The sequence below is a fragment of the Watersipora subatra genome, chromosome 6 (assembly GCF_963576615.1).
Source record: "Watersipora subatra chromosome 6, tzWatSuba1.1, whole genome shotgun sequence".
Classification (NCBI taxonomy): domain Eukaryota; kingdom Metazoa; phylum Bryozoa; class Gymnolaemata; order Cheilostomatida; family Watersiporidae; genus Watersipora; species Watersipora subatra.
In genome coordinates, this window is record NC_088713.1 from 60,597,743 (window position 1) to 60,669,831 (window position 72,089).

A 72,089-nucleotide genomic window follows, 5' to 3' on the forward strand; every position below is an offset into this window, starting at 1 on the left:
TGCTTTCTTCTTTTTAGAAAAAGCCGAAGTCCAATTTGGAAAAATCTATTTCCTATCCAAAAAGCCCTGCCATCGCAGTGCGCGGTATATCTATTATATAAACGGCAATCGTTGTCTGTCTGATTGATTGTCCGCCTTATAGAGCGGTCTTTTCTTTTATCGTCGTACGAATTTTGGTCGTACAAAGCGAACTGAATTAATATGTGTAGTAACGGTAAATAAATTATAGAGCTGTCTTTCTTTTTCCATTCGGTCGAACGAAGCCAACCGAACTAATATGAATACTAAATATCGTAATATGGACTATTAGCTGCTACTTTTCTCTGACGATTTGAGCCAAGCGGCTTATATAAAGGTGTGGCGATTCTGTTGTTTTTCTTTCACCGCTCGGGCGCATAAACCGAAATCCCCGGTTAGCACGCTTTTTAAACGGCAAATTTTCTGCCGTGTTAAAAAGCACCTTTCCTGAGTTCTGCAGCCTATACAAAGGTGTCTATACAGCTATACAAATGTACTATTCATTAAATAAAATAGATTAACGAGTAGTTATTTACATGCAATTAATATTTACTGCCAACGTGTACCGAGAAGGTCACGTAAACGTTTGTTTCTTGGAGCCACTGGAAAAACGCATTTCTCACCTACTAAATTTCCACATCAAAAAGGTAAGTGTTTCTTATATGATGTTGTATTGTCTATGAATTGCCACATCTCCACTACTTAATAACGTTGGATTTGCCACTGTTCGTGATAGTGGGTCATGTTCATTTCCTTCAGCAGCCGAGTTACTAATTTTTTTCCAGCTACGAGTAGGCCTACTGTAACTTACTATTACAGAACTTTCACGAGTACTCCGAGGGTTGCGATACGCTATTGTGAAAAGAAAGAGAGCAGCTGCTATCGACTTACTGTCACCCTGCATCAGCCAAGACCAGCTATACGTCGCCTGCTCAAAAGTAGGCACACGCCGAAAACTGTTTCTTCATACGCCCGACAGAAAAACCAAAAATGTTGTCTATCCGCGTGTGTTGCGTTGAACTAAGGGAGAGAGAGAGAGAGAGAGAGGGAGAGAGAGGGAGAGTGAGGGGGAGAGAGAGGGAGAGAGAGAGAGAGAGAGAGAGAGAGAGAGAGAGAGAGAGAGAAGGGGAGAGAAAGGGAGAGGGTGAGAGAGAGAGGGAGAGAGAAAGGGGGAGAGAGAGGGAGAGGGGGAAGAGGGAGGGAGAGAGAGAGAGGGGAGAGAAAGGGAGAGAGAGGGAGAGCGAGGAGGAGAGGGGGGGAGAGAGAGAGGGAGAGAGAGGGGGAGAGAGAGGGAGAGGGGGAAGAGGGAGGGAGAGAGAGAGGGGAGAGAGGGAGAGAAAGGGAGAGAGAGGGAGAGCGAGGAGGAGAGGGGGGAGAGAGGGAGAGAGAGAGGGAGAGGGGGGAGAGGAAGAGAGAGAGAGAGGGAGAGAAGGGGAGAGAGAGGGAGAGCGAGGAGGAGAGGAGGAGAGGAGGGGGGAGAGAGAGGGAGAGAAAGAGGGAGAGAGAGAGCGAGGAGGAGAGGGGGGGGGGAGAGAGGGAGAGGAAGAGAGAGAGGGAGAGAAGGGGAGAGAGAGGGAGAGCGAGGAAGAGAGGGGGGGAGAGAGAGAGGGAGAGAAAGAGGGAGAGAAAGAGGGAGAGAGAGGGAGAGAGAGAGGGAGAGAGAGAGGGAGAGGGGGAAGAGGGAGGGAGAGAGAAAGAGGGGAGAGAAAGGGAGAGAAAGGGAGAGTGAGGAGGAGAGGGGGGGGGAGAGAGGGAGAGAAAGAGGGAGAGGGGGGAGAGGAAGAGAGAGAGGGAGAGAAGGGGAGAGAGAGGGAGAGCGAGGAGGAGAGGGGGGGGGGAGAGAGAGAGGGAGAGAGAGGGGGGGAGAGAGAGAGAGGGAGAGGGGGAAGAGGGAGGGAGAGAGAGAGGGGAGAGGGGAGAGAGAGAGGGGAGAGACGGAGAGAGGGAGAGAGGGGAAAGAGGGAGAGATGGAGAGAGGGAGATGTAACTGCATATTTGGAGTTGTTTTACAGTATGAAAGCCAACTCTCAATAAACCTTATACTGCACGCGAATCTATTCCTGTAGACGGGTAATGCAGCTAGTACGGTATATACGGTAGAATTTCCGCTTAATCTCTCTCACTCCAATCTTGCGTGTAACTGATGTAATATAGGAAATAATAAATAACCGTAATTTAATCAGAATAGTATATCATCTTCATTTTGCTACTAGCCGAGGTCAGATAAGTAGTTAGTGAGTGGAGCCAATAATAAACCAACACCAAGTCTGGCTTGCATACAGGCTAGACCACCCACAGAAGGAGAGCACAAAATTAAGCAAAAATTGTGGCCAATATTATTGAGCTTGGTGTTCTCCTTCTGTGATAGCTAGTTTCTTCTAAGTGGTTTTATTGTTTACTAGGCTTATTTATATTAAGGATTATTATATTACGGAACACTTGCGTCAACATCCCTAACACTCGCCCTCTTTTGTCCTTGTTAATATTATCGCTTGTTGTGTGGCAGACTGATTGTGGTGACAAACTTTTGATCGTAACTGTGTTGACTTATTAGGACGAAAGGTTAACATAAATCTCAGTCGATCAATAATCAGTACATGCCCAGGCAAAAGTAAGTGCAATGTAACAGAAATTATACCCTGCACAACATTACCCACTTACTTTAAACGACTGCAGCTGTACCTTTTTCACTTGTCAGCATCACTCTTTAGAACAAGATTGCATTGGTCAGTAGATTTGCAATAGGTTTTGATGTTTGTTAGTACTAGTCTGAGCCAAATACTGGTATTATTTCCTAAACTACTGTTACAGTACCCATTCTGTTTGTTTACAGCTAGAAGACCAGTGGCTACTCCATTACCATGTACACAGTATATGCTCTCAGTATTTAGATGGTCTTCAAGCATACATAGAAGAATATGAGCTGAGACACACGATGAAGTATGTGGTTGCAAAACAAAACAAGAGCTTCACTGCTCCACCCAATGCCGGTACGCTCTTAACGTTCTGAAACTGGTTAATTACAGGCTTAAATACATGTATGTATATATATATATAACTAGAAATTCTCCTGTCATACAGCCCACGACCATAGTGATAATGGAAAAAGAAAGTGTACTGCCGGTTGAGAAATGCAATATTAGCAGTCAAATGGCACTGCAGTGCAATAGGAGAACTGCAATGGTAGCTGTAATGTACTGGGTGTTATTATGTACAACAAACAGCAATAATGAAAGGAAAAGATTATATGTTTATATCTCTCCCCCTGCAATAGGAAAAATGCAATATTAGAAGTAAAATGGCAAGCTGTTGTGTAATATACACAGGCTGGGGGGGGGGCTGTATATCATTGGTCAGAGCAACCAATATCAAGAAGTTGTGATATTTATCTAGATTTCTGTATTTATATCTAAAAGATTATGCTGAATTTAAAAATTTAAACAGATTTTAGCTGGTTGTCATAGAAATAGATGTATATCTATAAGAAAGCGTAGGCCTATTACTTAATTTTGCAGATATTAAAAACGGCTTAGCAGTACCGCATTGGGCACAGCCGCAGTATCATCAACAAAATCTTTAGAAAATAATAACAGTAACATATTGCACACCATTGGTCACTATATACTTCGATCCTGTAAATTCGAACGATTATTCTTATAACTATATATCATAATAATCTTATAAAATCGAATAATTATTCTTACAATTAAATATTGTAATAATCTTATAAGAATCGTTAGAAAAATATTTTAATAATCGTATAAAATCTATAATGTCGTATGAAATCTTATAATAATCGTATAAAATCGAATAATTGTTCTTACAATTAAATATTGTAATAATTTTATAAGAATCGTTAAAAAAATATCATCGTCATTTCCTTTACTTTCACTGCGTTGGGCATCAGTTGGAATACCAAAGTACTCATTATAAGTGTCCAAAATGTCAGAGTCCGGTAGAATCGGCAAAAAAGAAACGGTTACTTTTCAGTACTTCTACGTTAGTTACAGAAACCTTTGGCAATTGGGCAATGCCATAGACTGGTAAAATGTGCACGTTTTTTTCGTGAAATGCGCACGACTTAATGGTTCTACTCTCTGCCACACATCCTTATTGGCGTTTCGTTGGCCAGTCTTAATTTTGATTTAAAAAGGCTTGTCAAGTTTTTATAGCAATTTTAGGCCAAATTAATCTGTCTATTTATGTATAATTCGATCAGATGGGTTAGTTTTAGGATATTGCGTCAACCTTTCAAAGACTTGGTAACATATTTAAATATGTTTATATGTGTCTTGTATCATTATTATACTTAAGCGACTCTACCCAAAAATGGTCAAATTTTTTGATTGGATTTCGGTACAAGGGTTTGGTAACGGCTGTTGATGGATAATTTTTCTGGAGTTGTGTGCGCATATGCATTTATCATAAAGCTCCCAAACAATTGCTTCGCTCCTGTTTGGTCGTGGGATAATGTTCAATTAGGCCTGCCTGGGCTAGTAGGGAGTCTGGAGTGACAGATTTTATTGCATGTATAACAAGCTTTTTGTTTTTGTTTAGTGATATTACACTAGGTTTTTCTCTTGTGAAAGGGTTCAAGAGAGACCTTACATATATACACTACCGGTATATACTTATATGTATATATATATATATATATATACGTATATATATATCAACTTTGCTTCTGTTTGGGGTGCTATAATTTTTTCTATTTAATTTTTCTTATTAATCTTTAGAAAGTCTTGCAAAGAAGTCCAGGCGTTTTGTCGGAAATATTCCGAGTACGATTGTTGGTTCGAAGATAATGCTATGCAAACATGGCTGAGATATCAACAAAAGGAAGAAGCACAATACAAAGACAAAGTGCAAGTGAGTGACAGCGGTATCTTTGTGTATAGGGCTGACGTACTGCACTCATGGTAGATGTCAATAGCAATGCTACTTTTCTACATGTATCAGACTCATCCGCTTTTCTCTTACCCAAATTATAATTTGTTGTTTCAGCGTAATCTTTGTATTTTCTTCACTCAGTGAGTTCATGCTTAGTTGGGTCATATAAAATATCTATCCAACTGTGTTGTAGAAGGAGATTAATTCTGATCATCCATCAGTGGGGAAATGGCAAATTCTGGTTCAGAACACAATAAAAATGATTGCACTGACGGATCGACAATAAGTCAGAATTGTGCTCTTCAAAAGTTACAGAGGAGTCGTTGTGGCCCATAGCCAAACAATAGGTTTAGTGAGCACCAGGGACCTACGATATAATTATCAACAACTAAATGTTTTTACTGTACAGCATCTACAACTTAACATTGTCTCCTTTTTGTTCGTGCACACGCACAATATGCAAAATCAGTCGCTTTGAAATAGAATATGCATGTTAGGCCAGCGTAACTGACACAAGATCTGTGTTATATCCACATTATCTTTGACATCAAAAGAAAGGCTTTATTCACTACCTCACTCATAAAAATTTCAAAATACATAAATTAAAATATCAATAAATCTATAAACAAGTTTTCAAATATCTCTTAACATGCACATATACTAGAAACATATAAAAACATTCCACCCTGATGGCTTGGGGTGCTAATTGGCCATAATGGAAACAGAAAAAAGCACCTCTCTCAACATATAAATGAGACGTTACAAAATATAAATGGAAACAGTGTCTGTTGACACAAGCATATTTAAAACTTCATCATGAGCATATATATGTAGAACCAGTTTATAAATCTTTATACATATGCATAACGTTAATCTTGCATCATGTATGTAAATAAGTAAAAGCCTAACCTAGAGGATCACAGCTTCTACATTGCCATTCATGATCCACAGCTCCAGTGAAAGGGTTCAAATCTGTAGGTTTGATAATGATGCACCGACCATGAAACCGTTTGTTGCAACTGCCACACAGTACCATCTCTTCACCAGACGCATCCAAATCGGTGTTGTCATGAGGCCTTCGGCGTGTGCAGAATAGCTAAAATGAACATAGGCTGGCTTGTTAACAGAAAGTATGGAAATCCTATTATAAATATTTCTTTCATCATCATCGAAATATCTTTTCGGTGAATTGACCATTTACTATGAATAATAAAACGCCACCAGCCAATGTGTTCCAATAAATGAAGAAGTTCCGTTATTTTCTCATTGTTATTCTCAAAATTGATAGCGGCAACTCAAGATCAGATGCTAACTTTTCTTTAAATCAATGCATTGTGTATATAAAATCTTTGAAGAGCGGAAAGTTTGCAGAAAGTCTGATTGAAACACCCCTTCCACTAAGTTTTAATGAAGAGAAAACCATTTACTGGACGTTTTGCAGGATAATTGTAACACGCCCAAGGTGTGTTTTGTGAACCTCAAGGTGTGTTTCATGAACTTTTTTATCAACACCAAGAGGTTTGTTGACATGCAAAAGAATTGTGTGATTATTCACGTGGTTGTATCAATGATTTCTTACCTTGTCACGGATGGTGTGGGCCCTGGTCCGTCTGACCTTGGATGGCAGTTGTAATCGAGGGAACTGTGTCCATTCACCCTGCTGGACGCAGGCCACAACATGTGCACACTGAGTGTCTGCCAATCGAATGCTGTTTTGCTGAGGTTAGTTCCAAATAAGGTTTTGACCAAGTACATAACTGCAAAGAGGCCACAATCGGTGGAGCCATTTTGTGCTTGAACTGATTCAACTGCCAATGCCAACTCCTTGCCCGGATGTGTTTTAAGCCTTCAAAGAGACCATCATAGAGTAGTGAAACATTTTTTCCACACAAACTGTAGTGGTAGAATTGGCTCCTATGCAACAAAAACAATGGCTTTCATATGACATTCAATTTAGTGAAAGTAAAAGTTTCGATGGAAAAAATATAAAAGACGAACAAAATGATACCTGTTACCTAGACCAAGAAAGTATTCTGAACTGCACCTAAAGCATAATAAAAATGGCGAATATTTATCAGCTGACGCTGCTATTTTGTATATTAAGGTAGCCTTCCTTTATTTTACTTACTGGCTAGCAAGATTCAAGCTGACAATGTACTTTACTGTTCCATATGAAGCTCCAATATTCATAGCTGACACCCAATGATGTTTTTCGGACATGTGAAGGACTTGAGCATATCTCTCTGTGCCATACTGCACAACAGCATCAAATCTTTTTGGCCACCGGATAAGGTGGCAAGCTTGAGTGACCACATCAAGCCACTGTTTGCTGATGAGCTTGAGGCAAGGGTCAATATCATCTTCAAACAAACAGTAATTTGGGTCCAGGATCCGGCTATAGTCGGGAGTTATCTGTAAACATAAAACAGAATCCGGAAATGTTGAAAAAGGATTCACATCTATGAGTGCTCTTATATAAAAAGTTGCCCTACACAGGCAGTATATTATGTTTATAGATATAACACTCTAATCCATAATCCGAACTAAGATAACTCAAGATATAGACAACTACACATACAGTACATACATGCATACAAGCAAATGTACATGCTAGATATCAAGGTGTTGTTATGACAAAGAATCTCAAATAGCTACTAGTATGTAAATACAAGTGTACTTACTGTTAAACTTTGCAACATGGACATTTAACTCCCAACAGATTTAAACCATACATATACATTTCGCTTAAATCACACAAATTTAACACAGAAACATTTTGCTTACCTTGCTGTAACCGCTTTCAGTGGACCTTTTACTGGGCAAATTAAGGAAAGACTGCTTCTTTGCCTTTAGAAGTATCTGATGAGCCTGGGACATAACAGCAATATTTACTGGGCGAGAGCGTTTACAGCCTGCTACCTTCCCCACACCATGCGTATACTTATTGAGGTAAGCCCGTTTAGGGAATGGTTTCATCTCACCTCTTTTGTTGCCTTGCTTTTTCCGAGGTTTGTATCTGCCAACAGTTTTTGTCTCATGTTCCCTACCAATGCCTGATGAAGATGTCTCTATGTGACCTTTGACCTGGGTTACCGTCTGGCGCAATTTGTCTTCCAGGTCATGAAGCAAAGGTATATCAGTGATCAGATAAGTAAGAGATGAAAATTCTTGGAGCATCTCTCTACAGTTGTTTGCTGTGGTAGTTGTCATTTTCACTTTCTTTGGAAATGGGTTTAGTGGCTGAGAGATATAATTTTCGTTTTCAATGTTTGGATCTGGCACAAGAGTTTCAAAATAATCACCTTGGCCAGCATCTGGACAGACCAATGTGATAGACTGGCAACTGTCATTCATAACTGACACTGACATCACATGACAATCCAACTTGAACCATGGACTGTCAGTGTACTCCCTTGACAGATCGGTAAAACTCTTCCCTTATTTACTCAAGACAGCGTAAATATGCTTGCACAGGTATGAATGTCTTTGAAAGCCCATACAAGTGCACATCGGGTCGCGAAAAACTCTATACGGAAAAGAACTCGATTCCGCCTGGACCTCATATAAACCATTTCCTAACTCTTTCACCTTTGAAACATCTATCAGCTCCTTTGCGATTCTTTGAACTTTGCATTTCTGTACCTTATCTTTAGGTCTATCAGGCATATATTCAGGCACAGCAGCACTATATCTCCTTCTCACTCCAGAACAGTTAGCGTTGTCGTTAGCGACGCGATAGCTAAAGAAAAATATTAAATGGCATTGCAGAACGCTGTAAATTAAAAAGCAGACCTAAATCAATTCAATTACAATGTGGTGATCCATTTAGTTGTAAAATTTTATTTTACCATTTATTTGGCTAAGCTATTGTGATTGCAAACTATTTGGTACACATGTCCTACTCACGAAAAAAAACTCTGGCTAACCATATCTTGATGCAAAAAATGACCAATTCTACATTGCACTGGTGTACATGTTTATGTATTAGCGAATGCTATGAATTAGGTCACACGTAAAATAAGCCGTTGTTAAGGGTTTAAAGCTAGAAGGATGCTACGCCATTACTTTGGTTAAATGTGCAAATTAGCAGAAAACTGAAAGTTATGACAGAAACACACACAAACACCCCGTCTTACCTGAACAATTAAAGATGAACCTGTGCCTACAAAAGTGATATGCTTGCAAATTTCAACGCTAAAAAATCCAATGTAACACCAATCCAGTTTAATTTTGAGCATAGTACCTGTTGAAGAAAAAGGGTGTGAATTGAGTCACGATTATGTGGAGCACCCTGGCGAGACCGTTGTTAGTCTTGCAGCGTAAAAAGTTCTGCTTGAAATGTCTGTTGATGCATTCGATGCCGTTGTTGGTGCGTACACTAAACAGGAATCTATCACGCCTATATCACTCCACCCACTTCAACAATAATGCGTAAATGAACTGATACAAATTTGAGACAAAAATAATTCATTGTGCTTATCTGTATAGAAACTATTCCTCAACATCATGATCGACCAAAAGGATCACAATGGATTATGTTTGTTGCAACAGCTGACAGAAAACTTTCAAAACGCTCAAATGTGCAAGCTCAAAATCATTTGAAACATTAATTATACTGTCCATTGCTGATACAAACAAATAATCTGAATTTTCAATTTCTCCCTATACTTCTACCTTGGGCATATCCTCACTTATCCACTGGTCTAGGAAATACTCTCGTTTCTTTAAGAAATCAGAACTTCCCCACTAGTCAGACCCCTCTAAAGCTGCCTTTGATGACACATACTCCTCCTCCGTTCTGAAAATATGAAAAAAAAACAACTAGATGCACTAGAATCAACTCTTGTATACTTTTACACAAAAGAGTACATGAGGACATGAGCCTGAACTTAATACACTGCTACAATTTTATTAGAATGCCGAACTAATGTGAACATAGAAGTAGAGGAGACAAACCCAGACTCAGCAATTTTCCTTAGTGACGGGAGTATGATCTGCCGTTCCTCTACTCCAATTTTGTTTTCTCTTTTTTTTCAACTGTCTGTCTCAGGCCTGCTCATGATGGAAAGCACATAGTAGAACTTTGCTCTCTAAAAAGATTCAATAACGTATATTAGAAGCTTGAAATGTCTGTTGCATTTATTGCAAACCTGATACCTGATTCTCCATGACAGCTATCAATAATCACAACATTCATGTCAAACATGACAGACTCAAAAGTTTATATCAAGCTTAATATAAAAATGTTCAATCCAAATTATCTGTATAAAACAGATGATGGTGCCATGGAAAACAGTCTCAAATTTGTGCAAAATGGTGGCAGAGTTCCACGATTAAGTGCCAAACCAGACAAGCTATCGATACCAAACCTGACCTGGTTTTCCAGCTATACAAGATCACGATTACCAGGGCCTGCGAGGGTCATTTTTATTATTTACTTGAACAGTTTTTGATTTTGTTTTACAAAATGTGATGTCACATCAGTGAGCTTCAGACCTATAATAGTATATGCCAGAACACCGACATAGCCCAATTTGACATTCTTCTAAAAATACGTTTACATGCATATCTGTACAAGCTCCATACCATACCTTTACGCCTATCAGTAAGTCATTTTCTTTTAGTTGAGTGATTATAATTTAGAGATGCATTAAAATATTAGGGTTATTACCTGTAAAGTGGTGTTCAAGAACAGACATCTCTGCCTGGGCGTAATCTATGATCAGGGATCTTGGCGACAACACTGGATTCAATTTCTTAACAACACTCAAAGCTGCCTGAATGACTTCTCTGGTCTCATCCATCTTTATGAATGTAGTGGCAACCTGTATACAATTGAAAAGCTTTCTTCATTGTTGAGGATGTTCAATTAGTGTGCATGTAATAACACATCAATTTTGGCACAATTACATTACATCACAAAAAAGTGGCGCACTTTTGTCACACGTGCCAGTGATATGCTTTTCTGCGCAGTGAGATGCTGCAATAAAAGGTGGAAATCTGGCTGTAGACAGTGGAGAACTATCAGAAGAAACAAAACTTTAATAAGATCTGTCACCTACATGATACCCATTTCAACATTTACTGGTATGGTTTATATGACTATTGTTACCTGGCAGCCAGCATTGGTCTTCACCACGATGAAGAAGAGATATACAGCAAACTCTATTGTCTTATATGTTGCATCCAAGCAGCATAGCTCGTCACCATAGCGCTACAGTAGATGACGCTGATCGCTGGTCTGGTGCACAAACAGAAAGCGCTGTGCATCTCGTACATACTGCCTGAAATACAATCGATTTTCAAGATGTCTCTTTGACCAGCCTTCTACTGGTGTGGCACAGTTATCTTGGTCACTGCCGCTACCCCTATAACAATAATGGCAACTGGTAAAAATTTACATACATATATAAAGCCTGGCTATTTTCAGCACAAATTAACTTGATCGTTAGCAAATGCAAAAGAAAAATTATCGATTATGTGGCTTTTAAGCATTGTCATAAAAATTCAATGCAAACACCCAACGAGAATCTCAGCTGTGGAGTGAATACTACTGAAATTCAATACTAACATCATGGAAGAGAATGCAGAATGCATGTGATTGGCAATGTCACGATCTGTAGGTCAATATCTTCTACTAGATCTGTCAGGAAGGGCATCCTTGAACATGGTTTTAAGATATTGCAGTATGTGTGGCCTCATCACAGGTAGAAAATTAACTCCTTTGGACACCATAAGACGAATGTGACACTTGATTCCGTCATTGACATTTTGAAGCATACCTGCTTGCTAAAAAGACATACAAGTGTGGGTGTCAGAAAGAAAATAACTTGAGTAATGCGCAAATGTGCAAATTTATTTATAACATGTACAGACTGTGGGCACAATGTGTAATGTATCCGTCTCTTTTCACCGATTTAATTGCATGGTGGAAAGGAGCAATCCCACTTTGCTCAGCTTCTGTGATAACAATGTACAGTTGCAGGTTATTCTATTTTTTATGAGAGCCGATCATACAAATATATCTAACGACATTAATGGTAAAGATGATATTTTCACCATACTTTGCCAACTGGGGGATTTTGATGGCATTTCACTTTGGGTAGACTGAATAAAAAGTACTCCCCTAGCCTCAATGGCCAGGCATCCTTCATGCTCCTCAGCATCTTAGTCTTCTGTGTTTTGACAGAAGTGTTTTCAGACATCGCCTTCAACCTAAAAGCAAATAAATGTTTTTGTTAGTATAAATGTTATCATTGATAACTGGATAAGTGACACTGATCAGACCAAGGAGACAGAATAAGTGCTCAATATCACTAGCAAGTTTGGAAAAATTGGACGTTTATATAGTTGACACAGGACAATATCTAGAATGTTGGTGTGACAACATGGAGTTTATTTCACTGTGGGCACCGCTATCTAGGGTAGTGAATAGTTATGAAAAAAATTTATAGTGACATTGGCGCGATATTGACATTTTAAATGTTGGACAACTTTGAAACACCAACCTTGAAATCATGATATCTGACTATTCTCTTTATTGCCAATCTGGCAAAGCAATCCATTTTTACCGTGTCCTGAACCAGATTTCGCCATTTCCTCACTGATGATTAGAATTAATCTCCTTCTACAACACAGTTGGATAGATATTTTATATGACCCAACTAAGCATGAACTCACTGAGTGAAGAAAATACAAAGATTACGCTGAAACAACAAATTATAATTTAGGTAAGAAAAAAGCGGATGAGTCTGATAAATATAGAAAAGTAGCACTGCTATTGACATCTACCACGAGTGCAGTACGTCAGCCCTATACACAAAGATACCGCTTTCACTCACTTGCACTTTGTCTTTGTATTGCTGCTTCTTCCTTTTGTTGATATCTTGGCCATGTTTGCATAGCATTATTTTCAAACCAACAATCGTACTCGGAATCTTTCTGACGAAACGCCTGGACTTCTTTGCAAGCCTTTCTGAAGATTAAGGAAATAGAAAAAATTATAGCACACCAAACAGAAGCAAAGTTATATGTATATATATATAATTGTTTCCTCACCCCGGTTAACCCGTATGGGTGTTAGTTTCTGCTCTAACTTGGGTCTCCTACCAGAGACCTGGGAGTTTGAGCACTTGCCTCAAGATCTTAGCTGTTCCCAATAGCGCACTTTTTCTTCAACTCACCTGAGTTGATTGCTGTTGGTATTTGGGAAAACCACATTTTATGCGCCGGTGTTTTTGCGCCCAGTGCCCCAATGACTACTGGGATCCATTTAGAGTTAGGTTGGGTATAACATCACAACCGTTGCTTTTAGCTTTTTAAGGTGTCTGTAAAACGCCTTGCTATCCCCTGACAGTAACGGTTAATAAAGGGTTTTAGATAGATATGTCTTTTTAGCTTGTAGCACGAAGCTTTTGTTATATTTCCGTGTGTTTCTGTACCTTGTAACATTATAGTTAGTTTCATGAGTTTTCATTAAACGATAAAAAAGTTTCTGTTTTTTATAGCATTTGACAAGCATTTTGTAAACCATGGTGGTTGTTGTGCAGTTTTTCTTATTCTAACTGGCACACATGTTTGTTTTAATGCCTGCATACCTGCACAAAATATATTGTAAATCTTGTTGATGGACTCACCAGCTTTAATACAACTAAGTATATTTGTCCCATGTCGAACCTACAGGCGTAATCGTGTAAAACGTTGCTGTTTGTGTAGCGGTATTCTACAATGACGAGCTCGTGACAAGGCACAGATTCTCAGGAAGCTGTTGCGTTGAGGCATAAGGATAAGAGATTTGCTGAGATATCGCAGGAGTAGGCGTACTTTGTGTGGAGTTATATTGTCCAGATTTTTGCTACCTTGACTCTTAAAGACAATATAGTGAATTATTCTGTCACTTTCATATATTTTGGGGTTACCTAATTTTTTCCCTGTTAATCAAGATCCATCGTATCTTCTTGATTGTGGTGTGCTGCCAGTAAAACAGTATAGAATATGTTTACTAGTGGTAAAACCAAACCTGAAAAGTTTGTAAAGCCCTTGGATTTTTCCTCGGGCAACTTGGCTACCGCTTGGAAAGTTTTTAAAGAGCAGTTTAATATATATGTGACTGTGAAGAAACTAAGAGAGCTCACTGTAAACGAACAGATCGGTCACATGCTAATGGCCATGGGTAGTGACTCGGTACCAGTATACAATTAGTTCACCTTCGTGTCATCTAACGACGACAAAAAGAAAACCCTGGCCAACTGCATCAAATTTTTTGATGCGTATTTTGAGCCTGTTACAAATGTTATTTTTGAGCGCTCAGTATTTAATAAGATGATGCAACAACCTGGCCAATCTCTGCACCAGTTTATAGTTAAACTCCAAGTCCAGAGTGAGAATTGCGACTATGGTGATATGCAAGATGACTTGATAAGGCACAGAATAGTGATGGGAGTGTGCGACATCGAGCTTCACAAGTACCTGATTGACGTGCCTGATCTCACACTCAGGTTATGCGAAAAGCGAAGCAATATGTATCAAATCAGGAACATGTAGCTGCAATGGCCTCTACATCTGGTGCTCTGGGACCCGATAAAGAAGAGTATGCTGGGAATATAGACGTGGTACAGCGGTACAAACCCTAATCGTCTACACAAATGACTGACACTGAGGAAAACAAGAGCAGTAACGCAATGGACAAACCATACTCAAATTGTGAAAAGTGGAAGCATTTTAGTGGTCATTGCCCTGGAAAAAAGTCAAGCTGCAACAAATGCAAGAAGAAAGGTCACTGAGCAAAAGTGTGCAAAGAAGCCCAGCAAGTATTTGCACTGGAGGAGAATGACGATGGAGTAGATAGTTTGTTTCTAGGAAGCTACCAAAGACTAAGCCGCATGAATCACATTGAAACCATTGACACCATCTCGGAAGCAGAAAATGCCTGGTACATAGAGTTACAGGTAAACTCTAAAAATGTGAGATTTAAAATAGACTCGGATGCTGCAGTTTCTGTCATACCAATTAGTGTCTGCGATGCTCTTAATTAGAAACTGACACCCACTACTCGAGAACGCTAAGCTTACTTGGGAACGCTAAGCTTACAGTACCTGGAGTAGCTATCGTAGAATTGTCTCATGAGGGAACACGCCACAAAAAGAGGGTTTACGTTATTGAAGGGCTAGTTAGTCCCCTGTTAGGCAAGCCGGCCATCAAACAGCTGGGCATTCTCAAGGTGTCTGAAATCGCGGAGGGGTCTTCAACAGGTTGGAAAGAGATGTTTTCGTCATTGTTCTCAGACTTATGTACCATGAGATCCAGAGTTCATATTCAGCTGAAAGGAATCCTTTTGCTCAATCTACTCCCAGAAGAATAGCTGCACCTCGACGCCGACCTTTACAGGAAGAGCTCCACCGGATGGAGAGGATCGGAGTTATCCAGAGGATAGAGGAGCCCACAGGCTGGTGCGCCCTTTGTATAGTGGTGCCCAAGAAAGATGGGAAGACCAGAGTATGCATAGATTTTACCCGCCTGAATAAAGCAGTGAAAAGGGCTTACCACCCACTTCTAGCCACTGATGAGACAAGTAGCTAGCCTGGGTAAGTCACAAGTGTTTTTGAAATTAGATGCAAACTGTGGGTACTGGCAGCTTCGGTTGGATAAAAGTTCGCAAAAACTGACTACTTTTATCACACCGTTTGGTAGGTTTTTCTGCAAGCGTTTACCATTTGACATTTCATTGGCTTCCAAAATATTTCAAAGGAAGATGCAGAAGGCTCTGGAGAATATTGAAGGTGTGTTGTGTCAAATGAATGACATTTTAATCCATACGGAGACTGAAGATGAACACGTTAGTAAAGTGAAAGAAGTTTTATCACGTCTAGCTTCTGCAGGCATTACTCTAAATGAAGAAAAGTGTGAGTTCTTCCGGACTTCTGTCACGCTTTTGGGTCATGTAATAGACAAATCAAGGATACATGCAGATCCAGGAAAAGTATCAGCAATATAAGATTTCCCTATCTCAAAAAACAGGAAAGGCTCAAAGAGATTCCTTGGTATGGTCAATTATCTCGGTAAGTTTATGTCTACCCTAGCAGATGACACCATCAAGATGAGATCTCTCCTCAAGCTGAAAGATAATGATTGGTATTGGACAGCTGAAATGACTGAAGAGTTTGAGGTACTAAAGCAAAAGATCTTCTTATTGCCAGTGCTAGTCCCATTTGATATGGAAGCCGAGACTTGGCTTTCCACCGACGCCTTCTCCTATGGTTTGGGAGCAGCTATTTTCCAGAAAACTGCTGATGGCTTTAAGCCTATATCATTAGCATCGCTGGCCCTTACGGACAGAGAAAAGTGGTATGCCCAAATAAAAAAGGAATCTCTGACCATGTGTTGGACAGCAAAAAAGTTCTACTACTATCTAACTGGCTGCGACTTCAAAATCGAAACTGACCACAAACCTCTGGTATTAGTTATGGCGGAGAAAGAACTGTTTAAACTCCCCATTCGTGTTCAGAGATTTCGTTCGCGTATGATGCAATTTTTGTATGATGTCACATACATCGGACTTGTGTCACGATCCTCTAAATCTTCATATTCCCTTATTTACATCTAGTGCTGGGCAAAAAACTATTCAATATCAAACAACCTTTTATTGGAATAACCTACCTGACAGATTGAAGAAAATTGTAAACAAATTTGACTTTAAAAAACAAGTAAATTGCTATCTCCTGTCTCTTTGACTGGGGTGGACTGAGGCCTGCCTTTGTTCTGCTGCTGATGGCTGTTTTTGGGGCTTGCGCAACATTAGCTGGGCTACAGCGCATCTATGGCTCTATCATCATTATCTCGTGCTCAGGTTGAGTGAATTTTTCTATACACTTTTCATTTTCTCACTAATTTGTATTTAACCTGATATATTTACTAATATGCAGTTTATTTTTCTGTATTGTTTCTGTTGATGAAAATAAATACACACACACACACACGCACGCACGCACGCACACACACACACATCCCTGGAGGGAAGTTAATAGTTGCTGATGTCTTGAGCAGAGCCCCAGCAGGAACAGAAAAAGTGTCAGAACCGGAGCCTTTACTCATTTAGGAAATGATAAAAGAGCTCCCGATATCTCAAGCCAGAAGAGAGCTACTCGAAATTGCCCTTTCAACAGATCCCACAGCTAATCAATTAATGATGTATATTCAAGAGGGTTGGCCAAACTGCCGTGATCTGCCTCAATGTCTGAAAAAGTACAATTTGTTCAAAAAGGAATTGACTTGTTGAAAGATTGCCGATTTATTACAACAGATTGTATATTCCCCAGAGCGAACGAGAGAGAGTTCCGAAGGACATTCATAGTGGGCATCTGGGGGAGAACCGCTGCCTCAGAAGAGCCCATCGTGTGATTTGGTGGCCAGGGATGTCGCAGGACATCAGAGAAATGGTAAAGGGCTGCAACACATGCATTCACTTTAGGAAAGTACCCACTGAGCCATTGATCCCTACTCCTATCCCAGAGAGACCCTGGTGGCAGCTTGCAATGGATTTCTGCACCGTTGATGAGAGAGGCGATGAGTATTTAGTTATTAGTGACTATTATAGCCGGTCCATGGTCGCTGAAAAATTTCTCCGAGCCACTGCTGCAGAGATGTGCAGAACTGTCAACAAGATCATATGTACATTAGGGGTACCTCACAGCGTTGTATCAGACAACGGTCCACAGTTCATTTCTGAAAACTTCGCTCAACTAATGAAAAAATAGGATATTATTCATCGAACCAGTTCTCCCAGAAACTCCCAAGCAAATGGTCATGCAAAAAGAGTGGTGCAAACATTCAAGAAGCTTGTGGCAAAAAATGTTAGATTGAATCTGCCATTATGTGCTATAATGACGGTCCTTTGCAGAATGGCTATACCGACGCCCAGCTGCTCATGGAAAGGAGGTTGAATTCAATGGGCTATCTCGTCAACAGTCCAGTAGATGTAAAAAAGTTTCGCGCTTATGGAGCTGACGACAGAGGTAGGCAGGCTCATACTTTCAATCAACGGCACAGGGTGGTTGAACAGGACCAAGTGCTTGTCAGAACTCGGGTGGTTCTCAATGACTCCTCAGCCAAACCGTTGAGAGCTGTTGTGATGGCGTCCTCTGGCAGAGAAGTTGCGTTGAAAACTGACAATGGAGCCATGCTGCGTAGGAACAGAAAACTAGTGCAGGTCGATAAACCCACTGAGTTGACCCCATCTAATAAGATATGTATACCAAAAGAAAACAGCTCCCACCCTACACTGAACACTAGAACTGAAGCAAGAACCAGTCAGGTAACCATGTTTCCTTGGAAAGAGAAATCCACAGAGACTGGACCTCGGCAATCGCCTATGCCGGATGTGCCTGCTTCTGCACCTTTGCAGTTACATACTCCTCAAGTGAATAGAACTGTTGGGCGGTCTGCTCCCTCAAAAAGCGGTTGTTCTCCGCAGGTACCGACTGCGGCTCCTACTAAAAAGCGCAAAGAAAGTAAGGGATCAACCGGTCTGGGCCATCAGTGTCAGCCAGCACTCGTCTCCTCTAATACTCATCGTCAGAGTGTACAGACCCATCAGACACGGGCAGGGAGAGTTGTAAAACATCCAAATAAACTCAACCTGTAATGGGTTATTCTATGTTTTGTAAATAATGTCTGTCTTTATACTCACTGACTTTAATGTGGTTAACATTGTTATTCTACTAATTTTGAGTTTTGTTTTCCCCCATGATGTGGCGACGTCTTTAAAGGTTGACTTGCAACAAAATTCACATTACAGTTATTTGGTATCAAAAGATTCACCATGTCTTACCCTGTTGTGATGTAGGTGCAGAATATGTGAAAATGTGATTACAAGCTCTTAAAAGCTCAAAAACGAAAAGCCGCCGTAGATTGGAATCAGTTTATCTCTGACGTTGTCATTACATTTGGTTATTGTTTTGTCACGTGATGTTCTCGTGTGAGTTGAAAGGCCAATAAAAGGTTCAATATAAAACTTCTCGTAGCACTAGTTTATGACAAACACTTTGGGTTTCACCGAAGACCCCGTATCAAATATAAATGCTCGCTACTTTACAGTTTTGTTTCAGCTTGGTCTAATCGTTTAGTCGTAATCTGATCATGTGACCCATACTTCGTGATTACTTTCTGCAGCATTTTTCAATTATCACAGGAGACCAACAGGCTCGTCATGTTTATCAGACAATGATATGTCCTCCTTCGAGCTAAGGTTGAAGAAATTAAACGAATTTTTACAGTAGGTTATAGGATATCAGCGCTGAAAGTGACAGCATTACAATGACGATTAAACAGACGCGTAAGAACAATAGACATGGTTTTATTAAATGCGTGAACTATATTTGTGAAAATATTTTGAAGAATGAGGTTGCTTGAAAGTGTAAACAGAAGCCATCTCCTACAACTACGTCACATTTGAGCCGTTTTGGAAAAAGAATCCAAACTACGGCTGTCTCGTGTGGCTGCGATTAATTGTTTGGTTTTGAGCTTTTAAGAGCTTGTAATAACATTTCCACATATTTTGCACCTACAACACAACAGAGTGTAAAAGGTGACAAAGAACAAGAAGCGTATGCCACTGGTCGCCAGTCACCTTCAACTTTTTGCGTTAGTGCCGCACCCAAGCCAAAAGAAGACGAGTCTGCAATAATCAGTGTATCGGCTGTCACTGAATACGGTGTGAGAATAGGGGTCTTTGCCAGCAGTTCTCTCAAGTGTCTGAACTGCTCAATCCGCTCAGGACCCAATATCCATTCACAGTCATTCCCGAGAAGCCTACGTAGATGTCCTGTTGACTCTGCTAGCCGAGGGGAGAACTTTCCTAGATAGTTGACTATCCCAAAGAAATGTCGTAGCTCCTTCTTAGTGGAAGGAGTCGGGAATTCTAAAATTGCTCTAGTCTTTTCCGGATCTGCTCGAATTCCCCTACTGTCTATCAAATGACCTAAGAACTTAGTCTTCCGCACGCCAACATTACACTTATCTCTATTTAGTGTGGTTCCAGCTGTTCTTAACTGAGCCAAAACATGATGGAGGCGTTCTTCGTGTTGCTTCTTGGTGGCTCCGTGCACAAGTACGTCGTCCATATGACACACTAAGCCTTTCAAATCAACCAACACTTTCTGCATTTCCTTCTGGAATATTTTCGGTGCGCTGCTAATGCCAAAGGGCAATCGCTTACAGAAATATATCTCAAAGGGAGTAATGAAGGTGGTAAGTTCTTGGGAAGCAGGCTGAAGCTTCAACTGCCAATACCCTGAATTAATGTCTAACTTACTAAACAGCTTCAAAACTCCCAACTTACTTAATGTTTCTTCTGCTGCTGGCAAGGGGTGATGCTCTCTTTTTATAGACTTATTAAGATTTGTAAAGTCTATACACACCCGTAACTTCCCATTTTTCTTGGGAACTACTATGCACTGTGCACACCATTCTCAATACGCTCGATTACTCCTAGCTGTTCCATTCTATTGAGTTCTTTTGGCAGCATTTCTTTTCTCGCAGCTGCCACTCTCCTAGGAACAGTTTGAATAAATGGTGTACAGTTATTTTCCAGAGTTATCTTCACCTGAGCATCCATCGTTCCCAAACCTTTAAACAATTCCGGGTAGCTTGCAAGCCGATGTATATCTGTTTCAACGCTATCAGTGAAATTAATAAGACCTAATTTAAAAATAGCTGGCTTTCTCAATGGTGGCATCACTAAATTCTTAACAAAATAAACTGTTTCACAAACTTCCACCTCCGAAGAGGACAATGTTACCTCCCTTTGGCCTGTAACAACCAATCTATGGTTTCCAGCGCCTCTGAGGATTTTGTTAGAGTGACTGACGTTTTCCACTAAATTAGCCATATACGCAGGCACAGCTGTAACTGCGGCTCCCGTGTCTAGTTTAAATTTCACCTGATGTGAATTAAGTTTGATGTTCACTATCCATGCTTTTGGAGTTTCAGTAATATTTTCAATCGTCAGTCCATTTAGTCACTCTGAGTCAGAGCCAAAGTACAAACTCTCCAGCCCCTTGGACTCCTGCGTGAGCTCGCTAGTTATATTTATCTGAGCTCATTTTTTTTGTTTTTCATGCCTTAGCTCTAGCCCAGTGCCCGTTCTCTTTACATATATAACAAGTAGCGTTGCGTGCAAAGCATCTCTCTCTCGGATGCGAGTCTCTGTTAAAAAAGAAACACTCTTGTTTGACTTGTTGACCGCAAGTTCACTTTTTGAATTTGTCGCTAATTGCAGAATAATGTTTTACCGCATCCAAGTGATCATCATCGGTTTCCCCTAATAACTTTGCGGTTTGAGCATGGTGAGATATGAACTGTTTAGCTTTTCGAATGCAAGTGGCTAAGTCTAACTCTTCGACATCGATAAGTTGTTCTCTGAGTTTGTTATCTGCCACTCCTACCACAATCCTGTCTCTTTATCAATTGGTCACGCATTTTGCCGTAGTCACAGTTGTCTGCATGAGAATAAACTTCAGTGATAAATTGGTGAATTGACATAGTTCCTTGTTTAAGACTGTTGAATTTAACTCGCTCATAAATTATATTTCTAATGGGTTCAAAATGATTGTCAAACACGGCGATGACATTCACCAATGTTCTTGTTCTACCTTCTTCTGTCGCATGAAAATTAAATTGGTCATAAATAAGAACACTGTCTGATCTCATTAGCATTAGTAGGTTTGCAATTTTCTCTTCTTTCTCCATTTCACCATACTTTTGGCTATTCTGAGGATATTAAATTGCCTTTAGAATGTTTTCCACGCTACTGAGAGGTTTTCATCTTTGAAATTTAATTTCTTTACAAAGCGATCATCTTTGCTTCCTTCCGCCATTATTTATTTAGATAACTGTTTTTTAACAACTATTTACTTTATTATTTAGTTCTTAGGATTCATCCAAATCCTCAACTTAACTCAAGGGCACCGAACAACGCAAATTATAGTTAGTATTCCCGGTAAGATTCAGCCAAACCTTCACTACTAGACTTTTTCATTTTCCAGCTAGGTGTTAACAAAAACTCCTCCTACACAAGGTTTAGAGTGCCCTGATAGAAAAAACCTATTTATAACATATGGAGTGGGATATAATAAATGATAAGTAGATGTAAAATAGATTTTCGTGGACCATATTAGTCATACAAACTGTTGTATGACAGATGCATAAACCCAGCAAAGGATATATTCAGGCAAATAACAACTGTTCCATTATATTAAAAATTATATTACATATGCGTAAACCATATTGGAGAAACCTAGCACATGAAGTATTTCGATAAAAACAACACATATGCTGCCAAAACAGAAACTGTTTTCAAGATTTAAGTGATAATAGCTTATGAATGTATGATATGTATAATACAGTCTCTGTAAAAGATGGAATAAACTACTGCAACAACTAAATGGAAATTAAAAACAGTTGTTATAGAGGATAATCAAAATAATGCAAACAAGGAAATGCAGGCATTAGTGTAATCAGATGATTAAACTTATACATACACGTTACAGAAAATGTGTAAAAGGAGATTTGTATACCACTGAATATTGAGCCAAGGCGCATCAGAGTTTCTTAGAACTAAATCAGATTAGAAATAACAGCACAACAACAGCTACAGATGAATATTACAGTGATTACATTGTTACTGGCCTTTAAAAAGTACTACATTAGTATTTTATGCCACAAAGATTTTATGCACCTTGCAGTTTGAATGTAGGAGTTTAGCATAATGATGATGTCGAAGATCATAAAACGACTGAATAAGGTTTTTCATCAATAAAGCAGTGGTTGGATATGCCATCTGTTGTATCCGTAAGGTGTTTCCCAAAGCATAGCACATCACTAGATCCTACACTACTGATAACATACACCACACAATGGAGTGAATCTATGTTTGCATTAATACTAAAGTATCGATCTGCAGCCAGCAGGATCCTGATGACACCGTCTGATGGACGAAAATTGTTTGTATCTCGAGTAAAGTATAGAGATGTCAGTACTGGATACTTGACTTAGTGGTAACCAGCGACTGACGGCCAATGTCACGACAGTACTTTAGTTGGCTTTTGCACAACGTAGCCAGCAATATAGACTATAGTGTTACCTATAACAGAAATTTGACATCTGATATCATTGTGAGCTCCACAAACTGATCAACTTCTGGAGTAGCCTGTATGATGAGAATCTCATTTTGATCAGTAACATTACCTGTCTTACCAGCATCTGATTTTGCACCACATTTGCTAATAAGTTTGCGAAAGATAGCCTTAAACTGAGTAACAGTAGGATTATTATTCCAACCACCTAAACAAAAGCATCAATTATAACAATTACATAAAATCAACAAAAATGAATGTCTTATTCACATAAACATAGTACCCTTAAGATACAACAATGCAACAAATAAAATAAGTGAAAATAAAACAGGTCAAAATGCTACCATATCGCTATGTGAAATGAAAATGTGGCAATTTTCACTGGAAGTCATTCACACACATCTTAGGCATAAAGCTTAATGGAAATTTCTTAATCAAGCACGACTCAAAAATGGATTGCATCCATGAGATTATTTTAATAGAAATGACAACAAACAAATTGCAGAAATACTGCAAAGATGTACTAACCATTGCCACAGATGCATTACTAGAGAAATTCACATCAACAACTTCTGCTAAGCTGCAGACATATTCATAAGCACTTGCTGTGGCAGCTGTCACTGTTTTGCGTGCTGTTTGAGGTTTCCGAATTTTTTTAGATATATCTACTTTAAGTTGAACAACCTTGCAGCACTGTGCTTGACAATATTGTTTTGAGCTCAATCATTGAAAAGCACCATTCAATATTGAAAAATATTACCTTTAAATGACTTCAGTCGAACATTTTAACCTGTTCTGTCAAAACATGGATCATTGAAATGTTCGTTGCAGATAAGTGCCCAAGGATCAGGCTTATTCACTCTTCTGCGGTTGCGATACCATTGTAAATGACAAGGGTTCTCAGTTGCTTTGTTTGGAAATCTAAAAATTAAAATGAAACTGTAGTAGTTAGTTAGCAACAGTAGTAATAACAATAGTATTAATATTACTCTTATCTCCTTACTGCTAGCTATATCCAGGTACAACAATAAATAATATTATAGGCACTACAAACATTTTTTTTAAATATAAATATAAAAAAATAACCTAATGGTTTGTAGTTCTAAAATATTAATATAATAAAAAATTACAAATTTAGATAATAAAAAACCTTCGTTCTGAAGGAAGAAAAATTTCACTCACCAGGTTATAAATTTATCTAATCACTGACAACATAGGGTCAACCTCGTACACTCAGTAGCAGATCTATCAACCCAAGAGTGGGACAATGTTTGAGATTTGGTTTTGGGGCAATTGATGTATCAATGATCTACTATATAAACGGCAATTGTTGTGTGTGTGTGCGTGCGTGCGTGATTGATTGTCCGCTTTATAGAGTTATAGAGTACCGTACTTTTCGGACTATTACCCGCTACTAGGTATCTTGGACACGTTAACGGGAATCTCCGGTTAGTACACGCCTCTATTATACATAACCTAATCATCATCGTCTATACACAAAACGTCATATCCGGTTAGCGCGTAGTAATTTACACGCGATTAATATTTAATGCCAACGTGTACCGAGCAGGTCGCGTAAACGTTTGTTTCTTGCGGCCACTGGAAAAACGCAATTCTCACCTACTAAATTTTCACATTGAAAAGGTAAGTGCTGTTTATTCAATGTGGTATTGTCTATGAATTGCCACACTTTCAATACATAACCCTTTCACTTGCGTCCATGTACAAATTTAGCTATCGGCCTACTGCCAGCCATTTTGCCGATATTGCTTCGTCATATATTTTCAATTTCAAACGCCATCTAGAACATTTGTTTTATCTGTGTATTCACAAAAATCTGAATCAACATAAATAGTTATTTCTTTTCTAACTCGGACGCCTTTGATCAACTACACAAAAATGTTCGCTTTTATGTTGGAAATCCCCAAACAAAGTTTAAAGTGTTAGCCTTTAGGCTAATTTTATAGAGAAATCTTAAAACAACACTGCCACTACCATAAAAGTCCTAAAGACCGTTGGTTATGTTATCAACGAATAATAAAATTCAGTTACTAGCAATTGTTGTATAAAGCAATGTACTTACATGTACTGATGTGAAGATGAAGAAGAGCCTCCGTCTTTCGTTACACTTCCTTATATCCTCCCCCATACTGCCTTACACTAGCTAATCTACTAGCTTTACCCACTAGCTTTATCCAGCTTTATGCACTCACCGTAATTACCAAGACCACCTGTACTGTCTTGAGCTCAGACACCAATATAGCCTGAGCCTAACAAATGCCATAATACAACATGCCCTTTTTTTTCTTTTTGTTTTGGGCCACTCCATCACTACCAACAAGCAGACGTAGTAACTTACCTTACTTGTGTTGCTCGTTACCTGACTCCGTTAGGGCAGTCTCCATAGGCTATGCCTCTGGCTTGTCTGACCCTGTGCCACCGTCTAAAGTACTCTTTTCGCTACTGCCAGCTCCATTGCCAGTCTGCACTGGCTTTTCCATCACCCTGACCTCCGCCGCTACCAATACTTTTACCGTGACCACTGTCACTACCAGCACTACTTCCACCAACCCTGACTCGCCCGGAGTCTTTTGGTTGGGTCAATAATGACTGCTAAACCTCATCTCCGTCTCTTCCGTCTTTACCTCGCTCTCCCCAGTAAGAGGCAAACTCGACAGGCTTCCTGTGGGAGGTTTCCACCTGGGCCGTAACCGGCTGCACAGGAGATGGCACCACAGAGCTGGGAGTTGGCATAGGCCCAGACCTATCTAGCTCGACCTCACCTGCAACCAGCGCAGGTCTGCTACCAGCAGTTCTTTTCTGAACCTCGGCTAACTCCTGCACCACTACCCTGAATGCCTTGACATTTTCCAATTCCATGACTGCTGTCTCCCGTTTGGCTTTCAGCTTAGCCAATTTCTCCTTCGACTTCCTCCGCACCTCCCTTTCCTCTCTTTCAATCTCTGCTACCTTTTTCTCATGACCTTCTCTGTCTAACATTCCATTGCCGGATACCTCGGCTAAAAAAGAGCAAACCTTTTCCATTACAGACACTGGTTCAGCTACTTTCTTAGCACCTTCCCTTACCTCATCGTGACTGTGTTCTCTATCACACCCCATAGACACTTGCACATCTCTGGTGCCTTGGGCTGTCCCCTGTTGACTACCAATTTCTACGTATTCGCTACTCTTCACTCCCTTGGTTTTACAAGTCCACCAATCTTGACCTGTGTGACCTTTCTTAACTTCGCTCTCTCTGTCGGACTTATTTGTCAGGTTTTGCAACTCGACATCATCTGAAACATAACTTGACCCAGCAATAATGGTTCTTGACGGAAACGGCTTAACTGGCTTAATACTTCTACACTCCTTAACAGGCTCAAACATACTTTTGCATAACGCGTTTACAACAGCAAATAGTTTTAGCAGCTTCAACGCAGTTATGCCCAAAAAGTTTGTTCTCAATCCTTTCACCACATGAACTTCAGCATCCAAATGCCTGTCTTTACTTTCCAAATGAACTATTACACTTCCAACCACTTTTAACTCACTACCATCAGCAGTTTCTAAAACTGTCGACAGTTTCTTTAACCATAGGGTCAACTTATTGGCTGTTGCCTCGGTTAATATTGACACCTCAGCCCCAGTATCAAACGTAAACTCTACATTTACTCCATTAACTTCTAAATACTACACAATTCCCTGGCCTAGTCATTGATCTTCACCATATTTATCTTTATAACCAGAGAAGCTAACATTTCTGCCCTTACTATTATCCCGGTACCCTTCATCATACCGACTCGTCTCGTGCCTCTCCTTATACCTCTCCCCCTCAAGCCTATCTATACTATTGTCCCTGTATCTACTCAACTTGTCTCTCGTCTCGCAGGGGCTTTCTTGGGCCCTGTACGTCTCCCTACTAATATCCCTGCTGCCATGTCGCTCATAGCTACTATCACGGCTACCTCCTGACCTCCTGCTGCTACCTCGTCTCTCGTAACCTACATCTTCTCCCTTATCCCTACAATAACGAGATACATGTCCTCGCCGTCCACAAGAAAAACATTTAATGTGGGAACAACTCTGCATCTCATGGCCACTACGTCTGCAATTATAGCAAACTCTATCTCTACTTTCTCTACTGTTTTCTCCATGTTTAGAGACATACCTTTCCCTGCTATTGTCTCTATACTTCCTACTGCCACTGTCCTTGTTATACTCCCGACCTCTTGTCCCATATCTGCTAGTATCGTGCTCCTCACTACCATAATACCTTCTACTACTCCTAGGGCTACCTCTAGGGGAAGATCTACCCGCTGAATCATAACTTCTATCTCTATCATCACTCCCATACTGCGATCGGCTATCAAACTCTGATACCTTTGCTACTTCTCTCTTAACCTCACTTTTTAAATCGGTACCTCTACTATCTGCTCTCATGAACCTGTCTGAATGATTCGCCATCTCACGCGCCCTCAATGCCTCATGTAACAACTCCCAAGTCAGATTGGCGTTCTTCATCAAATCTCTACTTACTTCTCTATCTCTCAACCCGTTTACCTCCACTATAAGGGCAAACCTTACTCTATCATTGTTATTAGCCACCTCAGCATATCTGCTCAAACTCTCTACCCGTTGTAAGTATTCTCTATCACTTTCTCCAAGTGCCTGCCTAGCCGTAAGAAACTTATGCCCCTTTACGAACATACTCTCTTGTCTACCATAATAATCCTGCAAAACCTCTACTGCCCCTTCATAAGTAGAATTTATACCATCTACGTTGAACCCTGCACCCCTCAATACTTCTCTACCACTGTGCCCAATAGCTCTCAATAGTGGCACTAACCTAGCTGTACCTGTCATAATAGGTACTCTATTGCCATCCTCATCAGCTACATAACCTCTCTTCTCGACAGCACTCTCAATACACAAATTCATCTCCTCTATAAATCTCTCCCACGACCCATCACCGTGCTCACCAAACACCAGCTTCGGAAAACCACTCTCCATCTCTACCCAACACAATAATCTCTCGCCACCAATTCACTCTACCCCACTCGTATAAAATTAATGTAATTCTCACCTCCGAATACGTGATAACCATGTACACCTCACCAACACCGCTACAACACCTCACAACACCACCCTACCTCACGTCACCTCACCTGCACGCCCGTGAAAGGGTTTAATCAACCGTTTAAACTTAACCCCGTAATCAGAAAAATTATCGCTAACGATAAAGCACAAAGAAAAAAAATCAGAATTTTGTCAACTGCGCCATGTTGTATAAAGCAATGTACTTACATGTACTGATGTGAAGATGAAGAAGAGCCTCTGTCTTTCATTACACTTCCTTATATCCTCCCCCATACTGCCTTACACTAGCTAATCTACTAGCTTTACCCACTAGTTTTATCCAGCTTTATGCACTCACCGTAATTACCAAGACCACCTGTACTGCCTTGAGCTCAGACACCAATATAGCCTGAGCCTAACAAATGCCATAATACAACAGCAATTGCTGGTAAAATCGCAGTGTGTCTACGGCGGTCGACCATAGAAAACGCATAAATGAGTCTACTTCAGTGCAAGGGTTGAAAACGTTAGATTTGCCACTGTTTGTGATAGTAAACATGTTCACTGGTACTGCTACTGCGTTTCTACATTGAAAAGGTTAGTATTGTTGTATGTTATTGCAATTTACTATGTTATTGCTATTACTGCTATTGCTATTTTAATTATATGTGTAATCAAACAAATCCGAATCGGTTATGTCATCAACATAAGTAATTGTTTTCTAACTCGGTGGCAGTTTCAAAACTTACACAAAAATGGTTGTTTTTAACCACTTCGGGTACAATTGCATAATCCAATTTCGCGTTCATGTACAATTAAATCATGATGCTCTACAGATTATGACATGGGTCAACAAAATGTCATTTTAACCATAGAAGCACTCACATTTTTACATAGAACACCTATACTTTTTGGAAAGCAGAGAAAATTCTGTATCTGATCATATTATTTTTATTTCAAAAATTGAAAATAATAAATATTGAAAGTAGCATGAAATAGTGGTTTTATTAAAATTCGTGTTCTACGAACATATTTGACTAATAAGGGTAGCATGAAAATGTATAAAAGTATATATAATAACAAGCAATTAAAACATTATACTGTGTATAAAATGCAATCTACAGTCTCTTCCATGGCTGTTAACTTATCTTCGTCACCACTCCACTGGAAGCCTGCCATTTCTATCGCTGAATTGAAGCCTATACCTGAATTGAAGCCTATACGCATCCACTACTAGCTACTACGCGTTGTTACTAACTGATTGAGATGTTGAACGGTGAACGCCAATTACTCGAAATTCTTTCATTTGACCATAGCTGTTTGACCAGTCCATTGTCTGCAACCATGTCTGAAGGTCATGCTTAGCTTTTGTAGATATAGTGTAACTGTTAGCAGGCTCTAAATGTAGATGGATGAGTAATGCAGCTACGCAAAGCCTAAAAACTGGCTGATAAACTTGAGAAGAATATACTCGAAGCCGCTATAGCGGCACATGCACCCAAAGTGGTTAAGTTGGAAATTCTCAAACACAGATTTAAAATTAAATTTTAGGCTAATTTTATAGAGAAATCTTTGGACAACACTGTCACTCCATACAAGCCTTAAAGATCGTTGGTTATGTTATCAACGAATAATAAAATTCAGTTACTAGCAATTGCTGGGAAAGTCGCAAAAATGTGTCTGTGGCGGTCGACCATAGAAAACGCATGAGTGAGTCTACTTCAGTGAAAGGGTTGAAAACGTTGGATTTGCCACTGTTTGTGATAGTACACATGTTCATTTCCTTCCGCAGCTGACTTACGTTTGCTTTTTTTTCAGCTACGATTACTACAGAACTACAACTACTACAGAACATGCATGGGCACTCTGAGCCTGGCAATAGGCGACGGTGAGAAGAAAGCGAGCAGCGTATATTACAAAAAAGCACACCATCTCATTCAATTTTAAAAATGCTTGAAGCAGTACAATGCCTTCCAAAAAGCCTACTGCCCAAACGCAAGAACATATTGATTCCCGTAGAGAAAGAGACCAAATTCGCAAAGCAGCAGCTAGACGAGCAGAAACTGCAGAGCAAACACAGCTACGCCCACAACGAAACGGAACTGCTACTGCAGCTGCTAGAAGAGCATAAACCACCGAACAAACACAGGTACATCGAGAGCAGGCCAGAATAGATACTGCAGCCGCTAGAAGTGCAGAGACTACTGAACCGACCCCAGCAGCAACTCAAACGGCTCAGAGCAGCCGCTACATCGGCCAGACGTGCAGAAACCTCCGAGCAGATGCAGCGGCGAGAAGAACATGATGCACTAGTTACAACAGCTGCTCGGCGAGCTGAATTTTCAGAGCAAACGGCGACAACAGCAAGATGCACTAACTACAGCAGCTGCTACCAGGCGCCGCGTATGGACAGAAAACTTCGCACTTGACTACAGTCCTGCAACACAGTATAGGGTTGAATTTTTTTATGGGACGAATGTCCAAAAATGCTCCAGATGTAATGCCTTACGTTGGAAAGGCGAGAGGCCATATATGTAGTTTATATAGTAGATTTTATTGATAATAAATTTTATCAACAACCGCATTACTGTTGCACAATTTGTATATACCATGTCAAAACACAGGCTATAGACGAAGAACTGGTGAGTCATGATTAGTGTTTCAAGCATGCAGAAGTCTCAATTTAATAAATGCTGGCAATAGCTAAGCAGTGCAATAGCAAAATATTTTCTAGAATTTCTTAAAATATGTAAAACTTTTCAATACCACCAGTTTGAAGAACGTCAGTTTGCCTAACAATGTCAATTTCATTATCAGTTCTGTGTACAAAATTAGGACAATTCCGATTTGAGTGGTTCGAGACTGATGCATTGTAGACTAGCTGTAAAACACATTGCATATTTGCATTGGTCTCTCCAACATTATTGACATGTACGACTCCATATGTGTATGCAGTCAGATCAGCACAAAAATTTCAGTAGATTGCATATTTGGAGTTGTTTTACAGTATGAAAGACAACTCTCAATAAAACTATTGCTTTACGTAAATCTGTTCCCGAACACGGGTAATGCAGCTAGTAGTATATATAAAATTGTGGAAATTAGGGCAAACATCTTACACATTTTCATTTTTTCTTTGGGGTGATTGCAAGAGTCTCGCTCTTAATGCGTGAGAGTTGGCAGGTATACTCAGTAGTCACACTGATCGAATTTCACTCACTGTTATATTGCTGGGGGAGCAATAAAGCACTCACCGTGAACTCCTGATCACAAGAGGCCATCAGCTTGGTCTCCAGTCACTATATAGCGATGGGGGGTCACGTGTCTCCCAGACGTCTAAGCCGTAGCCTAATAGCCGTCTAAGCCGTAGCTTCCAGTAGCTATAACTTCTAGTAGTCTATTTAGCCTGTGGTTCTTTATTCCTGAACGTGTTACAGTATGAATATATAACATGCCCTTTTTTTTCAAGACTACACCACTTAATCTAAAATCCAAATACGAACTCTAATTCCAATACACTCAAATTTACCCAAGTGCAACCACTATTAGCAGAACAAATAATCTCTCAAGAGGAGCGTTAAATTCAATGAAGCAGGGTTATCAAGCCAAGCAGGTTAGATAATCACAAAAGCTTCAAATCATAGTTACCGTTTCGAAGATGAGATAAATATCTCTCTACTCACCCAATATTCTGTTTACTTACTCGTCTTTCCTTCAGTCATCAGTTATCGCAAATTTAACAGTTTTAATCGCACCCCAATCCATCTCAATCTACCTCATCTCCATTTAGCAAATCACCTTCCTCCATACTGGCAGTATCCCCATACCAATCGGCCTTCTCGTGTTCCTCCTCCATTGCCACCAGGTTATCTGAAACTTTTGGCTCAGAACCAGCAAGCTGGTCGTCATTGCCACTCTGAACTTTTGGCTCAGAACCAGCAAGCTGGTCGTCATTGCCACTGTGAACTTTTGGCTCAGAACCAGCAAGCTGGTCGTCGTTGCCACTCTGAACTTTTGGCTCAGAACCAGTAAGCTGGTCGTCATTGCCACTCTTTCCGGAGCTTTCAGGTTGGACCTCCTCTTCGGGTTCCTCAACCTTACTCTCCTCACAACTAGCATCTCTGCTAGGGACTACTCTCACAACGGAGGTTTCAGGTTGGATCTCCTCTTTGGATTCCTCAACCTTACTCTCCTTTCTAGTAGTCGTTACGGAACTCGCGCTCCTTGCACCCCTCCTCTGAGCCCTCTTTTGCTTTACAGCAGCCAAGTGCAACAGAGCCTCTCTATACTCCTTCTCACTCTCAATCTCCTCCTCCAACTCTCTCTCGTCCTTCTCTATAGCAGACAATGCGCGCTTGTACTGCTCTTCTACTTGTCTCCTCCTATGCAAGAGCATAGCTTTCCTCTGCTCGATGGCAGCCTCAGTCGAAACAGACTCTGACTCCATCTCTTGTACAAAACTATCCATCTTAGCAACAAAGGGTAAACTCGAACTAGGCTTCTTCAACTTAGAACCCGGTCCCCTATTGTTACTCTCCTCTACCCTACGCTTAATACCCGCTGCAATATCTCTATAGGAAGACCCACCAAGAGTACATCCTTCAAGTCCATGGTCTAACTTCCCACAAAATCTACACAATGTCTTTTTGCAATCTACCGCAAAATGTCCTTGACCTTTACAATTATAACAAATAAATCCAGGACACTGAGCAGCATAGTGGTCTCTAAAGCTTTTGCAGACAACACACTTAATGTTACCTGGCTTACCGTACACTTCTTTCTTACATTCGCTCTCATTCTTACCCGACTCGCTCCCCTTCTGCTTACTAAACACTGTGTTACCTTCTGAATCCTTTGCCACCTTAACACCTCCACTCCTGCCTCTACCTGCACCGCCGCTCTCGGCACCACCACCTCCCGGCGAATTGCCAGCACTCTTCATAAGTGATAAAGAAGTAAGATTGGTCTGATATCAATCTGAAACTATAAACAAGGTCATTTATAATATTCCATACCATATTTCTTAGGTGGTTTACTAACTCGACCTGAGCTAGTGACAACAGGTTCTTTACTAAGAAGCACAAATTTACTTCTAGAATTTCTTCTAGGCAAATCATTACTACTTCCTGGAACGAGTCTATTCTCAACAACAGAGGTTTCCTCCTCGTGTTCACTGATGCCAGGAGTTTCCTCCACGTGCTCAGCCACACCAGGAGTTTCCGCCCCTTGTTCAAGGATCTCTAAATCAGGGATCATGTTCTCCTGACTTTCAGATAAACCGTTGGCATTTTTTTACTATTTCAGAGTTGCCCTCTTTTGAGGAGTAGCTATCCAAGGAAAGACAATTTTCCTCAGAAGAGTCAGACGATGTGTTCTCGTCATCAGAATTCAACAAAAACCAATGTTTTCTATTTCTGCGTATTTCACTCATGCCTACATTGACCCAGTAACTTTCAGGGGATTTATCCTTTCTCAAAACTATACCTCTTGAACCTACATCAGTAGGAGCTTTTACATAAACCATTTGACCAGGTTTTAACTCGTCTAACTTTGAAACTCTATACTTTTTATCCCACCGTTTCTTAATTTTCTTTTTACGTCTAATTTCATTTTCTTCAAACAGTTCATAGTCTACATCACTTTCATATGGGAAGCCCAAGTTTGATCTAATAGCTCGACCAAAAATCAGATCACTTGGCGTATATCCTGAAGCCAAAGGTGTAGTCCTATACGCAGACAAAGCCACATCTTTATCTCGACTTTTCTCCCATAATCCTTTAACAATTTTTACGGCGCTTTCAGCTAAACCATTAGAACAAGGATACCGGGGGCTACTAGTAGTTAGAATGAAGCCCATTTTCTCTCCAAAGTTTCTAAATTCTTTACTAGCATAACAGGTTCCATTATCAGACCTGATAACGTTGGGTATACCAAATCGAGAAAACAGATACTTGAGTACTCGAATTATCTCTCTTGCAGTTTGAGATTCTATATGCAGACATTCTATCCACTTCGAATAATAGTCTATATCTATCAGATAATATTCGTTATCAAACACAAGTATATCCGAACCTATCACCTCCCATGGTTTAGAAGGCATTTCTGCTTCATACATGGGCTGGTGTTTAACTTGACCATGCATAATGCAAACATTACATCTACTTATATAATCTGCAATCTCCTTACTATAACCAGGCCACCAAAAATGACGCTGAGCTCGTCTGCGACATTTCGTTATGCCTTGATGACCTTCATGGCAAATTTCCAAATACTGCGGTCTTAATGACTTAGGAATATACAGCCTAGAGTCATATAACACTCACCCAGCGACTAGTGTAGTAGAACTAACTAGTGGCAGTACTAACTAGTAGTAGCACAACTAGTAGTAGTCGTAGACTTTAGCAATAGTAATAAAACTAGTAGAAGTGACTCATTTGTGAAATGTCATGCCCTTTCCTTTGAAAGTCTATTCCTGCGGGTTTTGCAGTTCATGGAATAGCAATAGCACTGTGCACCTACACCCTTGTCTCTTACCTAAATTATTAGTATTAATCTCAGTAGTCTGTTCCTTTGATTTAGCAGTGTATTCGTGATCTTCCATAGCTGTTAAATCTGAAATTCGATTTCTTTCTCACATTAAACCCAATGAAATTAACTCAAACGCTAACTGAGCATGGCGTCGGCCGGATTTCTGCCCTCGCAAATGACCTTTGCCATTCCAGGGGTTTTGAGTTCAATAATGCGGACGAGTATAACTGGCTCGGAAATGAGTGGCTCAGAACTTGGTCACTTGACGGAGGAATTTTCTGTTTTTGTCACATGTGACATGATTACTGACTACTTGTTTACTGATAATGAAGTACTGATAATCAAGTAACATCTTATAGCTTCATAAGTACATAAGCCGATCGGGTTTGTTTGGAAACAAGCGCTTCCGTTTCCGGTCATGCGGCGCGGTTAAGCTGAGCGGCTCTGGTTGTACTAGTTAAAACTGCAAGCAACTAGTTCAAGTGTCTGTGAACATGACTAATGACGAGTTCTAATTGATTTGTAAGTGTTTTTAACTAGTTTTTACACATTGCTGACCAATTTTGACCCTCACGCATTTGCCTGGTTTGTTGAGATATTACTTAAAATGCATCTGGTAAGCTATTGGGAGCAATTTTACGACGACCTGGCGTGATTTTAGCCTACATGCAGTTTTTTTACCTTACTGGAAATCCTCCGAAACTCATGAGTGTTTTAGAATGATTTTATGTTATTTAGAAGTATTTTTAATCGCCGTGCTGATTCATGCGTTTTACTAAACCCGAAATAGCCGACGTATTACAAAAAAATCTAGATAGGCCTACAACATCTGTTTCTAGATTTTTTTACAGGATTACCGATTTATTACAGATTTAATAATTTTGGGGTTTTTCCAAGGTATTCGATGCAGTGAGCTAACGAAAGCCATTATTTAAATTGGCTAAGATCGGAGTAGGCCCTGACATTGTAAGGTTTATAGTCCGAACCTCGACTGGTTTGAAGCTCGACTAGTTGTATATCGACAACGGTTGGTCCAATCTCGACAGCGGTTTTACTATTTTACCATTTACCATTTTCATAGTAAATGAGTGATTTATATGTAAAAGATTTATTTGTGCAAAAATATCTTGTGATCCATTTGATGCAGCACTCCCCAGCTTATGTAGGCCTAGCAATATTTTGCCCAACCTAAATATAGAACAAATGCTAAAATGAGTAACAATAATAAATATGGTTGACTGTTATGCTAGCAGTATGTTTTATTTGAAATCTAAACTTCAGTGAGTAGCTTTGATTTTTAATTTTTGAAGTGAGTATAGAACTGCGAAAGAGATTGATTATTTGTTCAAGATTAGTGTGTGAGAGCACCAGAATAAAGGATAGAAACTATTGTAAAACTGCACCATCCTTTGTCGATATTCAGACCAACCTTTGTCTAGATTCGGATGATTCGGATTGTCTAGGTACGGACTTGTCGATGTTGGGACTGTTTCCCCATTGTAAACTGGGTGAAAAGTTTTCTTAGTAATCGAAAACAGGCAGTTGTAGTCATCCTGTTGTAAAGTCTTATCAAGGGCCACTCGGGGATCTGTGTTAGGACCCTTGTTATTTTTAATTTACACAAATGATGTACCTTCAGGTATTACATCTAAATGTCGATTGTTTGCAGATGATGCTTTGCTTTATAGTGCCCGAGATGAAAGTAACGCTCTACAAATTGACCTTACTAAACTTGAGCTTTGGGCCAAAACATGGCAACTATCTTTTAATGCTAAAAAGTGCTCAGTACTTTCAGTGGGGGACATGGATTCACCACAAAGGTTTTTTCTTAGTGGAGAGCAGCTCTAGACTGTCAATTCTCATCATTACTTAGGTATTGAGTTGAGTAATTATCTCAAATAAGAAAACCATATAAATAATGTTTCTTCTAAAGCTTCCAGGCTTTTGGAATGCTTAATAGAGTTATAAAAAATGCAGACACCAAAACTGGAAAAGTGGCTTACAAGACCAATTCTTGAATACGGGTGTCAGGTTTGGGATCCATACCTGAAAAATGACATGAAAAGTTTAAAATAGAGCTCTTCATTTTATTTTCCGTTTAAAAAATACAGTTAGTTTTACTAAGCTACGAGCTGACACAAATTTTCCTTCACTGTCCAAGAAAAGACAAGATCAAAGGTTAAATCTTTTTGTAAAGTTGAAAGCAAGCAACGTCATAAGACTCATTTGATATTTTTTTAAAACACCCACACAATTCAAGGCAAAAAAGGGTTTGTTTGTTCCGGCTAAAAACCCACTGCATTATTTAACTCTTTCTGGCCAAGAACAACCAGAGACATTCGCGACAAACCAAATAGAGTTGTAGATGAGTGAGGTACTTGCAGGTGTATTTTATTTATCTTCTGCACTGTCTTACTTTTAAATCTAAACTGCAAAATATTACCAATACAAATACTAATTAATACTAAATTACCATGATGAACAAAAATAAATACATGTTTAGTTATTATGTAGTACGCGTTAAACGATATTTAAAAAAGATTATATACGGTAAAACCTTTATTAGAATGCCATGGCGCTCTAATTTTCAACCCTTCCCCCTTTAGTGGCGCTTCAGTAGAGGTGACTTTCAAATAAAAGAGGGCCTTGTATTTTTCAAATAGCTTTTCAGAATTTTGGAAAAATAAGCTTTACCCTTTTACGGGCTAAGGGAGTGTTGCCTATATTTTGCACTTCCTTTCTAGGGGAGCAACAGGAATCCTTTTGGATGCAATAAATCTGCTGTAAGTTACATCTTGTTGTATCTCTAAATAAATATGCATTGGAAAGCCTAGAAATATCTCTACCAGTTGATGTTTATTGCTTGCAATTAACCTATGATGATCTTATAGTCCGTGTTGCAATTTGTTGGAGTTTTCAATGTTTTTATTTCATTCCAAGTTTGAAGACATATTTTTATTTTATAACTATATTTAACAATGTTGCATAAAACCTCATTGCGCTCATTGATACGTTTGCTAGTTTGCAGCCAAAACTAGCTTTTTATGAGCAATAGAAGAGGAGTTATGTAAGCAGAGTTTCGATAATCGCAAGGTTATCTAAACTATGATGCTATCAAGTAATATGCTATAAATCTGCAAATTTATGAGTTATAAAATAATCATCTATCAAATGATGCTTCTGTATATATATTTCTCAAAGTTTGTGTATCTGTCTGTCCAGCTATAGCTTTAGGATGGATTTGAACTCACGGAACCGCAAGCTTTAAATTCATGTGCTTTATAAGCTATACAAGGCATATTGATCAAAGACATTATCATATACCGTATAGCGTATGCACACGCTAAATGACGTGTTATTTGAAACTATGAATTCTATTAACTCTATGAAACACGATGCTTTTTCGTGTTTCTTTAACTTCGATGTTCGGTTTTTCGTAGGTTCAATTGCAATATCCGCGGTCAAGGCCAATTCTTTTCACGTGGACAATTTTATATCTCAACAGGAAGAGTCTCAACATTCTCTCTCTGTTCGGTCAGACAAAGACAGTACGGTATCTCATTTTTACATTTGTACCAGTATTGAGAGATACCAGTATCGTTGTATTCAAAGTTTTGATGGATAGCTTCTGGTGGAACAGTAACTTTTTTATATACATGCACACACGCACACCACACACACACACACACTTCTATGCAAGAATTGTTATTAATAATTCAATCATATTCTGGGTTTTTATTTTGTTTTCTCAGTTCGTATTAATTGTATCATTACCGAATCATCTTTTATTGTAATCGTAGCAAAACAGACTTAATTTAGCTATTAGTTGCTAATTATTTCACATTCACATTTAAACCCTTTTATAGTCGTTTTATTTTTTTTCATATATTTGACCTGCACGATACATTTTCTTCGAAGTTTAAAGTTACTTTAAGTTACTTAGTTTAAAAGTTGTTTGATAAAGTTTGAAAACCTTTTCAGTTGTTTTTATTTTCTCTCTTAATTTATTTCAACTACACAAAACACTTTTTTCAAGATACGTAGTTTGTAAGTTATAATGGCAAATGTTGTTATACGTTAAATACAAATCAATTTTCTGTCCAAAGACTTTTTTATTGCCTGGGCAATGCCGGGTAGCACAGCTAGTAGGGCCTATATACATTCAAGAACCAGTGACATAAACAAGCTGTATTTTTAATGCATTTAAAAAAAAATTCACCTTTTTGAAACAGAAATATTTGCATCAATTGCTCGGCAAGCTGTGTTCTGATTGTTGTTTTTATTTCATTCCCATTTCATTTTTTTCTGGCTGTTCAATACCTTCTACAGTGTTTTCTGACCCCAACTTCTTTTTCTAGACTGATGAACTGCTCGATATTAGCGTCCAAACAATTTTTTAGCAGAGCAAAGCTTTGATGCTTGGCTATTTACAACACTTGAGTGCAAATAAGGATGAATTTTTAGCTGCATGCACGCCAAGCGCAAGTTTTAGCTTCAAAATGCTAATACAAATTCCATTGTAATTGCTAAATCGTTTTCAACTTATTTAAAGAGAACATGACAGCACCGGAGTCGGCTAGGAGGGAAACGATAACAGGACTACTAGAGAGACGGCTACTGAAGAGATTGCAGGAGCGGATAGTAGTAGAAGGTAGGATTGTTATACAGAGTGATACACTACTCACTTTACTGCTCTACTGCTTAACTCTATCCAGTTTCATTAACTTTCTACTGAAAATTTAAGCTAAATGCTAATGAGTCATTTTATTTTATTTCAGAGCTACTGAAGAGACAACAGGAGCAGATGGTAAAAGGTAGGATTGTTATACAGTGTGATACCACATGCTCACTATTACTGTACTGCTCTACTGCTTATCTTACCATTTTTATCTGTATTATTCCTTAAACTCATCCTTCGCATGTTATAACTGGTACCTACCCATGTCTTTCCTCTGTAAAATTTCTTTGTAATATAATTAGTCACATTCTGGTCTTCTGTGAGAAACAAAACTGCTCTTTAACGTAGTTTCTATAAAGGGCCCTCATACAACTAGTAGTACTACTGCAGCTAGTGGTAATAGTACAGTTATCGGTAATAGTACAGTTAGTGGTAATAGTACAGCCAGTGGTATTAGTACAGTTAGTGGTAATAGTACAGCTAGTGGTAATAGTACAGTTAGTGGTAATAGTACAGTTAGTGGTAATAGTACAGTTAGTGGTAATAGTACAGTTAGTGGTAATAGTACAATTAGTGGTAATAGTACAGCTAGTGGTAATAGTACAGCTAGTGGTAATAGTACAGCTAGTGGTATGAAAATGCAAAGTTCATATGTTTGCATTCGGCAGATCGGTTACTAAAACGGAAAAGACAGGAAACTTCGAGACCAATCCTTGAGCCGGAAAGACAACATGATAAGCAGGCAAAACAAACCATTGAGCTAGTTTCTAGGAACATATCACGACAAACCAATATGGAACAAATAGAAGAGTTCATAGGTAGACAGTTTTAAGGTCTCTGATCATTCCTTGTTTATATTCCTCTTGTTTTTTCGACATGTTGATCTGGGCATCTGATCTGTTGGTTTCTTAGGTAAACACAAGAAAAGGCTGGACACTCAGCCGAAACACCTGGATAAACAGGCAAAACAGCTGAAAACATGGGAAAAACAGCTAGACACTCGATCAAAACAGCTGCTAACACAGGAGAAACATCTGGATACACAGGAAAAACAGCTAGACACTCGATCAAAACAACTGCTAACACAGGAGAAACATCTGGATACACAGGAAGAACAGCTAGACACTCGATCAAAACAGCTGCTAACACAGGAGAAACATCTGGATACACAGGAAAAACAGCTAGACACTCGATCAAAACAGCTGCTAACACAGGAGAAACATCTGGATACACAAGAAAAACAGCTGGAGACTCGATCAAAACAGCTGCTAACACAGGAGAAACATCTGGATACACAGGAAAAACAGCTGGAGAATCGATCAAAACAGCTGCTAACACAGGAAAAACATTTAGATACAAAGGCGAAACAGCTGGAAGCACAGGAGAAACAGCTTAAAACACAGGCAAAACAGCTGGGAACACAGGAGAAACAGTTTGATACACGCATTAAGCAGCTATATGCACAGGTCAAGCAGCTAGATGTGCAGGTGAAACAGCTAGATACACAGGTGAAACGGCTAGATACGCAAGAGGTCTCTCCAACCAATCAGCAAAAAGCGTCAGTAAGTCAGAGACCTGAACAAAGAGAGGATATTCAGTCACTGACCAATCAAGTATCAGGTGAGTTTAGAGACCTTGAGAGTAGGCATGCTATCTACATTATCTATTGCTAAGTGCGTGCTGAGCTGGACGTGAATTCATGCATATCTCTGTATATTATATTTAGATTGCATGCTTTGTTTTCAGCACTGCAAACTGTGATGTAGTCATCGCAACTATATACTAGATATTCAGCATGAAAATTTTTTTCACTTTACCATTCGAATCTTATTTCATCATACGAATTCAACAAAATTTTCGGCCAAGTCAAATGTGGCAGTCGGTGTACTTATTACATACATCAAAATAGCAAATACACCAAATTGCTGTTTGCAAAAATATTTTCATAATGCTTGAGAGAGACACGACGATGACCGTGTTTTTTCACAAGTTCAGCAATTCTCGTGTGTAGAGCGATAATACATGTACATGTATTTTCTAAGGATGCCCCGATTATAAATTCACCAGACGATACCGATCCGATATACCAATTCTTATTGAAAAATAATCTGTTTCAGATCTTTTGTGTTGCATAGATAATTGTTCATTTTATTATAGAAAATATAAATATTAATGTATTTATTTGTATTTATTTATTGTTGTTGTCAACAAAAACAGCAACAACGTTAGCAGCACCTGTGAAAGAACAGCGTTTTTTAATTTATAGTAAGACTTGCAATAGTTTACTCACAAGAACTAGCTCATCAAATGATCTGTAGGACCATAATTATTTAGGTAAACTTCATAAGTTAATTTATAAATAAATGTAATAAAAGTGCAAAACAAACAAGCTATGTATCATCAGGATGAAGAGAGAGATAGATAACTTTATGCATCGCTTGCTCAAATTACTTTCGTAATCTTAGTAAATAGAAATATGACACTGCAGTCATGTTTCCCTTCTTTGTTATCTTGTTCGTGATTGGTTGCAATAAATCCCATTGCTGTAATTTGGAAATATCACACTTTGTGATCACGTCCTGACTAAGGCAAAAAGGTTCCTCAGCAGTGTTGATGTTGATCAAGCTATAGAAATGAAATAAATAGTGTGGCAGGCCTGGTATTTCTTAGCTAAGAGTAAGAAACTTGCAGCTGTTGATCTTTATTAGTGTTGCAGGCTAAAATACTGTTTTCTGCGAAATAGTTGATCTGTAAAAAGTATATAAAGTTTTAGATTTTTTAAGAAAAGATCGGCCGATTCAGATACTTGACACCCATATCGGCACCGATTCAGATATCGGGCAACTCTAGTATTTTCCCTTTTTAAACCAGTAGCAAAGTTGGGGTACAATCCCTTTAAATAGAAGGTCAGAGAACTTCTCTTAACCTGCTAACGAACATCTACTTCATAACGAAAACAGCATCGCTCGGGCTTTTTGACCAAATTAGTTTGAAAAAGTTTCAAACAAGCTCCCTAAAAGTTATAGCAAGCGCGAAGACGGAAACTAATAAGAGATAAATTTTAGTGGTAAAAAGTTGAAATTCGGTAAAATAGTTGAAAATACATTCTAAAACTTTGCTTTAAGTGTGTGTTTAGTACTTATTAAACTTATTAAACTGCCAAAATCAAATGAGCAGTGACGGCCACCGCAATGGTGAGTCATATACAGTTTGCATTATAGAATCTGGTTTGGCACTTTCCTAGAAAAGCTTGATTTTTGTAGAAGGTACAATGTTGATGTGTAACTATTCTCATTGTGTGTGCACATGGATAGGTTTTTAAAGAGGCCAACAGTTTTATCACTTTTACTACTTTTACCAGTTTACTTTTTCATTCACCATATATTGCCAATATTGATTGATGTTGTTACCAAAGAAAACTAGCATTGAATGTTCAACTTTGATCAGTGGCGTTAGCCGCTGTGAATGGCTATGGAAATGTATGCAAGCCATGTCTAACCGAGCTGTTATTTCATGGCCTGTGTTGACACCTTTGTCGATGCACCCTATGCAGGGGCGGATCTAGGAAAAAAAGTGTGGTGCAAAATTTGTGTAATATAATTATAAATGAAAAAATAAAACATGTTTTGTAGCATGAGCTACACAATGATGCTCTTATAAAACAGACATAGTAGGGCACACTTTTTAGAATTGTTGTTTTGTTGTTGAAAAGAATTATCCAAAGCTGGTTTTGTCCTTTCTTCTGAGACATTATGCTTTTAAAATTGCTTGTATTTCTTATTTCAAAAAAGTTGTGGCTCCATTGGAGATGTCTATTGGGACCACCCTCATTTGTTTATAAGCTAAACAAATTCAGGTCAAGGTTATTAAAACTTGATCGTTATAACGAGCCTACTAGGCCTTTTTTATTCATTTCCTCCCAAAGCAAGTTCTCAGTGAAATGAAATGTAATTCACTCAATTCTTGATGGATTTTAAATCTTTTTTAAATTTTTTTGCTGTATTTTGGGTGATGCATTTGCACCATATGCACCACAGTAAATCCGTCCCTGCTCTGCCTATTGTAAAATGTTAGTATGGGGTGTCTCTTAGTCTATAGCAGTTGGTTAATAGTAACAGATAATTTTAGTGGTAGTAACCACAAACGGGTTACAAGACTAGTTGATGATAACGCTGTAGCTCAAAGTGGATAAGCTGAGGCAAGAACCTACCCTACATGTCTTGTAACCTGTTATACATTGCCCTTCCTTTCAGGCTTTTATGCTAAAGTTGAAGCTTTACAAAGGGGTTTGGATGAAGTCAAGAGCAGGTTAGATACTTCAGATGCACAACAAGAGGGGATACTAACAGAAGTCAGAAATGAATTCAGAGGTAAACGCTATTTGCCTGTCTTTTATACACACTGTTGAAGTTACAGACAAGCTGTTGAAGTTCCGGACAGGTTGTTGAAGTTCCAGACAAGTTGTTGAAGTTCCAGTCAGGTTGTTGAAGTTTCAGACAGTTTGTTGAAGTTCCAGGCAGTTTGTTGAAGTTCCAGACAGGTTGTTGAAGTTCCAGACAGGTTGTTGAAGTTCCAGGCAGGTTGTTGAAGTTACAGACAAGTTGTTGAAGTTCCAGACAGGTTGTTGAAGTTCCAGACAGGGTGTTGAAGTTCCAGACAGATTGTTGAAGTTCCAGACAGGTTGTTGAAGTTCCAGGCAGTTTGTTGAAGTTCCAGACAGGTTGTTGAAGTTCCAGACAGGTTGTTGAAGTTCCAGGCAGGTTGTTGAAGTTACAGACAAGTTGTTGAAGTTCCAGACAGGTTGTTGAAGTTCCAGACAGGGTGTTGAAGTTCCAGACAGATTGTTGAAGTTCCAGACAGGTTGTTGAAGCTCCAGACAGGTTGTTGAAGTTCCAGATAGGTTGTTGAAGTTCCAGACAGGTTGTTGAAGTTCCAGACAGGTTGTTGAAGTTCTAGACAGGTTGTTGAAGTTCCAGTCAGGTTGTTGAAGTTCCAGTCAGGTTGTTGAAGTTCCAGACAGGTTGTTGAAGTTCCAGATAGGTTGTTGAAGTTCCAGGCAGTTTGTTGAAGTTCCAGACAGGTTGTTGAAGTTCTAGACAGGTTGTTGAAGTTCCAGACAGGTTGTTGAAGTTCCAGGCAGGTTGTTGAAGTTCCAGACAGGTTGTTGAAGTTCCAGACAGGTTGTTGAAGTTCCAGATAGGTTGTTGAAGTTCCAGGCAGTTTGTTGAAGTTCCAGACAGGTTGTTGAAGTTCTAGACAGGTTGTTGAAGTTTCAAACAGGCTGTTGAAGTTCCAGACAGGTTGTTGGAGTTCCAGACAGATTGTTGAAGTTCCAGACAGGTTGCTGAAGTTCCAGACAGGTTGTTGAAGTTCCAGACAGGTTGTGGAAGTTCCAGAGAAGCTGTTGAAGTTCCAAACAGGTTGTTGAAGTTCCAGGCAGATTGTTGAAGTTCCAGACAAGCTGTTGAAGTTCCAGACAGGTTGTTGAAGTTCCAGACAGGTTGCTGATGTTCCAGACAGGTTGTTGAAGTTCCAGGCAGTTTGTTGAAGTTCCAGATAGGTTGTTGAAGTTCTAGGCAAGCTGTTGAAGTTCCAGTCAGGTTGTTGAAGTTCCAGTCAGGTTGTTGAAGTTCCAGGCAGTTTGTTGAAGTTCCAGACAGGTTGTTGAAGTTCTAGACAGGTTGTTGAAGTTCCAGACAGGTTGTTGAAGTTCCAGACAGGTTGTTGAAGTTCCAGACAGGTTGTTGAAGTTCCAGATAGGTTGTTGAAGTTCCAGGCAGTTTGTTGAAGTTCCAGACAGGTTGTTGAAGTTCTAGACAGGTTGTTGAAGTTTCAAACAGGCTGTTGAAGTTCCAGACAGGTTGTTGGAGTTCCAGACGGATTGTTGAAGTTCCAGACAGGTTGCTGAAGTTCCAGAGAAGCTGTTGAAGTTCCAAACAGATTGTTGAAGTTCCAGACAAGCTGTTGAAGTTCCAGACAGGTTGTTGAAGTTCCAGACAGGTTGCTGATGTTCCAGACAGGTTGCTGATGTTCCAGACAGGTTGTTGAAGTTCCAGGCAGTTTGTTGAAGTTCCAGATAGGTTGTTGAAGTTCTAGGCAAGGTGTTGAAATTTCAAACAGGTTGTTGAAGTTCCAGACAGGTTGCTGAAGTTCCAGACAAGTTGTTGAAGTTCCAGATAGGTTGTTGAAGTTCCAGACAGGTCGTTGAAGTTCCAGACAGGTTGTTGAAGTTCCAGGCAGTTTGTTGAAGTTCCAGATAGGTTGTTGAAGTTCTAGGCAAGCTGTTGAAATTTCAAACAGGTTGTTGAAGTTCCAGACAGGTTGTTGAAGTTCCAGACAGGTTGTTGAAGTTCTAGACAGGTTGTTGAAGTTCCAGACAGGTTGTTGAAGTTCTAGACAGGTTGTTGAAGTTCCAGACAGGTTGTTGAAGTTCAAGACAAGCTGTTGAAATTTCAAGCAGGTTGTTGAAGTTCCAGACAGATTGTTGAAGTTCCAGACAGGTTGTTGAAGTTCCAGACAGGTTGTTGAAGTTCTAGACAGGTTGTTGAAGTTCCAGACAGGTTGTTGAAGTTCAAGACAAGCTGTTGAAATTTCAAGCAGGTTGTTGAAGTTCCAGACAGGTTGTTGAAGTTCTAGACAGGTTGTTGAAGTTCCAGACAGGTTGTTGAAGTTCAAGACAAGCTGTTGAAATTTCAAGCAGGTTGTTGAAGTTCCAGACAGGCTGCTGAAGTTCCAGACAAGTTGTTGAAGTTCCAGACAGGTTGTTGAAGTTCCAGACAGGTTGTTGAAGTTCCAGGCAGATTGTTTAAGTTCCAGACAGGTTGTTGAAGTTCCAGACAGATTGTTGAAGTTCCAGACAGGTTGTGGAAGTTCCAGACAAGTTGTTGAAGTTCCAGATAGGTTGTTGAAGTTCCAGACAGGTCGTTGAAGTTCCAGACAGGTTGTTGAAGTTCCAGACAGGTTGCTGAAGTTCCAGACAGATTGTTGAAGTTCCAGACAGATTGTTGAAGTTCCAGACAGGTTGTGGAAGTTCCAGACAAGTTGTTGAAGTTCCAGATAGGTTGTTGAAGTTCCAGGCAGGTTGTTGAAGTTCTAGACAAGCTGTTGAAGTTCCAGACAGATTGTTGAAGTTCCAGACAGGTTGTTGAAGTTCCAGACAGGTTGTTGAAGTTCCAGACAGGTTGTTGAAGTTCCAGACAGGTTGTTGAAGTTCCAGACAGGTTGTTGAAGTTACAGACAGGTTGTTGAAGTTCCAGACAGATTGTTGAAGTTTCAGACAGGTTGTTGAAGTTCCAGACAGGTTGTTGAAGTTCCAGACAGGGTGTTGAAGTTCCAGACAGATTGTTGAAGTTCCAGACAGGTTGTTGAAGTTCCAGACAGGTTGTTGAAGTTCCAGACAGGTTGTTGAAGTTCCAGGCAGGTTGTTGAAGTTCCAGAGAAGCTGTTGAAGTTCCAAACAGGTTGTTGAAGTTCCAGACAGGCTGTTAATGTTCCAGACAAGCTGTTAATGTTCCAGACAAGTTGTTGAAGTTCCAGGCAGGTTGTTGAAGTTCCAGACAGGTTGTTGAAGTTCCAGACAGGTTGTTGAAGTTCCAGACAGGTTGTTGAAGTTCCAGACAGGTTGTTGAAGTTCCAGACAGATTTTTGAAGTTCCAGACAGGTTGTTGAAGTTCCAGACAGGTTGCTGAAGTTCCAGACAGATTGTTGAAGTTCCAGACAGGTTGTGGAAGTTCCAGACAAGTTGTTGAAGTTCCAGATAGGTTGTTGAAGTTCCAGACAGGTTGTTGAAGTTCCAGACAGGTTGTTGAAGTTCCAGACAGGTTGTTGAAGTTCCAGACAGGTTGTTGAAGTTACAGACAGGTTGTTGAAGTTCCAGACAGATTGTTGAAGTTTCAGACAGGTTGTTGAAGTTCCAGACAGGTTGTTGAAGTTCCAGACAGGGTGTTGAAGTTCCAGACAGATTGTTGAAGTTCCAGACAGGTTGTTGAAGTTCCAGACAGGTTGTTGAAGTTCCAGACAGGTTGTTGAAGTTCCAGGCAGGTTGTTGAAGTTCCAGAGAAGCTGTTGAAGTTCCAAACAGGTTGTTGAAGTTCCAGACAGGCTGTTAATGTTCCAGACAAGCTGTTAATGTTCCAGACAAGTTGTTGAAGTTCCAGGCAGGTTGTTGAAGTTCCAGACAGGTTGTTGAAGTTCCAGACAGGTTGTTGAAGTTACAGACAGGTTGTTGAAGTTCCAGACAGGGTGTTGAAGTTCCAGACAGATTGTTGAAGTTCCAGACAGGTTGTTGAAGCTCCAGACAGGTTGTTGAAGTTCCAGATAGGTTGTTGAAGTTCCAGACAGGTTGTTGAAGTTCCAGACAGGTTGTTGAAGTTCTAGACAGGTTGTTGAAGTTCCAGTCAGGTTGTTGAAGTTCCAGTCAGGTTGTTGAAGTTCCAGGCAGGTTGTTGAAGTTCCAGAGAAGCTGTTGAAGTTCCAAACAGGTTGTTGAAGTTCCAGACAGGCTGTTAATGTTCCAGACAAGCTGTTAATGTTCCAGACAAGTTGTTGAAGTTCCAGGCAGGTTGTTGAAGTTCCAGACAGGTTGTTGAAGTTCCAGACAGGTTGTTGAAGTTACAGACAGGTTGTTGAAGTTCCAGACAGGGTGTTGAAGTTCCAGACAGATTGTTGAAGTTCCAGACAGGTTGTTGAAGCTCCAGACAGGTTGTTGAAGTTCCAGATAGGTTGTTGAAGTTCCAGACAGGTTGTTGAAGTTCCAGACAGGTTGTTGAAGTTCTAGACAGGTTGTTGAAGTTCCAGTCAGGTTGTTGAAGTTCCAGTCAGGTTGTTGAAGTTCCAGACAGGTTGTTGAAGTTCCAGATAGGTTGTTGAAGTTCCAGGCAGTTTGTTGAAGTTCCAGACAGGTTGTTGAAGTTCTAGACAGGTTGTTGAAGTTCCAGACAGGTTGTTGAAGTTCCAGGCAGGTTGTTGAAGTTCCATACAGGTTTTTGAAGTTCCAGACAGGTTGTTGAAGTTCCAGATAGGTTGTTGAAGTTCCAGGCAGTTTGTTGAAGTTCCAGACAGGTTGTTGAAGTTCTAGACAGGTTGTTGAAGTTTCAAACAGGCTGTTGAAGTTCCAGACAGGTTGTTGGAGTTCCAGACAGATTGTTGAAGTTCCAGACAGGTTGCTGAAGTTCCAGACAGGTTGTTGAAGTTCCAGACAGGTTGTGGAAGTTCCAGAGAAGCTGTTGAAGTTCCAAACAGGTTGTTGAAGTTCCAGGCAGATTGTTGAAGTTCCAGACAAGCTGTTGAAGTTCCAGACAGGTTGTTGAAGTTCCAGACAGGTTGCTGATGTTCCAGACAGGTTGTTGAAGTTCCAGGCAGTTTGTTGAAGTTCCAGATAGGTTGTTGAAGTTCTAGGCAAGCTGTTGAAGTTCCAGTCAGGTTGTTGAAGTTCCAGTCAGGTTGTTGAAGTTCCAGGCAGTTTGTTGAAGTTCCAGACAGGTTGTTGAAGTTCTAGACAGGTTGTTGAAGTTCCAGACAGGTTGTTAAAGTTCCAGACAGGTTGTTGAAGTTCCAGACAGGTTGTTGAAGTTCCAGATAGGTTGTTGAAGTTCCAGGCAGTTTGTTGAAGTTCCAGACAGGTTGTTGAAGTTCTAGACAGGTTGTTGAAGTTTCAAACAGGCTGTTGAAGTTCCAGACAGGTTGTTGGAGTTCCAGACGGATTGTTGAAGTTCCAGACAGGTTGCTGAAGTTCCAGAGAAGCTGTTGAAGTTCCAAACAGATTGTTGAAGTTCCAGACAAGCTGTTGAAGTTCCAGACAGGTTGTTGAAGTTCCAGACAGGTTGCTGATGTTCCAGACAGGTTGTTGAAGTTCCAGGCAGTTTGTTGAAGTTCCAGATAGGTTGTTGAAGTTCTAGGCAAGGTGTTGAAATTTCAAACAGGTTGTTGAAGTTCCAGACAGGTTGCTGAAGTTCCAGACAAGTTGTTGAAGTTCCAGATAGGTTGTTGAAGTTCCAGACAGGTCGTTGAAGTTCCAGACAGGTTGTTGAAGTTCCAGGCAGTTTGTTGAAGTTCCAGATAGGTTGTTGAAGTTCTAGGCAAGCTGTTGAAATTTCAAACAGGTTGTTGAAGTTCCAGACAGGTTGTTGAAGTTCCAGACAGGTTGTTGAAGTTCCAGATAGGTTGTTGAAGTTCCAGGCAGTTTGTTGAAGTTCCAGACAGGTTGTTGAAGTTCTAGACAGGTTGTTGAAGTTCCAGACAGGTTGTTGAAGTTCCAGGCAGGTTGTTGAAGTTCCAGACAGGTTGTTGAAGTTCCAGACAGGTTGTTGAAGTTCCAGATAGGTTGTTGAAGTTCCAGGCAGTTTGTTGAAGTTCCAGACAGGTTGTTGAAGTTCTAGACAGGTTGTTGAAGTTTCAAACAGGCTGTTGAAGTTCCAGACAGGTTGTTGGAGTTCCAGACAGATTGTTGAAGTTCCAGACAGGTTGCTGAAGTTCCAGACAGGTTGTTGAAGTTCCAGACAGGTTGTGGAAGTTCCAGAGAAGCTGTTGAAGTTCCAAACAGGTTGTTGAAGTTCCAGGCAGATTGTTGAAGTTCCAGACAAGCTGTTGAAGTTCCAGACAGGTTGTTGAAGTTCCAGACAGGTTGCTGATGTTCCAGACAGGTTGTTGAAGTTCCAGGCAGTTTGTTGAAGTTCCAGATAGGTTGTTGAAGTTCTAGGCAAGCTGTTGAAGTTCCAGTCTGGTTGTTGAAGTTCCAGTCAGGTTGTTGAAGTTCCAGGCAGTTTGTTGAAGTTCCAGACAGGTTGTTGAAGTTCTAGACAGGTTGTTGAAGTTCCAGACAGGTTGTTGAAGTTCCAGACAGGTTGTTGAAGTTCCAGACAGGTTGTTGAAGTTCCAGATAGGTTGTTGAAGTTCCAGGCAGTTTGTTGAAGTTCCAGACAGGTTGTTGAAGTTCTAGACAGGTTGTTGAAGTTTCAAACAGGCTGTTGAAGTTCCAGACAGGTTGTTGGAGTTCCAGACGGATTGTTGAAGTTCCAGACAGGTTGCTGAAGTTCCAGAGAAGCTGTTGAAGTTCCAAACAGATTGTTGAAGTTCCAGACAAGCTGTTGAAGTTCCAGACAGGTTGTTGAAGTTCCAGACAGGTTGCTGATGTTCCAGACAGGTTGTTGAAGTTCCAGGCAGTTTGTTGAAGTTCCAGATAGGTTGTTGAAGTTCTAGGCAAGGTGTTGAAATTTCAAACAGGTTGTTGAAGTTCCAGACAGGTTGCTGAAGTTCCAGACAAGTTGTTGAAGTTCCAGATAGGTTGTTGAAGTTCCAGACAGGTCGTTGAAGTTCCAGACAGGTTGTTGAAGTTCCAGGCAGTTTGTTGAAGTTCCAGATAGGTTGTTGAAGTTCTAGGCAAGCTGTTGAAATTTCAAACAGGTTGTTGAAGTTCCAGACAGGTTGTTGAAGTTCCAGACAGGTTGTTGAAGTTCTAGACAGGTTGTTGAAGTTCCAGACAGGTTGTTGAAGTTCTAGACAGGTTGTTGAAGTTCCAGACAGGTTGTTGAAGTTCAAGACAAGCTGTTGAAATTTCAAGCAGGTTGTTGAAGTTCCAGACAGATTGTTGAAGTTCCAGACAGGTTGTTGAAGTTCCAGACAGGTTGTTGAAGTTCTAGACAGGTTGTTGAAGTTCCAGACAGGTTGTTGAAGTTCAAGACAAGCTGTTGAAATTTCAAGCAGGTTGTTGAAGTTCCAGACAGGTTGTTGAAGTTCTAGACAGGTTGTTGAAGTTCCAGACAGGTTGTTGAAGTTCAAGACAAGCTGTTGAAATTTCAAGCAGGTTGTTGAAGTTCCAGACAGGCTGCTGAAGTTCCAGACAAGTTGTTGAAGTTCCAGACAGGTTGTTGAAGTTCCAGACAGGTTGTTGAAGTTCCAGGCAGATTGTTTAAGTTCCAGACAGGTTGTTGAAGTTCCAGACAGATTGTTGAAGTTCCAGACAAGTTGTTGAAGTTCCAGACAGGTTGCTGAAGTTCCAGACAGATTGTTGAAGTTCCAGACAGGTTGTGGAAGTTCCAGACAAGTTGTTGAAGTTCCAGATAGGTTGTTGAAGTTCCAGACAGGTCGTTGAAGTTCCAGACAGGTTGTTGAAGTTCCAGACAGGTTGCTGAAGTTCCAGACAGATTGTTGAAGTTCCAGACAGATTGTTGAAGTTCCAGACAGGTTGTGGAAGTTCCAGACAAGTTGTTGAAGTTCCAGATAGGTTGTTGAAGTTCCAGGCAGGTTGTTGAAGTTCTAGACAAGCTGTTGAAGTTCCAGACAGATTGTTGAAGTTCCAGACAGGTTGTTGAAGTTCCAGACAGGTTGTTGAAGTTCCAGACAGGTTGTTGAAGTTCCAGACAGGTTGTTGAAGTTCCAGACAGGTTGTTGAAGTTACAGACAGGTTGTTGAAGTTCCAGACAGATTGTTGAAGTTTCAGACAGGTTGTTGAAGTTCCAGACAGGTTGTTGAAGTTCCAGACAGGGTGTTGAAGTTCCAGACAGATTGTTGAAGTTCCAGACAGGTTGTTGAAGTTCCAGACAGGTTGTTGAAGTTCCAGACAGGTTGTTGAAGTTCCAGGCAGGTTGTTGAAGTTCCAGAGAAGCTGTTGAAGTTCCAAACAGGTTGTTGAAGTTCCAGACAGGCTGTTAATGTTCCAGACAAGCTGTTAATGTTCCAGACAAGTTGTTGAAGTTCCAGGCAGGTTGTTGAAGTTCCAGACAGGTTGTTGAAGTTCCAGACAGGTTGTTGAAGTTCCAGACAGGTTGTTGAAGTTCCAGACAGGTTGTTGAAGTTCCAGACAGATTTTTGAAGTTCCAGACAGGTTGTTGAAGTTCCAGACAGGTTGCTGAAGTTCCAGACAGATTGTTGATGTTCCAGACAGGTTGTGGAAGTTCCAGACAAGTTGTTGAAGTTCCAGATAGGTTGTTGAAGTTCCAGACAGGTTGTTGAAGTTCCAGACAGGTTGTTGAAGTTCCAGACAGGTTGTTGAAGTTCCAGACAGGTTGTTGAAGTTACAGACAGGTTGTTGAAGTTCCAGACAGATTGTTGAAGTTTCAGACAGGTTGTTGAAGTTCCAGACAGGTTGTTGAAGTTCCAGACAGGGTGTTGAAGTTCCAGACAGATTGTTGAAGTTCCAGACAGGTTGTTGAAGTTCCAGACAGGTTGTTGAAGTTCCAGACAGGTTGTTGAAGTTCCAGGCAGGTTGTTGAAGTTCCAGAGAAGCTGTTGAAGTTCCAAACAGGTTGTTGAAGTTCCAGACAGGCTGTTAATGTTCCAGACAAGCTGTTAATGTTCCAGACAAGTTGTTGAAGTTCCAGGCAGGTTGTTGAAGTTCCAGACAGGTTGTTGAAGTTCCAGACAGGTTGTTGAAGTTCCAGACAGGTTGTTGAAGTTCCAGACAGGTTGTTGAAGTTCCAGACAGATTTTTGAAGTTCCAGACAGGTTGTTGAAGTTCCAGACAGATTGTTGAAGTTCCAGACAGGTTGTTGAAGTTCCAGACAGGTTGTTGAAGTTCCAGACAGGTTGTTGAAGTTCCAGACAGGTTGTTGAAGTTCCAGACAGGTTGTTGAAGTTCCAGACAGGTTGTTGAAGTTCCAGGCAGGTTGTTGAAGTTCCAGAGAAGCTGTTGAAGTTCCAAACAGGTTGTTGAAGTTCCAGACAGGCTGTTAATGTTCCAGACAAGCTGTTAATGTTCCAGACAAGTTGTTGAAGTTCCAGGCTGGTTGTTGAAGTTCCAGACAAACCTTATATACTGGACTTGTGTTTCTTGTTTACAAACTGATTTAAACATGCAGTGGTATGTAGGAGTGCGAATGTTTTCACACCCTTTAGTTACATATTCTAAACTTGCTCTATTGTTGTAGGTGATTTCAGCAATGCAGTGGTTCAGACTGAAGGTGAGGCTTCTAAAAAAAATTCCAGAACTAAATGGCAGCATTTTTTGTCCATTTATAAGTACATAATTGCATAGCTGCGAAGAATATCACACTTGTTCTGTGTTTGCCCTAACCACTTTAACTTAGTTTGCTGTATACAATAAAGCAAACTTCTAAATATATTTAAGAGATATTGAGCAAATGTTATAAATTTTGTACTCATAGCTGTTTGATGATTCCACGTAGATTGACTGTTATAATGGTTTAGTGAGTTGTGACTTTTGCTGGCTCGTGCAGTGTTGATAATACCCTAATTGTTTTTGCTTTGCGCGTGTTGTTATGTAAACATGTTTGTTTTGCTTAATATCCATTGATAAATGCCGGAGTATCATTATATTTTTATCATTTGCTAACCACTTCGCTAATTATTAACGTATAGCGTACAATTCTTTACCTTTTTTCAACACGGCACCGAAGAGAATCCACATCATGCGAATGTCTGTAGAAACACTTAATTTGCACGATAACACAACGTGTGCACGACTCCAAATCCGTGTAATACATGCCATGGAAACATAGTGAATGTGTCTTGAATCAAGTATTTGTGTCAGACTCGATGGAATTCACATTTAATAAAGCCTCTTTCTTTGTTTGAATTTTCCTTTGTTAGAATAAGGCTCTAGTGACCTATACCTTGAAAAGAAGTTTTGAAATGCTATTAAAAATGATTTTAAGAAGGTATTTTTATTACTCCTCAGTGCTGGTTTATTTTAAGTTTCTCTTTGCTCAAATGTAGTATTTGTTAGTTACCATAGCATTTCATCAATCGTCTCGACATCTCACTCTATGAGTTGTTGAATCCCAAAGTAATAACTGGACCAAAGGTCACTGAGCTAGGTCAAGGTCAAAAGGATGAATTGCATAACATTAGTTTTATTAAATAAAGAAACATCTTGCTAGTTACGACTTAACCCCTTTATGACTACCACTCGACTAGAAACTTGACCGGGATTTTAGGAACAATGTTTTTGACTGACCACCAGCAATGATCCTTATGCCAGCGTTATATCAGAACAACAGAATAATAATTGGGTCGATACAATTTTTGCTAAGGATCTATGTTGGTGCCAGTTCGTGGTTACATTTCAACAGTCATTTAACAATCAAATACATGCATAGATTATAAGCCTAACTTGGCCTTCATAGTGCATAGACCTACTGGGAAAATGATTTATAAGGGTTTTTCTTTTTCACAGAGATCAAAAGGGAATGGCAAGAGAGAAGGCAAGAAGAGGGTTTCATTAGGGCAAAGCTGTCATCTTTGCAAGAACAAATCATTGGTATGAGTCGGTCATTTCTTTAGTTTCGTTAAGCTTTGTGATGAGTAACTCTATGATTGGCTACTTCTATGTCTGCCAGCCTATTGAGCATGTCAAAATACTTCCCATTAAAAGCTATTGGTTTTGGTTTTCCAGGTCATGTCTACATGTAGTTACTAGCAACCATATAACTCTATTTTCAGCTAGCAGGAAACAACAACTTCTACAGTTTATTTTCTTTTTCTTTTTGGCAAATTCATATATCACTATTCAAAATCAGTGGCTGAAAGCCAATTATTTTAAAATTCTACATACTGGTTATAAATGAAGACTATAAAATATAAAACTCTAAGGTGTACGGGGAGGAAACACGCTGGTTGAATGATTGCTCATATCTTTTTCTCAGCTGCTCCATTCTAACGGAAGTTAGATCTCACTTGACGTATGTATGTTTTAGACTTATGTCGCCTGCTTGATATGGATCCGCAAGCACTTTTGAGTCGGACTGCTGGCTCACGATAGTAGGAACACTGGCTAAGCTGTCTCAGGCTATGTTAGAATTTCAGACCCAAGGAAACATGAAAGTTGTCTTATTTAAAATATGGCAACCGATGGTGCTGATAGTTCATTCGTCATTTATTGATTTAATTGAGTCGTGTTTAGGTAACTGGAAACCGTGAACTGACTTGTCAAAGCTTGTGTATATAATTGTGAAGAATTTTTATGTCCTATATCTCATCGAGGAGACTGCCTCTAAGTAGTTTGGTGAATAACTGCTTGATTAAAATGTCAGGTGACTATATCACTTGTATATCAGTTGTCCCTTCCAATGGTTGTACAGCAGAGAAGACATGAAGGTGAACACTGGGAGTTATCAGACTTTAGTCTGATAACTCCCAGTGTTGTCAGACTAGCCTAAAAACTCCTGTTCACATTCTGGCTGCGACATTTAGTAAACATTATTAACTTTATGGAAGAATACATCTTTATTTCACTTTTTATGGTTTATATTCAAGTCGAAAATTTTAGCCCGCACTAAAATGCAATTTGGTACATCGATTAGTAAAGCTAGACTTATTTTTATGAATTTTCATATTTGAAATAGGGCATTTGTTATCTTGTTTATTATGCAAGTGTTTGCTTAATGATAACTGCTGTTTTGTAATCGATAGGATATCATTACACTAATACGCAATATTTGTTAATAAAATATGGGCTCGTCTTTCAAAATTCAGTCTCACCGATCATCAGTACATCTTAAATGCACCATTTTAGGGTAGATTACATGTTTCTGTTTCTAAATTCTGTTTCTGATTATAAAATGTAAGTGACTATATCACTTGTATATCCGCTGTCACTTCCTCTGGTTGCTCAGCAGAGAGGACATGCAGGTGAACGCTAGGAGCTATCAGACTTTTGGAGTTATCAGACTTTAGTCCTGATGTGACATTTAGCAAACATTGTTAATTTATGGAAGGATATACTTTTATTGGAAGGTTTTTTAGCAAACATTGATACAAGATATATTTCTATTGCAGGTTTTATGTTTTATACCCAGGTTGATATTGTAGCCCGCAATAAAATGTAATTTAGTACACCGGTTAGTAAAGCTAGACTTATTTTTATGAATTATCACGTTTGAAATAGCACAATTATTATCTTGTTCATTATGTAAGTGTTTGCTTAATGATAACTGCTGTTTCGTAATCGATAGGATATCATTATACAAATACGCAATATTTGTCAATAAAATATGGACTCGTCTTTCAAAATTCAGTCTCACCGATCTTCAGTTCATCTTAAAGGGACCATTTTAGGGTAGATTACATGTTCCTGTTTCATAAAAAGATACATGATATCGTCACATGACCAGACGAATCTAGCAGTTGTTTTCAATGAAACACGAGTCACTCCAAGCTTCTGATGATCATAAAATGAGTCAAACTGGAATGAATCAATATATGATGCCAACCCGACACTTGTTAACAGGTGTTTGATTGAGAATATATATGATACAGGCAATCCTTTATTTGTTCGTATTAATGTACGCTGGGCCATGTCTGGACATTATAAAAATTCGGACAATAAAAATTTAGTAGAGTGGGCCTTGGGTTACGATGATCATGTTATACCATTTCTTTGCCTTGAGATATAAAGCATGATGTTTTTTCGCCTTCCCCATACAGATCAACAAAAATTTCTCTCGAAATCCAAATTGGGTAGTCAGCTGAATACGTCGGAATAATGAAGGTGCCGATATGTTATTTGCCAAAATCCTTCCCACAACGCAGTACTGTATTGTTCTATTAGGAGACTCCGGAACCATCCGGAGCACTTTTCTTCTGTCAAATTTTCGAAATCGGTATAGTGTACATGGTGGAAGTCATTACGTGGAACTAAAATTCACAGGCCCATATTCCTTGATGCGGCTCGGCAGCTGAGTCGCCCCAACTCTGTAGTGATCTCCGGCAGCTAATTAGTAAGAATTTTAGTTTAAGCTCATTCACTTGGAATTTCCAACAACCTAATTTCCAATTACTCTAGGGCAACGTTGCGCTAGAGTTAGTAATCGCTAATAGAGAGTAATCGCTAATAGAAATTAGAGCGCTAATCTAGTATTGGTTTTGCCTGCCACCAATGCAGTGAGCGAGAGATACTTTTCAAACAATCCAAACATCGATGAGGAACACTATGGGGCAGACTGTCTAAAGAATCTTCTAATATTACACATATATAAAAATGTTGAAATAGATACAGAATCAGTTGTGAAAGGTTTCTGCCATGGACACATTGACAGAAGAAGAGCTTTTTAAAAGACAAGTGTCAAGCTATAACAATCACTATTCTATGTACACATGTACATGTATATTTGTGTTTGCAGGCCAAGTTTGCTGCTCATTGTATTCCTAGGTGGCCATAATTTAAACATCGTAAGTTTTAAACAGGCCAAGTAATCTATTTGTTGTCTTTTCCTGGTGCATGTAATATACATGTATTATTTAAACTTATTTTTTAACTGAAACAGGTGCTCTTAAGTTTAGTTTTTAAAAGACAAGTGTCAAGCTATAACAATCAATCTTCTATGTACACATGTACATGTATGTATATTTATGAATATAAATGTAAATATACATATATATGGTTACAACTCAAAACCATCTAACCCTGTAGCTAGCTCTCTTTGCAAGACTCGAAATGTCTCACCTTGACAGGACCTGAATATCCACCTTAAATAGTACAAGATACAATTTAAAATGCTCTAATTTTGCTCTTAATTCTCAAAACTTTCTCGGGGGAGGGCCCCCGAACCCCCTTCTCTGGGAGGGCGTTTCAGTTCCACTCCCAGACCCTACCCACACGGCAACTACTAATTGACAGTCTCCTGACCACTTTTTCTTTGGACAATACAGCCCTGCCAAAACGCATGAAAGAAATTCAATGCTCACTCTTTTTCAGTTCATCATTATTATTAGTTATAGTGAAAAGGAAACCGAAAACAAATAAAATTTTAGCCGATTTCAAAATATAAGTTTGTAAAATGCTTACTAAAACTTTGCGTTAAGAATGTGTTTAGTAAGCTAAATTCATCAAAGTTAAATTTATCATTTATGTTATACGTCTGTCTTATGTGCATGTCACACACATGTTCCTAGGCTACAATATGCATATACATGTACAGTATACATGAGAGAGTAACATATGGTTATACCTGCAATAGGGTAGAGTGTAATATCAATAGCAGTAACAATAAAAGGCAAAACATACAGTATAACACTCACCCCAATCCTAAAGTGCCGCAAGAGCCACCTATCGATCACTGTTGTCATTCTTCGGACAGACATGGCCACATCGAATAATCGTCTGAACACTAGACAATTGGAAGCCCGGATAAGTGAAGTTTGAATAAGCGAGGGTCAGCTGTTTGCATGCATAGTTGAAGTTTGAGTTATGACCACACCAGACTAGACTCTCAACTCTCAGGCTATAGAACAAACCAACTCATTAAGAACACTAGGAAACATCAGGGCCCTTGGTGAGTGTCTAGCAAGTAGCCACTGCAAAGTTATGTTTTCGAAGTCTTGAGTTTAGTAAGCTTGCAGGTGATGCCTTGGCCTAAAATCTCAAATTAAGTTGGCATGTCATGTGCTTTTTCATATAAGCTACAGTCTTATATTGCGGTTCCTCAGTGACATCACCACTTATAGAAGACCTTGCTGGCAAGAGGAGATGAGAGTTGGAATGGCTCAAGCTTGCAGGACGGTAGAGGTGTAGGTGTTAAATAATGCACTATGACTACCTCTTTGCGCTTGCAGCAGTATTTGGTGCTCTGGTATTGGGACTTCTTGAAAATAATATCAGGGTATTAATCATAATAGCATAATATCAGTCACAACATTCATCAATAGATGTATAAATATATATTACCATTCATAGATGTATCAGCTACCCTAAATTATGGATTTGACAGCCCTCTTCCTTTCCTTGAAAACAAGCTAGAAAAATTAAGATACATTCAACATGTCACTTCCTGTTACAGAAACGGTACCTTCTACATATAGAAGAGGAGAAATGGAAGACACTCCGTCATTTAAGGCTACAGGAGGAAAATAACAGGTTATCCACGAAAACAGAAGTTACTTCCATGTGATTCAAGAAAGTCAAAGTTGACATTTTATTTAGAAACTTATTTCAAATTTGAAGAAATTGTTTTTTTTCGTAAAATATGCCATGATAATGTTTCAGGAAAAAGTTATCTTAAAATGAACATACGACTTGCAAGGGAACTAACTGAAACTAAAGTTAGCCTCCAAATGTGTAACAAAAAATGGTGCTAAGCAACAGGGTGAAAAAAACTTCACAAAATATTATTATACGTATAATATGTATTATGGATAAATTGAAATTAAGTTATACAAAGTATCTTATAATCTCACCTTTCTTAGCTGAGACATAACAGATACAGATATCTGAATAGGAGTAAAGAGATAAACCAAGATAACCCTCTTTACAAAGTTTATTGTCAGTTTATAAAGTCTGGATGGCTTGATATTATACTATTATTATATATAATAATTATTATATATAATATTATTATATTGTATTATAATATTATAATAGTTGAATTTAAGTAGTTCCTAATTCACAACTTTCCTACCCTAGGACACTTATATTTCGCTAGTATTTAGTTTCGTGAGTAGCTCACAGAGTAAAATTTCGAAGCAACTTAATTTCGCAGCTCTGATGAGTGCGAAAATATAGTGATGTGAAAATAAATGCAGTGGAACAAACATAATTAGATTCCTCAGGTTCAGTTCACCGATAAAAAAATTCAATTTGCGACTAGTTTGTAATTGTGAACCGCAGGTAGAATGGTGTGGGCAAGGTCGATAGTGCAATTTGATCGCTTGCTGCCATTTGTTTCTTAGACTATCAACAGGCCCGTTTTCACTGGGGCAGCTGGCCGACTGAGCTGCCCCAACTTTTTGGGAATTTTTTACGGTAAGTACAGTCCAACTCGGATAACTAGCCCTTGGATAAAATGTAACATTTCATCTCAAACACAAGGTCAACTCGAACAGATTTGTTTGGTCCGTTCCCACGCAATGATAAATTGCTTCTGATAACTTGACCTCAACATCATTAACTCGAACAGTTATTTGCCCAACGGCCATGGACGCGGTTTTTATCGCTGTAGAATATCACTTCATTCCAAGCCATAGAGACGTACATCAACTTCTAGTAGTTCTTAGGCATCATTATTATCATCATCAGAGGCAAAATATTTTTGTTAACGACTTTTATTAAGGTTTGCAGAAGATTAAGTTTTATCAAACACCCGCTTGGCCAGTCCCATCGAAAGCGTAAAAGCCTCCGAATGAACTTAAAATAAAATCCGCAAAATTGATCTTTGTTAAAACGCTAAAAAAACGATGTCTTTTTTTCTGAGCGTTTTAACTGCGGTCATGTTTTATCTATTTTAATTTAAAAACGTCTCAACAGTCACATCACTTAAAACAAAACAAATCTCAAAAAATTACAAGTTATTGAAGAGGTGTCAGTAGTGAATTCAAACCTTTCCAGAGCCATGCTGCTTGTGTGGTACTGCGAGTGTCAGCAATGATATACAGCCCCCAAGGATAGCCGACGGCGCTCATATGGGCGGGGTTTAATGATGAAGCTCTGTTAGGATTAACCCGAATACGACACCCGAACAAACAAATATGCTGAATAAAGCACCTTGTAAATTTACGAATATTATGAACTATAGTGGTTATTTTACTTATCTGTTGAATTCATTTTGTTGTCAAATAAATATAGTATCCCAATATTGTCACTGTTATGATCAGTCAGTTGCCATTCACAAGCATTCGTGACTATTAATAGTCACGATCGTAAAATAGCTCAAATTCGGTTTCGCATTTAGATTTTGAGTATGAAAACTACACTGCACAGCTTTGCCTGCTGTCCAATCTTATTGGCAAGGTAAAACAATGTGAAACCGATAAAAGACTTTGTCATTTTATATTAGGGGTGGCAAAATATTAATCAAAAACTAGAAAAAAATGCCGTTGTTCGAGTAATTATATTTAGCTTTAGGCATATACTACGACCTTTACCAATTTTAAAATTACTAAAAGTAGGTAATTTGAAATGTTTTATTTTGAATAAATACATTATTTTGGTTAGGTATTACCCCTACATTGCAGAAATTCAGTGTTTGCTATTGTGACCCGCGGGGTCTACTGGCTGAAAAAGCTAATGAAACGATAACAGCGATTCGTGTTTTCTAAAACATAACAAGGCAACGCGACCGCCCCGCGAGAGTTGTATTTGCTCCGAAACCCAGGCTAGCACAATCCTAATAGAGCTCCATCATTAAACCCCGCCCATATGATAGCCGTCGGCTATCCTTGGGGGGCTGTATATCATTGGTGTCAGTGTGTCTTATTTTCTTTCAACGCACGGTGCTCACTGCATTGATCGATGTCCCAGCAAACAGTAACGCTACTAATGCGTGTGCATTGACATCAAATTCCTATCATTATAAATCATTCTTAATGAGAAAATAATCATGATTAATTGCAAAATAAAAACGTAATAAATTTTGACAGTCAAATTATTTTGTTGGTTTATATTTTAACGATGCTATATAGTGGTCGTTAAAAACGTTAAAATAAATGTCGTTATAAAATTCCATTCTACAGTATCAATGAACAAAGCTATTTAGTTTCGCTTTTTCACTCGTTTGTTATGATAGTTTAGTTTCGCACATGAAACTTTCGCGAGAGGATGACACCGCGAAAACGTGAAAGTTAGATGCCACGAATACATAAGTGTACTAGGGTAATAAGATGCCTTGAAACAGCCGACCACTCATTTACAATCAGGTCTAACTAAAATGGACAGACTACTAGTAATGTCACAAGAGTTGTCTTGCTCTGTACATAATGATGGCCACTAGGTCCAGGTCTTAGCTTATACTTTTTCTGAATTGTCTCCCCTGTTGAGCTGCTATTTTACTCTTTTGCGGCAAATACCAGCATCCACCTCCGCAGTACTCAAAGACTGGATGTTCTGTTAATAAGCAAAGAGAAGATTATTCCATATGATGCGACTACATTTAATGTAAGCCATTACACAAAAACGAATTCAACTTCTTTGGGACAGAATTCCCCGACTTGCAAGGTATGCGAGTTTCTTATATTGCCATCAACCCAAATCAGTGACATTATAGAAAAAAATAATATAAACTTTGTTGTTTTACTCTTGCATGCAACATACTAAATAATACAAAAAATATATTGGGGATACGAAATTATTATGCATACATGTAGTTACCAGAGAGTCGGAAAAAAACTCCAGTCCAACTTACTTTCATTTGTTTTTCTGTTGTTCCTCAAGGAGCTGGGCTAAGGTGGATTTGTCTCCCCATGTTCCCTGCAAAACATAAATGAGTCTCGGTTTCAAAATGTATTATTTTGCAAGGAGCTAAATATAAATAGAAACCATATGCAATGGATAAAGGCCTTATACACAGGGTGTCGACAAAGATTGTACAATTCAAATGTTACATCCTGCAAAAACACATCTGTCAAAAAATGACAACTTGACACATGTAGACACACATTGTCAGGTGCTCAGCATAGTGGCTAATGTTACCACATAGATGGTGAGCTGATGCAGTCATTACTAATACAGTAAGAACTACCTGCATTACAGAGTATCATAACTATATAGACCCAGAAAGCTATTAGCAATAGATTACTTACAGGTGGAGGAGTGCGTGCATCAAGTCTCGATATATTATGTTTACTAGAGGAGGTTGGCCAGCCAATTGAATAACCTGCAGGACACCATGGGTGGTTATCTTTACCTGGTAGGTAATTGCTAAGTGATTTGAAATCCATAATGTAATACGTTCAGATTCAAGGTAACTGCTAAACATGTCAGATAATGAGTTCTGGCCTAAGGTATTGCCTGTTAAGAGTAATGCAGAGAAAACCACCGCCGCAGACGAAGCTAAAAAGGGTGCGTTCGCTTTTACATTGGGCGCACTGCACTGGTAATTGTATGCAGTTGATCATATTGATCATATCAGTATTGATCATATCAAGTTACGTTTTCATTCATTCGTTGCCCAATTTAATGTATAGACCAGGCGTAACAAAATACCTCAAATCTAAACAAAAACTTCATTATGCCTAGGTCTGACAAATCGTGAAAAGATAAAGAAGATATACGAAGCTGAAATGACCTACTGAATTACAATATGAATACAAACCGGTTGGTAACCATTTTTTAGTTCATTCAATTAATACTCTCATGTCCGTGCAGAGGCATTTTTATTCATAGTGACAAGCCGTAGTGAGAGCGAGAGATTAACAGAATAACAGCAGGTAACTGTAAATTCTCAATTATGTTAGCATCTGTTGATATTGTACTCACACTGAATAATAGAGTAGATGAGACTCATAGTCTATCCAATAGTAAGGTTAAGTTAAGGTCTGGAGGTTTTGGTCTTATTCCTCAGTCATGAACAGACCAGCAAGTACTGCAATAGTCAGCAATGGGGCAGCTGCCTTCAAAGCTGCTCCCGGTCTATTACCACCTGTTACTATTGATTATGCTGACTACCGAGTTCATTTACTTAGTCCGGACAATGGCCCTGCTAATCTAACGTAGCTCAGTTTTGTGTCCGTGAAACAGATACCGGGCCATGTCCGAGTAATCTCCAGGTAATCCGGAACAATAAATAAAACTTGCGACTAAAAGCATTTTTAGTACCAATATCCAACACACGATTGCCATCCATACAATTCAGGCTCCTTATAAACACAGTCACTTCCAGAGACACGGAAAATACTAATTCGAGGCCATACCAATCACTATGGCGCCTTACAGTGCCTCGCGTTGCGCGTTCACAACTCGAGTTGTACAACTCGAGTTGTCGTGTTGTACAACTCGAGTTGCTGTTGATAGAACTCGACCTGGATTTTTGATGAACTCGAGTTGTGCAACTCGAGTTGCACAACTCGAGTTGTACAACACGACAACTCGAGTTGTACAACTCGAGTTGCACAACTCGAGTTGTGAACACGCAACGCGACTTTTCCAAAGTAAGGTGCAATATATTGGTATTACGGTAGCATAACCGTAGATCTGGTTATATTAACAATGATACATCAATAGGCACCCGTTAGCTAATAGAAATTAAACTATGTATGTATGTACTGTAAAACTAGAGCTAATGGCGAATTATAGTGTGCCGAGTTTGCAACCCGAGTTGTACAACTCGAGTTGCACAACTCGAGTTCATCAAAAATCCAGGCCGAGTTCTATCAACAGCAACTCGAGTTCAACAACTCGGCTTGAGAACATCTCATCATTTCATTTTCTCTAGCTATATTTTCTATATATGGAATTTATTTTGGTAAATCATTAAACGCCGTTGAAATAATTTTTATGTTCATTTTCGGTGTTCATTCAGTTTCTTGTCAGGTTCTAGAGAGATAAGTCTTTTTTCATTTGAAAAAGAAGTGGCCTACCTCCCACATAAATTGTTTTTTAGTATGCTTTTTACATTCTACAATTGTTTTTTGCCTCGTTATATTTATTGAAATAAATATGCGCAAATATCGCCAATATAATTATATAATTTAAATGTGTACATATATTTAAATTATTAGTGTTAAGTTTCTGTAAATGTTCTGTAAATGAGACACCCCAATTACTCACTTTGCTTTTTCTACAAACCCGTGTTAGTTTTGCGTATAACACAACTCGAGTTAATCATAAACCCAGGCCGAGTTGTACAATTTGGCAACTCGAGTTGTACAACACGACAACTCGAGTTGTACAACTCGAGTTGTACAACACGACAACTCGAGTTGTACAACTCGAGTTGTACAACTCGAGTTGTGAATGCGCAACGCGAGGCACTGTAAGACGCCATAGATCACAGCTCGTGTTCCGGTTAAACAACAATGCTATCATTAATCTATATCTACTATATAAACGGCAATATTTGTGTGTGTGCGTGCGTGTGTGCGTGCGTGCGTGTGTGTGTATTTGTCCACCTTATAGAGCGGTTTTTCCTTTTTTCGGTTCGGTCGTACGGCGAAATTTATAAACAATCTATTTTGACATAGATGCCATATAGACCACCTATTGTTAAATCGAAACAATCATGTTTTGCCGAAATAGAGTGTTTATAAATTTCACCGCGGTCGTACGAAGCCAACAGAAGGTCACGTGAACGTTTCTCTTTTACTGTCACCGAGACAATTGTTTTCGCGTCAAAAATTACCTATTAAATTTCTACATCAAAAAGGTAAGCAATTATCATTCAATGTTGTATTGCCTATGAATTGTCACATCTCCACTACTTAAAAACGTTGCATTTACCACTGCTGGTGATCATAAGCATGTTCATCTTCTTCCGCGGATGAGTTACTTTTATTTTTTCCAGCTACGAGTACTACAGCGACTACAAAACTTGCATGAGTATTGCTACTGCGTTTTACCTTCTAAATTTCTACTTCAAAAAGGTAATTACTTATCATTCAATGTTGTATTGTCAGTGAATCGCCACAGAACTTGCATACGTACTCTGAACGTTGGGATAGGCGACGGTGAGAAGAAAGAGAGCAGCTGGTAGCGACTTACTGTCAGCATGCTTTAGCCATGGCCAGCTGTACGTCGCCTGCTCAAAAGTAGGCACAAGCAAAAAACTGTTTGTTTATACACCCGACAGAAAAACAAAAAATGTTGTCTATCCGCAAATGTTGCGTTGAATTAACATTGTGTTATTGTTATGTCCTGCTTGCATCGAATTAACATTATGTTATTGCTATGTCATGCTATGTTCTTCATGTTCTGCTATACCTACATATTATCCATCCACATGCAACATTTTCCAACATATTTTTCAGTAGGCCTATATATATGTTTTCATGCATTCGTTTTCCTTATTGTATATCATAAAAGGCTATGATGTTGGCATTATGTTTTATCATTGTAAAATACTGATGCATTGTAGACTAGCTGTAAAACATATTGCAGATTTCCATTGTTCTCCCTAACATTATTGACATGTATGACTGCATATGTATATGCATAGTCTGATCAGGCCAACAATTTTAGTAGACTACATATTTGGAGTTGTTTTATAGTATGACAGACAACTTTCAATACACCTTTTGCTGTACGTGAATCTGTTCAAGTGGACAGATAAAGCAGCAAGCGGTTTGGGGCCGTGGCGTCACTTGGGGATGCACGGGAGACCTTTTATGCTCCAGGTGCGGCGGGAGTCTCTAGGAGCGGTACTCCGGATGAACGAGTTTGCCAGTGCTAGGCGATTGATTGCGAGACGATTGATTGCGAGGCGATTGGTTGTGAGGCGATTGATTGCAAAGTGCAAGGCGATTAATTGCGAATGCGGAGTGATTGCAAGGCAAGTGCAAGGCGATTAGATGCGAAGCGATTGATTGTGAAGCAATTGATTGCGAGGCGATCGACTGCGAGGCGATTGATTGCGAGGCGATTGATTGCGATGCAATTGATTGCGAGGCAATTGATTGTGAGGCGATTGGTTGCGAGGCGATTGATTGCGTAGCGATTGATTGTGAGGCGATTGATTGCGAGGCAATTGGTTGCGAGGCGATTGATTGCGGAGCGATTGATTGCGAGGCGATTGTCAACTGCTTGGCGGATAAAGACAGGTCAGCCGAGTCAGTGAGTCGGTGGCAAAAGCGCGTGATTGTCAACTGCAAATAGAGATGGGTATGAACAGATGCATGAATCTAGACGCATCAATCTAGAATATTTACTAGATTTTACTCGTATCTAGCTGTAAAACACAATGCAGATTTCCATTGTTCTCCCCAACATTGTTGACATGTATGACTGCATATGTGTATGCATAGTCTGATCAAGGTAACAATTTCAGTAGACTGCATATTTGGAGTTATTTTACAGTATGGAAGACAACTCTAAATAAACGTCTTGCTGTACATGAATCTGCTCCCGTAAATGAGTAATGCAGCTAGTCTATATATATATATATATATATATATATATATATATATATATATATATATATATATATATACAATAAAGTATAGGCTAAAAGTCAGCATAAAGTGCTCGATACTAAAGTAGAGCTTATTATAAATTTGGTAAGAAATTTATTGAAATTTGACTAAGCAAAAAATTACTAAAAGTTTCATATTACACAAAAGGTGTGTAACACTCATCAGATGAAGTGCTGAGTGAGGACTATACACAAGATTCTGCAGTAGCTGGTAAGCTGAAATAAAAGCTCAGGTATCAAAAGCTAGATGGATAGGGTTTATCACGTAATGCTATTTCGTAAAAGATGTTTCTTAGGATGTCTACACGTAGATATTAGTTCACTACGTTTGTTTAGAGTTGCCTTCTCAGGTCTGTAAATGATGAAATATTTTTTTAATGTACATAATTTTCAATTTCGGCTGCTTTTAGAGTATGGCTTGGCGTGTGATAAAATATTCCAGGATATGTTGTAGTCAGTGCTGCTTTCTTTGAGTTCCCATATGTAGCCGCTTAGCTCGGTAGAGTAGCGTTTAGAAATGTCCTTGAATGTCGATTTGTGAAGGTTATATCTAGTTTTGAAGCTGTTTTCGGTTAGCCCTACATATGTGGCTACAGGTTTTTTGTTATTGGTGGTTGTTACGCTTGCCTGGTATATCACTGATTTTGATATACCAGGCAAGCGTAACAACCACTGATAACAATAAACCTGCAGCCACATACGTAGGGCTAACCGAAAACAGCTTCAAAACTAGATATAACCTTCACAAATCGACATTCAAGGACATTTCTACATGCTACTCTACCGAGCTAAGCGGCTACATATGGGAACTCAAAGAAAGCAGCACTGACTACAACATAGCCTGGAAGATTTTATCACACGCCAAGCCATACTCTAAAAGCAGCCGAAATTGAAAATTATGTACATTAAAAAAATATTTCATCATTTACAGACCTGAGAAGGCAACTCTAAACAAACGTAGTGAACTAATATCTACGTGTAGACATTCTAAGAAACATCTTTTACGAAATAGCATTACATAATAAATCTTATCCATCTAGCTTTTAATACCTGAGCTTTTATTTCAGCTTACCAGCTAATGCAGAATTTTGTGTATAGTCCTCACTAAGCATTTTATTTGATGAGTGTTACACACCTTTTGTGTAATATGAAACTTTTAGTAATTTTTTGCCTAGTCCAATTTTAATAAATTTCTTACCAAATTTATAGATCTCTATAGACCAATTCAATGATTTTTGCTATCACGAATCACCGTTTTATAACTTTTATCGTTTCACCTAGCTATAATATTTGCTTCAAATTTTCTTTGACAGTTCTAGCTCGTAAATTAGATTCATGATTAGAATTTGTGTTTACTTCTCACTGGTAAAAAGTTAGGAAAATCAATTGATCAATGCTCATCTTTAACTCCCAGAAACAAAGCTTTGAATTGTTTGCTCGGCCTACTTAAGCTTTTGTTAAACATTTGTTCATTTTGTAATTTTACTCTCTCAATCTATGCAACTCCCAAATTGAAAACTTTCAGTAGATACGCATTAGAACGACACGGGAAGGAGAGACATAAATGTGTGCTGCACAAACTATGATATGTTTTGTTTGAGTTTGCTGCCGTAGAGTAATTTGTCCTATTATATGAGCTGAAGCTATGGGAATGGCTTTGACTTGGATGGATGTTTTTAATAAAAACTTTTTGCCGAAATGAAAACTTTTTGGATTGTAAAAATTATATGATAAAATGATGCCAATCAGGTGCAAGAATGGTTTTATTAACCCTTTGCCAGAATCGGTAGGTTAATTGACCTCAAAGAAATTGTCGCTGTTTTGCGTTCACTATTTTGGTCGACTCAAAAAACCATTTGTTTTGTACTTGACTCAACTAATCAAATATGACCAGTAAACTTCTTTTTTACAAATTGATACTAATAATGACTAGATAACGTTGACTATACATGACTTTTTTAGGGATACACCTGGTTTTGCCATATATTCGAACATATTCGTTTCAAGGATGCAGCTTGCTTATTTATCTAGGAACTAGTTTCCGCTGTGGGTAGCAACTGAGAACTTAGCTGATACAAAGGCCGCGACGAAATAAGTTAACTCGATGACCTAATTACCGGAGACTGGCAGAATCGTAATCGGTACTCAGGTGTTTACGCAGCATTTAAAAAAAAACTGATATGACAAATTTTTAATTTTCCTTATACGAGGCGTTTGAGACATTTATTTTAATGTATCTGAAGCTAGATTTAAAATTTTATTCTAGCAGTCATGAGCAAATACAAAATAAAATATATGCTAATAGAGCCAAATAGGAATTGACTGCGATCATAATAGCCAATGTGGATACGAAAGATAGAGACAGGCTGTCTCAACATATACATCATTTTGGGCAAGTCTGGGCACTTTTTTACTGAGCATTTATTATTGCGATCAATTTTTGTCGATTTTAATCTTCAAATATCTTGACAATGAGATCATCTAAAACAGCAAACGACATCTCAAATAATAGAAAAAATTGATATTCTCTATTGAAAACAACTAAAATTTGACACAATCAGATCTCTAAAACTGGTTCCCCCTATATCGCTGTATCTCAGCGCTTATGCTGCAATAATTAGGTGATCGCCGATGATCGCAATGTTCACACTATCACAAACTCATCCACATTTGCATCAGTTATGTAGTGTTGTAAGTTTTCTTTTTAAATTCTCACAAAGAAACCTTTTTGTTTTCGCGTGACTGAAATCAAATGCTAGTCTCGCAGCAGCAGTCACAAACAGAAATAAATAAATAATCATCGATCTCAAATTAACATCGCTGAAATGGTTCACATATGAAAGGGGGCCATCGATGCTCGGCAAAGTATCGAAAAAGTTTGACAGCTGCAAACTTCGCGTTGCTTGTCGATGTCATTGGTTTACGGTTCACATTATCGATGACGAACAGCGAAAGGAAAACGCTGACATACGGTGATATAGTGTGAACCAGCCTTTTCTATATACTGTATACACCTCTTTTTTCTGAGTTTACACCCTAAATGATGTATTAATTGAAACTCTATCAATTCTATAAAACACAATAGTTTTTCGTGTGTTGTGAATTTCTATTTCCATTGCTTGGAGGATTCAATTGCTAAATTGCGGTCAAGGCCAATACTTTTCATGCGGACAATTGTATTATTTTGAGTAGGAATAGCCTTTACTGTACCAGTCTTTCTCCGTTCAGTCAGACAATGACAGTCCGGTATCTCATTTTTACATTTGTACCAGTATCAAGAGGTATTAGTATTATTGTATTCAGAGTTATGATGGAACAGTAACCTTTTTTTATACACACACACCTCTATTCCCGAATTGTTATTACTAATTCAACATGTTCAGGATTTTTGTTTTGTTTTCTCAGTTCATACTAATTGTGTCATTACCAAATCATATTTTATTGTAATCGTAGCAAAACAGACTTAATTTAACTATTACTTGCTGATTATTTCACAATTAAATTTAAACACTTTTATAATTGTTTTATTTTGTTTGTTAATGAAAATTAATACGAAAATGAGTTTCTTAATAGAAACTCCATTTTCTTTCTTTCATGATATGAATTTTTATTAATTGTTGATGATAATAATATTTATTGTTAATTCATTCATTATTAATAATAAATGTTTAACAAAGTTTGACAACCTTTGTTTTTTTTATTTTTCTTTTATTCTATTTATACTGCACAAAGCAGTTTTTCATGATACGAAGTTTGAAAGTTAGAATGATAACTGTTGTTATTTGTTATATAAAAATAAATTTTTTTCTGCCTTTTATTACCCGGGCAACGCTGACCATTCACCTAGTGTACATGTACATATAGATCTCAAACTCCATATGTAGTTCAGTTTGTTCAGCTGTAGCTATTAAAATATTGGAATGAAGAACCTGTATCGCAGAAGATTTGATCTCAGAACCTCCCGTGCACCAGGCAAATGCCTTACCAATTTAGCTATGCGAGATTGATGGATTCATTGGGCAATATATGTCGGTATGTGGGTGAAAAAACGCTACAGCTCTTTGTTATGGTCCACCGTCATTCTATGTATTAGAAAGAGCCGTAGATAACTAGCTTCGTTAAATTAGCCATTGGCAGTATGCCAGGCTAATGGCAAGTGGTAGATATCTACATTATAAATTGGTCTTTAATACTTGTGCAACGCCGGGCATTTCGCTAGTACGAGATGCAAACAAAATATAGTCCATAAAATTTTATGAGCACTTTTACAACCAATACAATTGCTTTATGTGTTACCTTGCAACTGTAACTCTATATTAAATGATAAGACAACTCCGAAAACATTATTACATGACACAAAAAAGCAACAAACAACATCCATATCTTGCCGTGTAATAGCACGGCACATTATAACAGGTTCTTCCTAAATGTGGGATCTCAATGTTTGTGCACCCTTGATTTGTTTGATGATTTCAACCATAGCAGATTCTTGAGCAGGGCCTTATATTCATGCAGTATCCTTTTTGAGAAATGAATTCAAAGGAGAAATTAGAGTTGACAGGTACAAATTTCTGCAAATGGTTGACAGCATTTTATAGTCTACGCAAGCTAGTCACATCTCTGGGTCTAGCTAAACTCTCTATATTGTTAATGTAAATCAACATACCATGGTTCATGCTGTTTGTTTACAAGTCTGCTTCTACTACTGCTACTAGGAGATTCAACAGTGTCGCAAAAGTAGTAATCCTCATGGCTTACTATCTCGTCAGCTTTAGATTTTTTACTACTTTCATGAGATATATTTGTAGGAGTGCACCTACTTTTACCATTGTTGCTAATGCTACTAGCGCTTGAATCCTCTGATGCCTGTTTGCGAAAGCAAAATTTTTGCCAATGCCCCTTCTTATGGCATTTCCAACACTCACTGTCATATGCAAGGCAACGTCTCAGTTAGCCTGTCTTGACAAACTGTGGTTTTTGCGGAGT

General features: G+C 39.0%; 3 protein-coding genes across 5 annotated transcripts; 1 reads left to right on the top strand and 2 right to left on the bottom strand.

Annotated features, from left to right (window-relative positions):
* Positions 1–5,486: 5,486 nt before the first annotated feature.
* On the bottom strand, positions 5,487–8,608 carry LOC137397935 (uncharacterized). Its single transcript, XM_068084022.1, has 4 exons — positions 7,693–8,608; positions 7,037–7,320; positions 6,488–6,754; positions 5,487–6,004 (listed from the first exon to the last, which is right to left on the bottom strand). The coding sequence occupies exons 1-4, from the start codon at positions 8,275–8,277 to the stop codon at positions 5,875–5,877; spliced, it is 1,266 nt and encodes a 421-aa protein (XP_067940123.1). The 5' UTR covers positions 8,278–8,608; the 3' UTR covers positions 5,487–5,874.
* An 18,139-nt stretch (positions 8,609–26,747) lies between these two features.
* Positions 26,748–28,046, bottom strand: LOC137398417 (serine/threonine-protein kinase fray2-like). The gene is made up of 3 exons (XM_068084526.1): positions 27,883–28,046; positions 27,205–27,708; positions 26,748–27,057 (listed from the first exon to the last, which is right to left on the bottom strand). Exons 1-3 carry the CDS (start codon positions 28,044–28,046, stop codon positions 26,748–26,750), a joined length of 978 nt encoding a protein of 325 aa, XP_067940627.1.
* Positions 28,047–35,071: 7,025 nt separating this feature from the next.
* LOC137397936 (golgin subfamily A member 6-like protein 7) lies at positions 35,072–55,366 on the top strand. 3 transcript variants are annotated; one of them, XM_068084024.1, is made up of 10 exons: positions 35,072–35,162; positions 37,385–37,423; positions 38,081–38,193; positions 39,193–39,291; positions 39,419–39,454; positions 39,987–40,136; positions 40,231–40,938; positions 43,572–43,688; positions 54,449–54,532; positions 54,969–55,366. In XM_068084024.1, exons 4-10 carry the CDS (start codon positions 39,198–39,200, stop codon positions 55,031–55,033), a joined length of 1,254 nt encoding a protein of 417 aa, XP_067940125.1. In that variant the 5' UTR covers positions 35,072–35,162; positions 37,385–37,423; positions 38,081–38,193; positions 39,193–39,197; the 3' UTR covers positions 55,034–55,366. The 3 variants fall into 3 exon arrangements, with proteins under 3 accessions (XP_067940125.1, XP_067940124.1, XP_067940126.1); XM_068084023.1 differs by having other exon boundaries at positions 38,081–38,188; XM_068084025.1 differs by lacking the exons at positions 37,385–37,423; positions 38,081–38,193 and having other exon boundaries at positions 35,073–35,162.
* Positions 55,367–72,089: the final 16,723 nt, after the last annotated feature.

What these genes read in the sequence shown, in the direction of transcription:
- LOC137397936 (XM_068084024.1), top strand. Translation starts at nt 39,198, where the DNA reads ATGACAGCACCGGAGTCGGCTAGGAGGGAAACGATAACAGGACTACTA. An exon ending in GGAGCGGATAGTAGTAGAAG is followed by an intron (nt 39,292 to 39,418) that starts GTAGGATTGTTA and finishes ATTTTATTTCAG; the next exon opens with AGCTACTGAAGAGACAACAG. An exon ending in ACAGGAGCAGATGGTAAAAG is followed by an intron (nt 39,455 to 39,986) that starts GTAGGATTGTTA and finishes TGCATTCGGCAG; the next exon opens with ATCGGTTACTAAAACGGAAA.
- LOC137398417 (XM_068084526.1), bottom strand. Translation starts at nt 28,046, where the DNA reads ATGGAGAGTGGTTTTCCGAAGCTGGTGTTTGGTGAGCACGGTGATGGG. An exon ending in ATTATGACAGGTACAGCTAG is followed by an intron (nt 27,709 to 27,882) that starts GTTAGTGCCACT and finishes TCTTACGGCTAG; the next exon opens with GCAGGCACTTGGAGAAAGTG. An exon ending in AGAGACAATAGCAGGGAAAG is followed by an intron (nt 27,058 to 27,204) that starts GTATGTCTCTAA and finishes TCGTTATTGTAG; the next exon opens with GGATAAGGGAGAAGATGTAG.
- LOC137397935 (XM_068084022.1), bottom strand. Translation starts at nt 8,277, where the DNA reads ATGTCAGTGTCAGTTATGAATGACAGTTGCCAGTCTATCACATTGGTC. An exon ending in AGCTTGAATCTTGCTAGCCA is followed by an intron (nt 6,755 to 7,036) that starts GTAAGTAAAATA and finishes GTCTCTTTGAAG; the next exon opens with GCTTAAAACACATCCGGGCA. An exon ending in CCCACACCATCCGTGACAAG is followed by an intron (nt 6,005 to 6,487) that starts GTAAGAAATCAT and finishes TGTTCATTTTAG; the next exon opens with CTATTCTGCACACGCCGAAG.